The following is a 72,089-nucleotide window of genomic DNA, read 5'->3' as shown; positions in this document are numbered from 1 at the left end:
AAAAGCTGGCTCAAGCTGTCTGGCATTCTGCCTAGAAGAGAATCTTTGATAGTGTTCTTCTTTAGACTATATTAACTTTGCCAGTTTTTCTTAGTTAACATTAAAAATTTAATGCTCCAAACAGTATAATTCACCTGGATTTTGCAATTGTTTCATCTACCTCCTTCCTTCCTACATTTCCTAAAAGTTCATTCAAATCAAGATCCTTGAATTCACAAAATGAATCATCTACACTTTGCTGACAGTTCTCCTTTTTGAATTCAATATTGTATTGTCATTCAGAACTCGGAAGCACAATGTAATTACTTGCTACTAGAGAAGATGGAGCTCAGGGTAGTAAATATTCTTAAAACCTAATGGGGACATTTTAAAAATGTGTTTCTTAACTTTATTTTCATATAAGTTTTCAGAGGCTGGGGATTATCAGTCAAAGTGAAAGGTGGATTAAGAGGCATTTGTAGGTTCCAATCTGCTTATGATAAAAACAATCTGCTTTACATCTACTTTATAGGAAGAAAGCACTCCCTCCACAAAAGTGCTTAGAACATATCAATGGAAAAAAAAAAAAAAATCACAACCTCAAATAGACTAGCTTTTAACTTCTTGCTTGTTTGGGGCTCTTGGATTGTCATGTCCTGATGTTTGAGCAAAGTGATTTTGTCACACCCCACAGTCACAACTTCTTGAGAGTTGCTATTCTTCATACTGCATTCTATAGCCACCCCTTTCTAAGATGACTTTAGAGAGGGTCACTCACAGATAATAAAACATTTCAAAAACAAAGTTATTGAATTAATTTATTTGTGAATGTCTTTTGATAATGCGATGATGCCCTGTGAGTTTCTTAAACATATCCCTCAGTTATTCAAAACCATCTCATGTCTTACTATCTGCTCAATTCCCTTTGGCCTGCATTTAAGACAACTCTGTTGCTCCCTTTTCCAGTGTGTTGTGGATAAAAACCATGAGAGTTCATCAAATATTTTATGTTTACTATGTATCTAGGGGTCTCTTCCAGTTTTGAAAGGAAAACTTCAGTTACAAATTTAAAATTACCTTTGATTTCTCACCTTTTATCTGACAACTTTTGTTTCTGCTCTGAGATTTAGCTTCTGTCTCCTTTCCTTAACAGAGTAAGTTTTCAATATAACAAGTGCTGATTTACTCCTTAGTCTACAATTATTTTCCTCTTAGTATCGCATTGCTTAAATTCCCTTTCCTCATTCAACTTATCTGGCTTCTTTTTTACCTGGCAATTTTTTTCAAACTTTCTGCAGCAAAGTTTTAGTTACCACTCACTGCGTGCTGGATATTATGCTTTGGTGCTATGATAGATGCACTTTTAGTGACTATGGTCTTTTGTTTGTTTGGTGTGTGTGTGTGTGTGTGTGTGTGTGTGTGTGTGTGTGTGTGTGTGTGTAATAGTAAAAATGTGAAGTTAAGTCAAGGGTTTTCATGTGTTGTTTCACCGTTTTGTTTTGTTTTTTTTTCTGGCAGTGAAAGACCCCTTAGCTTCTCCTAATGTGAATGGTCAAGGCTATAAATACTCTTTCCAACCAAAAACTGTTTCTTATAAGAAGAAAAGTACTACAGATTGCAGGTTAAATATGGAATTTTCTTATAGGTTATAAATATGGGTAACAGATATAACATAGACTTTTATACTCATTTGGCATAAACAAATAAGGATTTGTTGTAATTCAGAGTTTAATAATTGAATGCAACAAAATGTTGGCAACTGAATTAAAATAAAGGAAGATACTGAAGTTCTATCTAATGGAATACTATTTCCATCATCTTTTTTTTTTTTTTTTTTTTTTTTGTGGTATGCGGGCCTCTCACTGTTGTGGCCTCTCCCGTTGCGGGGCACAGGCTCCGGATGCGCAGGCTCAGCGGCCACGGCTCACGGGCCCAGCCGCTCCGCGGCATGTGGGATCTTCCCGGACCGGGGCACGAACCCGTATCCCCTGCATCGTCAGGCGGATTCTCAACCACTGCACCACCAGGGAAGCCCCATCATCTTTTTAATAAGCCTCACAGGATTACCTATCAGCATTTTTAAATGGTAAATATTGTAGATCAGTTCCTTCAAAAGCATTACCAGAGAAAAGGATTTCAGTGCGGGTAATTCATTTGGAAGCATGGCGAAGGAATAAGGAAATGAGAAAAAGTTATATTCTACAAATGATATCATCAAGAAAATGAAAAGACAACTTATTGCATGGGATAAAATATTTACCAGTCACATACCTAATAAAGGACTTTATCCAGAATATACAAAGGACACTTACAACTCAATAATAAAAAGACAAGTAACCCAATTAAAAAATGGAAAATGTATTTTAATAGACACTGCCCCAAAGATATTCAAATTATCAATAAGCACATGAAAAGATGTTCAACATCAATAGTCATTAGGGAAATGCAAATCAAAACCACAATGACACACTACTTCACATCCACTAGAATTGCTATAATCAAAAGGACAGACAATAACAAATGTGGGCAAGGGTATAGAGATATTGACACTCTCATACATTGCTGGGAGGAATGCAAAATAGCACAGCCACTTTAGAAAACAGTTGGGCCATTTCTCAAAATGTTCAACAGAAAGTTACCATATGACGCAGCAATTCCACACCTAGGTATATATCAACAATGAAAACATAAATTCACATAAAAACTTGCACATAAATATTCACAGAAGCATTATTCACAATAGCCAAAAAGTGGAAACAACTCAAAAGTCCATCAACTGATGAATGGATAAATAAAATGTGATATGTATATCTACATAATGAAATATTATTTAGCAATAAAAAGGAATGAAGCTCTGATACATGCTACAAAATGGTGGAATCTTGAAAACATTATGCTAAGTCAAAGAAGCCAGTCATAAAAGGATCACATACTGTATCTTTCCATTTTTATAAACTGTTAGAAATCTATAGAAACAGAGAGTAGATCAGTGTTTGCCTAGGGCTGGGGGCTGTAGAGAAAATGGGTAGTGGCTGCATTTTGTGACAACAACAATGTCCCAGAACTAGATTTTGTTGACGGTTGCTCAACCTGGAAAACATGCTCTTAAAATTTTAAAAACCGGGCTTCCCTGGTGGCGCAGTGGTTAAGAATCTGCCTGCCAATGCAGGGGACACAGTTTTGAGCCCTGGTCCGGGAAGATCCCACATGCCGTGGAGCACCTAAGCCGATGCACCGTAACTACTGAGGCTGCGCTCTAGAGCCTGCGGGCCACAACAACTGAGCCCACGTGCCACAACTACTGAAGCCCATGTGCCTAGAGCCCATGCTCCGAAACAAGAGAATCCACCGCAGTGAGAAGCCCACATACCGCAATGAAGAGTAGCCCCCGCTCACCTCAACTTGAGAAAGCTCACGTGCAGCAACGGAGACCCAATGCAGCCAAAAAAAAAAAAGGAATAAACAAAATAAATTTAAAAATAAACACTTAAAAAAAAATCTTTGTCCCTTTAAAAAACAAAATTAAAAAACCACAAGAACAAAAAGAAATTATTGAATTGTATACTTTAATTAGATAAAATGTATTACATGTAAATTATGTCTCAGTAAGGTTGTTTTGGGTTTTTTTAAGTAACTGTGAGTAAATAATAGCAATTACTATACTCAAATTTAATTAAACCCAGAATAAAAACATTAGATATTAATATAAAGAAATCTTATTCTTAGCAGCTTGTGATTTAAATATTTTACAGTAGTTCTTCTATGTATAAAGTTAAGGTCTAAAACAATATAAGTACATTTCTAAATATCCAAACAATTTCACTTAGAAGCCCCATCATTTATAACTGTATCCTTTAATAAACTATCCTATACAATTGCAATAATGGAAATCCCAGTGAAGTCTAGGAAACTGTCAAGGACAGTGGTTTGCTGGGTTCTCTATCATTTTTTAATGGACCCACGGGCAGCACAAGTAGACCAAAGTACAATCACACATTGTCACAATCTGCCCTCTACGTATAGAAAGGCAGGGGAACATTAAAAGCTGCACTATGTCTTGCTTTGGCAGTGCATTCCCAGGATGTCTTTATGCAGTCTTCTCATATACTAGAGCCTAGGGAAAATAACAAGATTAATCATCTATGGATTACTACATGAATGTGCTTCTTCACTGAAAATCATAAGCAAGTCTAAAATACACCACAAGAAATTCAATATAAAACTCTGGTAAATCTAACATTCTATCATTGTCTTAGAAAACACTCTCCTTCAGGCAGACATCACTAATTTGGTCTGCCTGTAAATTTAGGCTAATTTTGACATCTAAGACTTTAGGACATGAAGCTAAAACCCAAGGCTGCCTAATTCATCTCTAATCTGAAGCCAAGGGCAGAAGACTACATCATGAGCTATTGTGGAAGAAAAAGCTCAAGTAAATCTCCTTAGAAATTTTTTCTCTCCATTTTTTTCAGGGACTCTCAGAATCTTACCCAACAATAAATACACATGTGTTGATGAATAAACATCATATGCAAGCCTGGAATTTCCCTTTTAGAACTTAAACTTCCAAAAAGATAGTAGCCTCTGCATAAAAAATTTTTTTTTTCATTTTTTAAATCTTTTGCAAATAGTAAGCAAAGTTACTTACATAATTCCATCAAGTTCTTGCATTAACACCAAAATGATAAACTCACAATGATTGATTTTTTAACACTTATTTTTAATTAGAGTGGAATTTAATTGGTTCTCTGTCATAATTAACATATGGCTCCTTCAAGTAAGCACGGTGTTTCTGTTCAGTAACTAACATTATGTTCAATAGAACAATTTATTCTAATATGGAAATTGCCTTAATTATGCTGTAATATTATGTCCAACAACATATATAAGACCATGTTTCTTAACCAATACAATAGGTTGACAGAGAAGAAACTACATAGTGAACAACCTTATTCATGTATTTATTTACTTATATCTCTGCTGCATTCCCTAAAAAGGATTTGTGCCTGCTTATAAAAAGCTTGTGGGTGGGCAAGGAGGGTTTGTGAAGAGATGTGAACACTTTAAATTTGGAAAGAAAAAAGAAGATAGAGTAAAGATGTAATGTTTAGAGCAGGTTGGCTGATGAACAAAGATTTTATTTTCACTGGAATCTTATTCAAGCATTATCCATGCCAGGAGGTAAATAATCATCAAGGATCCATTAGACAAACCAGGTGTCAGTGAAAGCTTTCAGCTACACCTTGGCGATCCTAGAAATCAGTTTTACATCAGGATTGAAAGAAATAGATCCTGTCAGCACTTTCCTTCAGCTCCTTAACTGAAAGAGTGTGCTGCTGGGAAGAAACTTACATTGGCCCTGTTGCTTTAAATATAATAGTGACAAGACTTTACTTTCTAAAAGTGCCATCTCTTGACCTTGAATTTCACAAACTTGCATTAACTTCCAGCTACAAAGTGCTTGAACAACTTTCTGATGTCTCAACTCCTTAGTTTTCTCTCCTAAAAATGGTGACTATATCTATTCCATCAGTAACACAACACAATAGCGTGAATACAAAAAAAAAAGTGTAACTAGCAAACTGTTGGTATAGGCTATTAAAATAATTTACTTTTACATAACCATTTAATTTCTGTAAATTGATTTCATGTGCACCCTCTAAGCAACTACAGGAGATCTAAAGAGAAGACCTATAGATTAGAAAACTTGCTATAGCCCACATCGTACAGGAGAGCAATAGAGAAACAGGGTCCCTCTCTGCCAGTCACTCAATTATAAATTAGCATTTGCATCACTTTAGAGTCTATGAAGTGTTTCATATACAAATATCTCATTTAATAACCTCACAGCACTGAGAGAACTTTAATATATCCATTTGTAAGTAATAATAGCTGCTGAAATGTCTTAAGTACTTAAAACCTGGCATTGTTCTGAGCACTGTACATAAGCAAGTATTAACTATTTTATTATCACAACAATGCTATGGGGTAGACATTATAATTCCTCCTATTTACAGATGAGAAACTTAAGTAAGGAACTACTAACTAACCTGATCAAAGTCATCAGTTAAATAAACAGGAGATATCAAAGCCAGGACCCATGCTCCTAAGTATGGGATGGCTGCTCTGAGGTACAGATGAAGCTAAGATTCAAGCTGGAATATCTCATATAAGCTCATTAGCTGGTCTGCGTTAAAAGTCTACAATCTTAACTTTGAATCATTTTGCCTTTTTTTTTTTTTGCGTTACGCGGGCCTCTCACTGTTGTGACCTCTCCCATTGCGGAGCACAGGCTCCAGACGCACGGGCTCAGCAGCCATGGCTCAGGGGCCCAGCCGCTCCGCGGAATGTGGGATCTTCCCGGACCGGGGCACGAACCCATGTTCCCGGCATCGGCAGGCGGATTCTCAACCACTGCGCCACCAGGGAAGCCCCCATTTTGCCTTTCTTGAAAGCAAAGTGTATGTGTGTATGTACATAATGCTGTCATTAAAATGAGAATTAATGGGGAGGGGAAATGGCTCCATTGATATGATTATAATGAATGATATATAGCATTCACATTTCCAGCCAGTACACATTCTGATTTTCTCAAATCTTATATGAGAGTATATATTCGTCTAATGTAATATTAAAAGTAATGTAAAATACATAAAAATCTTTATCTTCCAGAAAATGTAATGTTTTATGTTTAGTTTATGCCCTTTGACTGGTTTTTTACATCAAAATTTTTTTCCTGGAAAATCATGCCATTTTTCTTGCTTCTAGTTACTGGTTCAGTAGAAGTTGCCTTTTTGTTATGTAATTATATTCAATGTTTAATTATTTCCCAAAAAGTGTAAAATAATCTTTAAAAACAAAAGATATTCTTATCAAATTCTCAACACTCAGATTAAAGCAATTGTTTTAAATGTTCAACAAGTATTTGGTCCAAAATACATACAGATATGAGAATATGATGATATTTATTTAAAAATAAATAAATATAGGCACTGTCATTGGAAGCAATTTTAGTATATCACTTGAAGAATATTCCACTTAAAATTCTGTTTTACCAAGTAGGTTGATTTAATCCTGTTTTATATTCAGATAAACTAGCTGTTATTTACTGTCTGCATACTAACTCTTCCACAGGCAAATACATTTCACTTTTTTTTACTTTCTCCCTGCTGAGTTAGTCCACAGTTATTGACAAATCAGAAATGGAAATAAGCCCATCTAAACAAAGGTAATATAGATTGAAATAAAATTTGTAAATTATTTCATAAAGCAAAGGACAAAATATCTGCTGAGAAGATGTTTGTTTTCTGCTCAGAGGTTCTATACCTTACACACACAGTCTGACTTTGATCATGCCATTTTCCTCCAGTGGGATAGACAGCTAAGAGGTCAGAGGCCAAGTTACAAGAATATCATTAACTTGCAGAAAGAAGGCAGTGGGAAAGGTAGTATTGCTCTTCCAGAAAAGTGTATGTGGTAGCTTGTTATGCTCAACAATTTAGGTTAACATAGCAGAAAAACTCACTAATCCCAAGTGAATGTTTGGAGGAAACCCCCATGGTCATAGGGGATTTCTTTCAGTAGACCCAACAAATGGTATATGTAAAGCTTGGTCTCCAATGCTGTTGAATCTGGAAAACAAACCTATTATCTGTCTCATTTTCTAGAAATAGGAGAGAAAAAAATGTTCTTTGTTTCTGCTGAAAAGATTGAGTAGGAGAAAAAGTAATGAAGCTCACAAGCTTTCTTCTATAACTTTTACTAGACAGTGTAGTTCTTTATTCACCTATGTCAAGTTCTCCCTTCACTCCCTTTAGGATAAATGCTGCTGTAAAAGGTGTAAAGAGAAAACTGGCATTAATCTTGTTATTCCTGGTTTTAGAGAGGCACAGACACAAACAGGTTAGATGAAGTTATTTAAAAACAACAACAACAACAAAAACGCCTCCGTCTGCTAAACCAAAGCTGGGTATCTTCCATCCTGTAGAGGAATTACAACCAAGACCTCAGCTTCTATAAGGAAGGATCCATGAGTCTAGAAAGCAAAACAATTCTCCCAAACCAGTGATTCTTAAAGGTTGAAAGGGTTATTGGTATCCACACTAGATCTGACTTCCTATTTCCAGAGTGGATGGGCATGACTGGAGATACAGGAGCTCCAAAAGATAGATAGTAACCTCAAGAAGGAAAAATATTTTCTGATAAACATTTCTCTATAGACAATGGTGACTTCAAGCCACTAACAATGCAGTGTGCTCACAGGTGAGAAATTTTCCACCTTCTCGGTCAGATCAACTTTTACTTGTAGTTCAAAATTCTTGTTTAGATATTGCAGTGAGTTGAATAATGTTTACCCAAAATCAATGTCCACCAGAAGTTCAGAATGTGGCTTTATTTGGAAATAAGGACTTTGCAGATGTAATTAATTAAGTTGAGGGGCAGGCTAAATCCAAGGACTGGTGTCCTTGTAAGAAGAGGAAAGAACATGCAGAGAAACACATAAGGAAGAAAGTCATGTGAAGATGAAAGCAGAGATTGGAGTGATGCAGGTGCAAGCCAAGAATTGCTGGGAGGAAACCAAAAGTAGGAACAGGCAAGGCAGGATTCTTCCCTAGAACCTTCAGAGGGAACATGGCCCTGTTGACACCTTGATTTTGAATTTCTGACCTCCAGAACTGAGAAAATGAATTTCTGTTGTTTTAAGTCACCTGTTCTGTTGTAATTTGTTACAGTCGCCCTAGGAAACCAATGCAGATATTAGGCCATGTCTTCAAGGAAGTCTTCTTTAACTGTCCCCAGCTTCATCTCACTACCCCAGCTGACCTAGAGGTTTATTCAATGTTATCACATGTTCTTTTTTTTCTGTCATATTTTAATGAAATTTTCCATTTATTTGAATTTCTTTTCATAAAACTGTAAGATAATTGAGGTCACAAATTTTGTCTCATTTATTCTTACATTCCCAGAACTTAGATTGGGAACAGATAGTCTAAATAAACACAGAATGAATGGCTGACTTTCTATTGTAATTGAATCATTAACTACATTATTTTGAGTGTTTTCTACATTATCCACTGAGATTAGCATTATCTTATTTAATTAATGCTAAATGTCATCATCATCTGTACACAACAATTATTGATCAAGCTAGTTGCTGAGAATACTATAAACCAAACAGACATGATCCCTGACTTTGTAACAATCTAATAGCATGGATTAAAAAGAAAAAAAAAATCAAAGTTTAGAGAAATGAGGCAACTTGCCCTTTGTATTCAAACTAAGGTCAGATGGACTCCAAAACTTTTACTTTTAACTACTTGGACATCAGTGTCTTTCCCCAAGAAAAGGCAATCCTTTCTATGTAAATTTCCATCATGTTTGGAAAGAGGTTGCCAGTACTAACTGGTAAGTGCTGGCATTGGGTTTCATGTATGGCTAAACTGTATTCATATGGTGGCTCCCAAATTGTGCTATGTATGATAATCACCAGAGATTCTTTGGACCCACATGGAAGAGGTTTGGGTTGAAATTCAAAGATGCATCCTTCTAACAATCGAAATTCAAAGATGCATCTTTTTAACAATATTATTGGTGATTTTGATTTCAGCTATGCCTTTAAGAAACACAAAACTTCTGGAATTCTAAAGACACTCTTAAAGGAACATGTGATGTTTGTTCCCATATATATATATCTTTGTTTGTACCATTACTATACCATGGAATGTGCTATCAATTTTTCTCTACCAATACTAAAAGATGTTCTCCAAATTCATGTTCAAGTCTCACAAATTTTCTTAACTATTTCAACATCACACTAATAATTTCTGCTGTGATTGCATAACACTTATGCAATTGAAATTTTGTTCTATTTTTACCATTTTTCCTCCTTTCAAATGACTGAGCACTTTTTGATGCACATGATTGATATTAAACACCTTACTTTAAATAAAAGTTTATTCAAACTAATTTTGGAGTACTACAGGTAAATAAATTCAGTAAACTAAATATTTATTGATAATCAACTACCTAGGAATATTTTCTTTTGTATCCTGGTTTATAGAAATTGTTCTAACAAAAAATGTAGGAATTATAAAGCATTATAACTAGTATTGTGCCTGTTTCAAAAATATTCTTGAAAAATTTAATATTCATACATAATATTCTTTTGCCTGAGGAGGCTGTTAAGCCCAAGTAATACAACTGCATGTGCTAAGAGTGTTTCCAATTGCACATATGTATATATATAAAACCAAAGACCATAGTAACAGAAAGTTTCATTAGTTCATATTGATGACATAGGTAAAAAAAGAGAGTGCTTAGAAGAATCTTAGTGAGACTGATTTCTTCATAAACAGCTTGGAAAGCAAGCCCCTTTTAAATGAAATATTAATAGTATAAAATATATTGAATATTGCATCCAGACTGAATTTTAAAATGTGAGTTTCATTGACATTAATGAGTGGCAGGGGTGGGAAAATTTTTCTAATCCAAAAATGTATACTGTTCTTTATATATCTACCCTTCCATCAGTCAGCCCTCCTGAACCTTGGTTTAAAAAATTGATTTTGCTTTTGAACTCTTAAATACAAATAATGATCTCCTTTTGCTTTCCACCCACAGCTGCAGAATCCCACCTGGATTACTCTAGTGATTTATTGAAAATGAGCATGTTGATCTTCCTTTACCCTTCCTTTTTTGGCTCTATAGAGGTACTTCCTGGACCCAACTCCAGCAGCAGTATCTGATATTTAAAACCCTATGGAGACTGAGTCTCCCTGGTTGAAAATAAATTGCTGCTCATTTTGGTCAAGCTCAGTTGGTTTTCTAGAACAGGACTAAGCTTAATGGTGATGCCATGACCACTCAGTTCCTGGTGGAAGAAACTGACTGATTGATCTTGCTCAGAAAGTCAGAGGAGCAATGCACAAAGCATAAGACATGAGCCAGGGTGGGATTCCTGGGCTGACTTTGGGATGAGATTTAAATCCCTGGCAAAAAGGAAAACATGACAATTGTGATAATAAGTGCCTTTGTAGGGTGGCTTCTTCAATTGTAGCAGGTCATGACACAGAAACACTCTAAACAGCATGGATCAGGTAAAATAATTGCTGCTAGGCCACTTACAGAAAATTCTGAAAAACAGATTTCTTCAAAAAGCATATCATCTTTCTTAAGTGCAATATACACCTAATTTTTAAAGGCATCTGTCCAACTTTGTAATTTCTTGCATACTACCCAGTTACTAAACATGTATAAACGAGAACATTTTCAAATAAAATGGCTCACGACCAACTAACGTCTTTCCCAACTTATGTTGACAATGAAATTTTTAGATGCAGAAGTTGAATCTGAAAAAAGCATTTAGGATTGCCTCTTCCCATATGGAGAGCAAGGATATCAGAACTAATCTCTAAGGCTGGTCTAATATTTCACTCCCTCACTTACTGATTTGTTCATCATCTCTCAACTGAAAGGCATGTACTAGAGCTTGGGGCCACAATGGTGAGTAAAATATTCCCCACCATCAAGAGTGAGCCAACTACATACTAAGGTATACTTAATGCAGTTCGATGAATATTATAATATAGATAGAGACAAATTGCTATGGGTACATATGAAGAAAGTTCCAGTATTATCCACCACTGAGTAGAAACCTGTATGAGGAGCACCTCACAAAGGCTGGTGCAGGTGACGGGGTCAGAGAAGATTTTCTTTAGGAAAAGAAAAATGGCTGTTTCATAATCATCATCCAATTTACTATGAAACACTGTACCTTTACCAGACTGATTAATGTTAAATTAAGCCTTTTATAATTCTTCTAAGAATTGAATTTCCATTAGACATCAACAGAATGTTTTCCTTGAAGTTTCTTTCTGAAATAAAGTTAAAATTATTTTTCTGTGTTAAAACATAAAACCTGATTTGAACAGATAATAGTAATTTTTTTTTTATTTTAATAAAAAATATTTCTTTTTTCAGGGCAAGAATTTGCAACTTTACTCAGGTTGAAGTTTTCAAAAGGCAATTGGTAGAATCCGATGAACCCTTCAGGATACCTAAATCTCTACTTCTTTTTATTTAGTTTTTAATACATCTTCATTGGAGTATAATTGCTTTACAATGCTGTGTTAGCTTCTGTTGTTCAACAAAGTGAATCAGCCATATGCATCCATATATCCCCATATGCCATCCCTTTTAAGCCTCCCTCGCACATGCCCAATCCCACCCCTCTAGGTGGTTGCAAAGCACTGAGCTGATCTCCCTGTACTATGCTGCTGCTTCCTTCTAGCTATCTAATTTACATTTAGTAGTGTATATATGTCGATGCTACTCTCACTTTGCCCCATCTTCCCACTCCTTTCCCCTCCCCATGTCCTCAAGTCCATTCTCTATATCTGCGTCTCTTTCTTTTTTAACATCTTTATTGGAGTACAATTGCTTTACAATTCTGTGTTAGTTTCTGCTTTGTAACAAAGTGAATCAGCTTTACATATACATATATCACATAGCTCATCTCTCTTGTGTCTCCCTTCCACCCTCCATATCCCTCCCCTCTAGGTGGTCACAAAACACCAAACTGATCTCCCTGTGCTATGTGGCTTCTTCCCACTAGCTACCTATTTTACATTTGGTAGTGTATATATGTACATGCCACTCTCTCACTTCATCCCAGCTTAACCTTACATCTCCCTGTGTCCTCAAGTCCATTCTCTATGTCTGCATCATTATTTCTGTCCTGCCCCTGAGTTTTTAAGAAACTTTTTTTTTTTTAGATTCTATATATATGTGTTAGCATATGGTATTTGTTTTTCTAATTCTGACTGACTTCACTCTGTATGACAGACTATAGGTCCACCCACCTCACTACAAGTAACTCAATTTCGTTTCTTTTTATGAGTAATATTCCATTGTATATATGTGCCACAACTTCTTCATCCATTCATCTGTGAATGGACACTTACTTAGATTGCTTCCATGTCCTTGCTATTGTGAATTGAGCTGCAATGAACATTGTGGTACATAACTCTTTTTGAATTATGGTTTTATCAGGGTATATGTCCAGTACTGGTATTCCTGGGTCATATGGTAGTTCTATTTTTAGTTTTTGAGGAACTTCCATACTGTTCTACGTAGTGGCTGTATCAATTTACATTCCCACCAACAGTTCAAGAGGGTTCCCATTCCTCCACAACCTTTCCAGCATTTACTGTTTGTAGAATTTTTGATGATGGCCATTATGACCTGTGTGAGGTGATATCTCATTGTAGTTTTGATTTGCATTTCTCTAATGATTAGTGATGTTGAGCATCCCTTCATGTGTTTGTTGGCAATCTGTATATCTTCTTCGGAGAAATGTCTATTTAGGTGTTGTATTTTTGTACTGGGTTGTTTGTTTATTTGATATTGAGCTGAATGAGTTGCTTGTAAATTTTGGAGATTAATCCTTTGTCAGTAGCTTCGTTTGCAAATATTTTCTCCCATTCTGAGGGTTGTCTTTTTGACTTCTTTATTGTTTCCTTTGTTGTGCAAAAGCTTTTAAGTTTCATTAGGTCCCATTTGTTTATTTTTGTTTTTATTTCCATTTCTCTAGGAGGTGGGTCAAAAAGGATCTTGCTGTGATGTATGTCATAGAGTGTTCTGCCTATGTTTTTTTCTAAGAGTTTAATAGTGTCTGGCCTTACATTTAGGTCTTTAAACCATTTTGAGTTTATTTTTGTGTATAGTGTTAGGGAGAGTTCTAATTTCATTCTTTTACATGTAGTTGCCCATTTTTCCCAGCACCACTTATTGAAGAGGCTGTCTTTTCTCCATTGTATATTCTTTCCTCCTTTGTCAAAGATAAGGTGACCATATGTGCATGGGTTTATCTCTGAGCTTTCTATCATGTTCCATTGATCTATATTTTTGTTTTGTGCCAGTACCATACTCTCTGGATTACTGTAGCTTTGCTGTATAGTCTGAAGTCAGGGAGCCTGATTCCACCACCTCCATTTTTCGTTCTCAAGAATGCTTTGGCTATTTGGGGTCCTTTGTGTTTCAATACAAATTGTGAAATTTTATGTTCTAGTTCTGTGAAAAATGCCATTGGTAGTTTGATAGGAGTTGGATTGAATCTGTAGATTGCTTTGGGTAACATAGTTATTTTCACAGTGTTGATTCTTCCAATCCAAGAACATGGTATATCTCTCCATCTGTTTGTATCATCTTTAATTTTTTCATCTGTGTCTTATAGTTTTATGCATACAGGTTTTTGTCTCCTTAGGTACATTTATTCCTAGTTATTTTATTCTTTTTGTTGCAATGATAAATGGGAGTGTTTCTTTAATTTTTTTCATATTTTTCATCATCACTGTGTAGGAATGCAAGAGATTTCTGTGCTTTCAGTTTGTATCCTGCTACTTTACCAAATTCATTGATTATCTCTAGTAGTTTTCTGGTAGCATCTTTAGGATTATTTAGGCATACTATCATGTCATATGCAAGCAGAGACAGCTTTACTTCTTCCTTTCTGATTTGGACTCCTTTTATTTCTTTTTCTTCCCTGATTGCTGTGGCTAAAACTTCCAAAACTATGTTGAATAATAGTTGTGAGAGTGGACAACCTTGTCTTGTTCCTAATCTTAGTGGAAATGGTTTCAGTTTTTCACCATTGAGAACAATGTTGGTTGTGGGTTTGTCATATATGGCATTTATTTTGTTGAGGTAAGTTCCCTCTATGCCTACTTTCTGAAGGGTTTTTTTCATAAATGGGTGTTGAATTTTGTCAAAAGCTTTCTCTGCATCTATTGAGATGATCATATGTTTTTCCTCCTTCAATTTGTTAATATGGTTTATCACATTGATTGATATGCATATATTGAAGAATCCTTGCATTCCTGGGATAAACCCCATTTGATCATGGTGTATGATCCTTTTAGTGCTATTGGATTCTGTTTGCTAATATTTTGCTAAGGATTTTTGCATCTATGTTCATCAGTGATGTTGGCCTGTAGTTTTCTGTCTTTGTGACATCTTTGTCTGGTTTTGGTATCAGGGTGATGGTGGCCTCCTAGAATGAGTTTGGGAGTGTTCCTCTCTCTTCTATATTTTGGAAGAGTTTGAGAAGGATAGGTGTTAGCTCTTCTCTAAATGTTTGATAGAATTCACCTGTGAAGCCATCTGGCCCTGGTCTTTGTTTGTTGGAAGATTTTTAATCACAGTCTCAATTTCAATGCTTGTGATTGGTCTGTTTATATTTTCTATTTCTTCCTGGTTCAGTCTCGGCAGGTTGTACTTTTCTTAGAATTGGTCCATTTCCTCCAGGTTGTCTATATTATTTGCATATAGTTGCTTGTAGTAATCTCCCATGATCCTTTGTGTTTCTGCAGTGTTAGTTGTTACTTCTCCTTCTTCATTTCTAATTCTATTGATTTGAGTCTTCTCTCTTTTTTTCTTGATGAGTCTGGCTAATGGTTTATCAATTTTGTTTATCTTCTCAAAGAACCAGCTTTTAGTTTTATTGATCTTTGTTATTGTTTCCTTCATTTCTTTTTCATTTATTTCTGATTGATCTTTATGATTTCTTTCCTTCTGCTAAATCTGGGTTTTTTTCGTTCTACTTTGTCTAATTGCTTTAGGTGTAAGTTTATTTTGTTTATTCGAGATGTTTCCTGTTTCTTAAGGTATGATTGTATTGCTATAAACTTCCCTCTTAGAACTGCTTTTGCTGTATCCCATAGGTTTTGGATCATCGTGTTTTCATTGTCATTTGTTTCTAAGTATTTTTTGATTTCCTCTTTGATATCTTCAGTGATCTCTTGGTTATTAAGTAGTGTAATGTTTAGCCTCCATGTGTTTGTATTTTTTACAGATCTTTTCCTGTCCTATAAATATCACTTAAGTCCATCTTGTTTAATATATCATTTAAAGCTTGTGTTTCCTTATTTATTTTCACTTTAGATGATCTGTCCATTGGTGAAAGTGGATTGTTAAAGTCCCCTACTATGACTCTGTTACTGTCAATTTTCTCTTTTATGGCTGTTAGCATTTTCCTTTGGTACTGAGGTGATCCTTTGTTGGGTGCATAAATATTTACAATTGTTATATCTTCTTCTTGGTTTGATCCCTTGATCTTTATGTAGTGTCCTTGTCTCTTGTAATAGTCTTTATTTTAAAGGCTATTCTGTCTGATATGAAAATTGCTACCCCAGCATTCTTTTGATTTCCATTTTCATGGAATATCTTTTTCTACCCTCTCACTTTCAATCTGTATGTGTCCTTAGTTCTGAAGTGGGTCTCTTGTAGACAGCATATATACGGGTCTTGTTTTTGTATCCATTCAGCCAGTGAATACTTTTGGTTGGAGCCTTTAATCCATTTACGTTTAAGGTAATTATTGATATGTATGTTCCTATTACCATTTTCTTAATTGTCTTGGGTTTGTTATTGTAGGTCTTTTCCTTCTCTTGTGTGTCCTGACTAAAGAAGTTCCTTTAGCATTTGTTGTAAAGCTGGTTTGGTGGTGTTGAATTTTCTTAGCTTTTGCTTGTCTGTGTTGTTTTTAATTTCTCCATCTAATCTGAATGAGATCCTTGCTGGGTAGAGTAATCTTGGTTGTAGGTTTTTCCCTTTCATCACTTTCAATATGTCCTGCCACTCCCTTCTGTCTTGCAGAGTTTCTGCTGAAAGATCAGCTGTTAACTTTATGAGGATTCCCTTGTAAGTTATTTGTTGCTTTTCCCTTGATGCTTTTAATATTTTTTCTTTGTATTTAATTTTTGATAGTTTGTTTAATATGTCTTGGCATGTTTCTCCTTGGATTTATCTTGTATGGGACTCTGTTTTTCATGGACTTGATTAACAATTTTCTTTCCCATAATAGGGAAGTTTTCAACTATAATCTCTTCAAATATTTTCTCAGTCCCTTTCTTGTTCTCTTCTTCTTCTGGGACCCCTATAATTCGAATGTTGGTGCATTTAATATTGTCCCAGAGGTCTCTAAGTCTGTTCTCAATTATTTTCATTCTTTTTTTTTTTTTTTTATTCTGCTCTGCAGTTGTTATTTCCAATAATTTATCTTCCAGGTCACTTATATGTTCTTCTACCTTAGTTATTCTGCTATTGATTCCTTCTAGAGAATTTTTAATTGCATTTATAGTGTTGTTCATCATTGTTTACTTGCTCTTTAGTTCTTCTAGGTCCTTGTTAAACATTTCTTGTGCTTTCTCCATTCGATTTCCAAGATTTTGGATCATCTTTACTATTATTACTCTGAATTATTTTTCAGGTAGCCTGCCTATTTCCTCTTCATCTGTTTGGTTTGGTGGGTTTTTACCTTGCTTCTTCATTGGCTGTTTCTCTGTCTTCTCATTTTGCTTAACTTAATGTGTTTGCGGTGTCCTTTTCACAGACTGCAGGTTCATAGTTCTTGTTGTTTTGGGTATCTGCCCCTAGTTTCTAAGGTTGGTTCAGTTGGTTGTGGAGGCTTCCTCCTGGAGGGGACTAGTGCCTGTGTTCTGGTGGATGATGCTGGATCCTGTCTTTCTGGTGGGCTGGACTGCTTCCAATGATGTGTTTTGTGGTGTCTGTGACCTTATTATTATTTTAGGCAGCCTCTCTGCTAATGGGTGGGGTTGTGTTCCTGTCTTGCTAGTTGTTTGGCATAGGGTGTCCAGCACTGTACCTTGCTGGTTGTTGAGTGGAGCTGGGTCTTAGTGTTGAGATGGAGACCTCCGGGAGAGCTTTCGCCATTTGATATTATGTGGAACTGGGAGGTCTCTGTTGGACCAGTGTCCTGAAATTAACTTTCCCACCTCAGAGGCACAGCACTGACTCCTGGCTGGAGCACCAAGACCCTGTCAGCCACACGGTTCCATGAGGAGCAGACAGATCACATTCTCCTTCCATTTTAGTAACCCACAAATTTAGAAACAGTAGGCTATACATCTCTGTGCATGCAGCTTGTTTTCCGGAAACACCTCAATTTCCCTGTAGCTGTGGTGTTTGCAAGAAACCGAAACCTATGTCTGCATCTTTATTCCTGCCCTGCCACTTGGCTCATCAGTAACCTTTTTATTTTTAATTCCATATATATGCGTTATCATACGGTATTTGTATTTCTCTTTCTGACTTACTGCACTCTGTATGACAGACTCCAGGTCCATCCACCTCACTACAGATAACTGTTTCATTTCTTTTTATGGCTGAGTAATATTCCATTGTATATATATGCCACATCTTCTTTATCCATTCATCTGTCGATGGACATTTAGGTTGCTTCCATGTCCTTCTATTGTAAATAGTGCTGCAGTGAACATTGTGGTACATGACTCTTTTTGAATTATGGTTTTCTCAGGGTTTAAGACCAGGAGTGGGATTGCTGGGTCATATGGTAGTTCTATTTTTAGTTGTTGTTGTTGTTGTTGTTGTTGTTGTTGTTGTTGTTTCAGTATGCAGGCCTCTCAGTGTTGTGGCCTCTCCTGTTGCAGAGCACAGGCTCCGGACGCGCAGGCTCAGTGGCTATGGCTCATGGTTCCAGCCACTCCATGACATGTGGGATCTTCCCAGACCGGGGCACGAACCCATGTCCCCTGCATCGGCAGGTGGACTCTCAACCACTGAGCCACCAGGGAAGCCCAGGTCCTTTGTTTTTTGATATTGAGCTCTATCACCTGTTTGAATATTCTAGAGATTAATCCTTTGTCCATTGTTTTATTTGCAAATATTTTATCCCATTCTGATGGTTGTATTTTCATCTTGTTTATGGTTTCCTTTACTGTGCAAAAGCTTTTAAGTTTAATTAGTTCCCATTTGTTTATTTTTGTTTTTATTTTCATTACTCTAGGAGGTGGGTCAAAAAGATCTTGCTGTGATTTATGTCAAAGAGTGTTCTTCCTATGTTTTCCTCTAAGAGTTTTATAGTGTCCAATCTTACATTTAGGTCTTTAATCCATTTGGTATTTATTTTTGTGTATGGTGTTAGGTAGTGTTCTAATTTCATTCTTTTACGTGTAGCTGTCCAGTTTTCCTAGCACAACTTATTGAAGAGGCTGCCTTTTCTCCATTATATGTTCTTGCTTTCTTTGCCATAAATTAGGTGACCATTTGTGCGTTGGTTTTTCTCTGGGCTTTCTATCCTGTACCATTAAAGTATTTAACATTTACTTCTCACAGTATACCAAGGTAGTACAGTCAGACCTTATTCTTGCCATACATTCATTTAAAACATGGCCGTGGCTTCTCATTATCACAAAAAGTATTCCAAGCAATTAAGATGGACTTTTAGATCCTTCTTCATCTGGCTGCTATTATCCTCTTCAGACACTTCTAGCCCCTCTAATATGAATTTCAGAATCAAGAATCATAAAGCTACTGTAGTTCTTGAATATGCCACAAAGCCTCATGTCATCACAACCTTAATATGCTATTTTTTTTGACTGAATGTTCTTTTGCCTAATTGACAGAAGCCAGTAAATACTATCTCACTCAACGTTTGTTCCACAGACTGTTCTCCAATGTTAACTATTTTTCCCCTCTATGTTTCATTTTTCTTTGGGCATACTAATAACGATGGAAAACTTTTTTGCCCTTTTGTTTACATACAGTTGATTACCATTATTTATGATTCTGTATTTGTAAATTTACCTACTCACTAAAATATCTTTGGGAACCCCATATTCATGACACTTTTATAGTCTTTTGCTGACATGCTCAGAATGGCGAAAACTTTGATTCAATTCAAGTGATCTCACCTGAGGTAAAGCAAAACAACATTCTGCCTTCTTGTTTCAGCTCTCCTACTGTAAATGTGTCCTTTTTGTAATATATTTGGTGCATATTTTTCACATATTTGTGTTTTTTGTTCGTGATTTTGCCGTTTAAAATGACCCCCAAGTGTAGTGCTAAAGTGCTGTCTATTGTCCCTAAATGCAAGAAGGCTCTGTTGTGCATTAAAGAGAAAATGCATGTGTTAGATAAGCTTCTTTCAGGCATGAGTCATGGTGCTGCTGGCCATGAGTTCAATATTAATCAAGCAACAAATATTTAATATGGTGTTTTTAGCCATAAATACACAATAAATCCAGTTTACATGTTGTTCCATTGGGAAAAATGTTGTGACCAGAGGATCATAGGAACCTAACCCTATATGTGCTAATTGGGGTTCATGGTAACTTTATAGAACATAGCCTTTGCAAATAAAGAGTATTGACCATTGCCCTGACTATTCTACTGTAAACACTGTTTTCTTCATCTTAGTATATCTGGGATTGATGATTTTGCTTAATACTACAGAAGCTAAGAGGAGATATTTAATCAAATGCTTGTTTAATAGAAGGATGGATAAACGTGTTCATTGATCAATGACTCAATTTTTTTTTTTTTGGCAGACTAAAGGGAACCATTACAAGTTTTTGAACTAGCTATTTGCGTGAAAAGAAAAAAATCCCCCTTCAAGAAGATTAATTTGAATTAATTTGGAGAAGAAAAAAATAAAAATAAAACATATATATGTGCATACCTTTGTTATTTTTTTTTTTTTTCTTTTTGGAGGGGGGGTCATCTTTATGGAAGCATAATTTACATTCAATAAAATGTACCCCTTTAAAAAAAACGGATATATATTCTAGTTAGAAGAGCAAAGAGCCCAGATAGAAATTATATAAACTTAACATGAAAAAGAGTGGAGAGCCTGGATGAAATGAAAGAAATTTTAGTCAGAGAAATGTTTAAATATCTGTAGCATCTATACATTGTATATATCCCTCCCATCTAATCACATACCAAGAGGTAGAACCAGGAGAGAAAACTAGGTTTCCTGCCTGGTAGTCCAGTTTTTGCATTTAAAATCCTTTGGACTGTCATAGACCATAAAAATAAAAATACCATAGGTCCAACTCTGCATAGTATCTTTTACTGTCTGAATATAGAATAGGGTCCCCTGGTGATAAGTAGAATAAAGGCAAAATTATGTCTGCAGGGAGGCCTAGTTTCTTCTTTACATCCATATCCTTCTGGTTTTCATCATGCTTCCACACTAGAGGTAGCAGTCAGAAAAGGAGTTCCACGTGGACTCTGATTTCCAGATACCAACCCCTAGACAGAGCAAATAGTAACATGGTCCTCCTTTGTTCTCTCAGGGAGGGGAGAGAGAGAAGAATTCACCTCCCAGTGTACTGTGAATGTTGTTGCATCTCATTGGTGACAGAACCTTCTTTGTGAGAGCTTGGTCTGCCCAATCTAGACTAGGAAGCTTCTTTTTAATCACTCTTAAATAGAAATACTTATGACCCAGAATACAGTGGCACTTAAGGTAATTTTTCTGTTATATTTCCCCAGGATTAGACTGTCCTAAGAGTACAGTTCAGTTGAATTTTGAGTGACATAAGTTGTTTGAAGATATAATTTGGCAACTGGCATTTGTCATTTGTCACAAAAATCAATCAACTAATCCGTCATTCAAACAAATGGAATGCTATTCTGGGTCTTGCCCTATGTACCCAGGAAAGTATATTGAGTAGTATCAAGAATATTAACTCTCATATATGTTTCATTCTCTGCTGAGTTCAAACTAGATTTATTTAACAGTGGCAGACATGTCTGGAAGCTGCATAAAAGAGAAAAGACTTGGTGCCTTGTAAAAGTGATATTTGTATAAATATTTGATTGATATTTATTTGTTCATCCATTCCTCAAAATATATTGGCACTCTGTTAAGAGCTGGGGACACAGATTTTAATAAGACATTGTCACTTGTTTCCAGGAGGTCCCTCTCTAATATGTGGGCAAATCATTTCAGTATGTGTAATATCTTTTGAAGACATAAAAGTACATTATGATACTTGGGCCATGCAGAAAGCATGTGGTTCTTTAAGAATATATAGAAGAAGTATTTTAATCAAAACAGGAGAGTAGATATTCCCATATCCCTCAAAGGTGTCAACTGAATTGAAACCTCAAAATATTTCAAAGAAAGTTCAGTGTACCCTGAAAGAAGTTGTGGGGAAATGGGGTGGATGGAATTCTCATCTCTCCAGACCTTGACCTGAGGCATTTTTGACTGAAGAAATGTTATTGTCCCTCACTTTCCTGTCAGATCTGTTTATAAATCTATCTCCCCATTATAGACGGTAAGTTTCTTGAGGGCCAACTGTTTTTTCACGTACACATTTTTGTGTTATTTTTCTAGGGCTCCCATAACAGAGTACCACAAACTGCTCCATGCCTTTCTTTAAGCTTCTGGTAGTATGCTGGCAGTCTTTGGTATCCCTGGGCTTGTTGATGCATCACACCACTATCTGCCTTCATCTTCACATGGTGTTCTCCCAATGCACGTGTCTGATTCCATGTTCGAATTTCCCTTTTACAAAGAAACAGTCTTATTGGATTAGTACTACCCTAATGACCTCATATTAACTTTATCACCTGAAAAGACGCTATTTTCAAATAAGATCACATTCACAGATATTGAGAATTAAAGATTTCCAAGATCCTCTGGGGAGTTGGGAATACAATTCAACCTATAACCATATTCTAGATGTTCAGTAAGTGTATGATGAGGAAATAGATACATAATAGGAATGTTTTCTGAAAATTGTAATTCTAAAACTCAGATTCTAAGAAGAGACTAATATATTTAAAACCCAAAAGTATTATAGATGGAAGGGGGCTGAAAATCACTTACTCTATGAGCTTGCTCTTAAATTTGTGACTCTTCTCTTCTTAGCCTGTCATAAGCTGAATGCAGCCCTCTTGTAGCAGATGCCTGTTGAACTGGCTACCTGCCTCCATCCTACTTTTCTACAAACTGTCTCTCCTCCCACTCAGATCCATAGATACAAAACTAGTGTCCTGGAAAATGTGATCACTAAGCATTATCTTGTACCTCCAGCCCTACAATAGTTGTTTGGACACAGGGTGGCCCATTGACTCATACTGAGCTAATGATCTCCTTCTTTGGAGAAGTTCAAAATGAGACTATGTGATTTCAACTTTAGGTGACATATATGTATTTGAAAGGAGAATATGTATATCTTAACCCTTTCAATCATAAAGAGTAGCATATAGAATAGCATATAAAAGAGAATAGGTATGTAGTTAGAAAATAAAATAAAGCAATTGCCAGAGGGGCCCAAAGACAAGAGCTAGATATGTCCAGTTTCTGGTTCTACTCCCTCCCTAAGAGTGCCTCTTGTTCCATAAACATTCCTTTATTTTTCTTTTGCTTACACTAGCTTTAGAGGTTTTCTTAAGAAGTAGTATTAATAGCATATACTTCTGAGCCACAATTTTTGGAGTCTGAATTCTGAATTTTTCTCTACTAATACTTGTGTAAAAATTTTTGAACACTTCTATTCTTCAGTATCTAAAATATAAAAGGAAAATAATAAAGTAATATTATTTATAAATTGGTGGTAAAGTTAAGTGAAGAATATGCATATATACATAAACGTATAATGTATATATACTATACAAATGCCTTTATGTACATAAATTATGTACATATATACTATATATAAAAATGCATCCATATATATAAACATTTAAATGAGGGGTATATAAACATACATACACATATATATGTGTATATATTTATGTATTTAGATAGATAGATAGATATCCTTCATTTAACTTCATTACCAATCTGGAAGGTAAGTATCAATACACAAATACACATGTGCACACACACACACATCTAGAAGAGTAATAGTGCCTGGCCATAGTATGCACTCAGTAAATATTAACTTGCCAAAAAGAATACAGTAGAAAAATAAATAGTACTGTCTTCTAGTGACCTTGGATATTCTCCATGATTTGTCTGGTAGTGAACAAGCCAGAACAAACACCTTTCCCTTCAGGGGGAGTTTATTCAGCCCAATTCTAACTTTTCTCTAACTTGTTAGGTGTTATCAATTGGGTTCCCCAGATAATTTCTCTAGAGACCTGGCACTAAGCTCAGAGTTTCACTAGCCAAATTAACCAGACCTTCCCCACATCCTACAACAAGGTCATGCAGCAGAGGGATATCTCTCTGCTGGAGCACACCATACTTGCAGCTGTGCTCTCTCCTCTTTGTAATTCTCTCCAAGGGTAGATGAAAGGACAAGAGAATGTAGTGCCTCATTTTGCTGACCCTCTGCTTGAAAATATTTCCAGCAAAGCCCATTTTATGTTCCTAGGGCCGTTGTTACAAAGTACCATTAAGTCAAGTGGCTTAGAAAACAGAAATTTATTGTCTCACAAATCTGGAGTCTAGAAACCTGAGATCAAGGTGTTGGGAGGGCCCACTGTGAAGACACTCATTAAAGATCTGTTTCAAGACTCTTTCCTAGCTTCTAGTAGGCTTCTGGCAGCATAACTCTCATCTTTACATAGCCTTCTCCCCGTGTGCATGTCTGACTGTGTCCAAATTTTCCCTTTTTGTTAAGACACTAGTCATAACTGGATTAGAATCACCTTAATGATTTTATCTTAACTTGATCATATGTAAAGGCTCTATTTTCAAATAATGTCACATTCACAGATCCTGGGGTGAGGGTGGGGGGGTTAGGACTTGTATCTTTAGGGGATACAATTCAATTCAATAGTATTTATTTGTTTGTTTTTGCCTTCAACCACGATTGGTAAGTATTAATCATGGTGGGCAACTCCAGGCTAGTCAGGATAATAGGCATCAAATTTTAGCTATTCTGTTCCAAATTATTTTTTATTTTGACCTGGAAGAATGAATGACTGAAGAATATGCACAGAAACAATGGAGCCAAGACAATTCTCCCAGAATTTGACTGCCTCTGTTCTATATAGTGTTCTCCTTAAGGCCTAAAGGAAGCAGGATGTCATTGTTAGTTTCTATAAATATTTACATATTGAGCAAAATATATTTCAGTCTTTCTGAGTGCTTGAAGTACAAACATGAGTAAGATACATACACCTAATCTTGAGACATTCTCATTCTGAAAAGGGAGATAGATACTAGATAATTACAATGATTGTGATTAGTTGCTTAATGGAGTTATAAACAAAGTATTCTTGGAGTACAGAGGAGCAAAACAGTAAACCTATCTGGGATAGCAAGAAAAAGTTTTATGGGTACATAAGTATTACTCATAAATATTGAGATGAAAATAAAATGACTTTTGAGCACAGCTTTGAAAAGTAAATAAATTCTCAAGTGATACAAAAAAGGATAATATGGAATAGGAGAAGATGGCAGAAGAGTAAGACGCGGGGATCACCTTCCTCCTCACACATACATCAGAAATACATCTACACGTGGAACTTCTCCTATAGAACACCCACCAAACGCTGGCAGAAGACCTCAGACCTCCCAAAAGGCAAGAAATTCCCCACGTACCTGGGTAGGGCAAAAGAAAAAAGAATAAACAGAGACAAAGAATAGGGACGGGACCTACACCAGTGGAAGGGAGCCGTGAAGGAGGAAAGGTTCCCACACACTAGAAGCCCCTTTGCGGGCGGAGACTGTGGGTGGCGGAGGGGGGAAGCTTCAGAGCCACGGAGGAGAGCGCAGCAACAAGGTGCGGAGGGCAAAGCGGAGAGATTCCCGCACAGAGGATCTATGCCGACCGGCACTCACCAGCCCGAGAGGCTTGTCTGCTCACCCGCCGGGCGGGCGGGGCTGGGAGCTGAGCCTCGGGCTTCTGTCGGATCCCAGGGAAAGGTCTGGAGTTGGCAGAGTGAAAACAGCCTGAAGGGGTTAGTGCACCACGGCTGGCCGGGAGGGAGTCCAGTTGAAGTCTGGAGCTGCGGAAGAGGCAAGAGACCTTTTCTTCCCTCTTTGCCTCCTTGTGCGCGAGGAGAGGGGTTTAAGCGCGCCGCTTAAAGGAGCTCTAGAAACGGGCACGGAGCTACTGAAGAGACAAGAGACTTTTTCTTACCTCTTCGCTTCCTGGGGCGCGAGGAGAGGGGATTAAGGGCACCGCGTAAAGGAGCTCCAGAAATGGGCGCGAGCCGCGGCTGTCGGCACGGACAGTAGAGATGGGTCTGGGATGCTAGGGTTGCTGCTGCCGCCACCAAGAAGCCTGTGTGCGAGCACAGGTCACTCTCCACACCACCCCTCCCGGGAGCCCGTGCAGCCCGCCACTGCCAGGGCCCCGAGATCCAGGGACAGCTTCCCTGGGAGAATGCGCGGTGCACCTCGGGCCTGTGCAGCGTCATGCTGGCCTCTGCCGTCGCAGGCTCGCCCCGCCTCCGTGCCCCTCCCTCCCCTCGGCCTGTGCCAGAGCCCCCGAATCAGCTGCTCCTTTAACCCCGTCTTGTCTGAGCGAAGGGCAGACACCCTCGGACGACCTACACGCAGAGGCGGGGCCAAGTCCAAAGCTGAATCCCAGGAGCTGTGCGAACAAAGAGGAGAGGGGAGGTCTCTCCCAGCAGCCTCAAAAGCAGTGGATTAAAGCTCCACAGTCAACTTGAAGTGCTCTGCATCTGTGGAAAACCTGAATAGACAGCGAAATATCCTAAGTTGAGGAGGTGGACTTTGGGAGCAAGATATACTATTATTTTCCCCTTTTTTCTTTTTGTGAGTGTGTATGTGTGTGCTGCTGTGTGAGATTTTGTCTGTATAGCTTTGTTTTCACCATTTGTCCTAGGGTTAGACCGACCCATTTGTTTGTTTGTTTGTTTTTAATAGAAATTTTTCTTCTTAATAATTATTTTTTATTTTAATAACTATATTTTATCCTACTTTATTTTGTCTTCTCCCTTTCTTTCTTCCTTTCTTCCCTCCTTTCTTCCCTCCTTCCCGCCTTCCTTCCTTCCTCCCTTCCTTCCTCCCTTCTTTCCTCCCTCCCTTTCTTCCTCCCTTCCTTCCTCTCTTCCTTCCTCTCCTCCTTCCTTCCTTCCTTTCTTCCTTCCTCCCTTCCTTTCTTCCTCCCTCCCTTCCTTTCTTCCGTCCTTCCTTCCCTCCCTCCCTCCCTCCTTCCTTCCTTTCTTTCCTATTTTTTCTCCCTTTTATTTTGAGCCGTGTGGATTAAAGTCTCTTGGCGCCCCAGCCAGGCACCAGGGCTGTGTCTCTGAGGTGGGAGAACCAACCTCAAGACACTAGTCCACAAGAGACCTCCCAGCTCCACCCAATATCAAACGGCAAAAATCTCCCAGAGATCTCCATCTCAACACCAAGACCCAGCTTCACTCAAGGACCAGCAACGAACAGTGCTGGACACCCTATCCCCAACAAAGAGCAAGACAGGTCTACAGCCCCATCCATTAGCAGAGAGGCTTCCTAAAATCATAATAAGGCTACCAACATCCCCAAACACACCACCAGACATGGACTTGCCCACCAGAAAGACAAGATCCAGCCTCATCCACCAGAACAGAGGCACTAGTCCCCCCAACCAGGAAACCTACTCAACCCACTGAACTAACCTCAACCACTGGGGACAGCCACCAAAAACAGCGGGAACTACCAACCTGCAGCCTGCAAAAAGGAGACCCCAAACACAGTAAGATAAGCAAAATGAGAAGACAGAAAAACACACAGCAGATGAAGGAGCAAGATAAAAACACACCAGACCTAACAAATGAAGAGGAAATAGGCAGTCTACCTGAAAAAGAATTCAGAAAATGATAGTAAAGATGATTCAAAATCTTCAAAATAAAATAGACAAATTGCAAGAAACAGTTAACAAGGAACTAGAAGAAATAAAGAGGAAGCAAGTAACAATGAGCAACACAATAAATGAAATGAAAAATACTCTAGATGGGATCAATAGCAGAATAACTGAGGCAGATGGACAGATAAGTGACCTGGAAGATAAAATAGTGGAAATAACTACTGCAGAGCAGAAGAAAGAAAAAAGAATGAAAAGAACTGAGGAGAGTCTCAGAGACCTCTGGGACAACATTAAATGCACCAACATTTGAATTATAGGGGTCCCAGAAGAAGAGAAAAAGAAAGGGACTGAGAAAATATTTGAAGAGATTATAGTTGAAAACTTCCCTAATATAGGAAAGGAAATAGTCAATCAAGTCCAGGAAGCACAGAGAGTCCCATACAGGATAAACCCAAAGAGAAACACGCCAAGACACATAATAATCAAACTGTCAAAAATTAAATACAAAGAAAACGTATTAAAAGCAGCAAGGGAAAAACAACAAATAACACACAAGGGAATCCCCATAAGGTTAAAATCTGATCTTTCAGCAGAAACTCTACGAGCCAGAAGGGAGTGGCAGGACATATTTAAAGGGATGAAGGAAAAAAAACCTACAACCAAGATTACTCTACCCAGCAAGGATCTCATTCAGATTTGATGGAGAAATTAAAACCTTTACAGACAAACAAAAGCTGAGAGAGTTCAGCACCACCAAACCAGCTTTACAACAAATGCTAAAGGAACTTCTCTAAGCAAGAAACACAAGAGAAGGAAAAGACCTACAAGAACAACCCGAAACAATTAAGTAAATGGTAATAGGAATGCACATATCAATAATTTCCTTAAATGTAAATGGATTAAAGGCTCCCACCAAAAGACACAGACTGGCTGAATGGATACAAAAACAAGACTCATATATATGCTATCTACAAGAGACCCACTTCAGACCTAGGGACACTTACAGACTGAAAGTGAGGGGATGGAAAAAGATATTCCATGCAAATGGAAATCAGAAGAAAGCTGGAGTAGCAATTCTCATATCAGACAAAATAGACTTTAAAATAAAAACTATTACAAGAGACAAAGAAGGACACTGCATAATGATAAAGGGATTGATCTATGAAGAAGATATAACAATTGTAAATATTTATGCACCCAACATAGGAGCACCTCAATACATAAGACAAATACTAACAGCCATAAAAGGGGAAATCGACAGTAACACAATCATAGTAGGAGACTTTAACACCCCACTTTCCCAATGGACCGATCATCCAAAATGAAAATAAATAAGGAAACACAAACTTTAAATGATACATTACACAAGATGGACTTACTTGATATTTATAGGACATTCCATCCAAAAACAACAGAATACACATTTTTCTCAAGTGCTCATGGAACATTCTCCAGGATAGATCATATATTGGGTCACAAATCTAGCCTTGGCAAATTTAAGTAAATTGAAATCGTATCAAGTATCTTTTCTGACCACAACACTATGAGACTAGATATCAATTACAGGAAATGATCTGCAAAAAATACAAACACATGGAGGTTAAACAATACACTACTTAATACCGAAGTGATCACTGAAGAAATCAAAGAGGAAACCGAAAAATACTTAGAACAAATGACAATGGAGATACGATGACCCAAAACCTATGGGATACAGCAAAAGCAGTTCTAAGAGGGAAGTTTATAGCAATACAATCATACCTTAAGAAACAGGAAACATCTCGAATAGACAACCTAACTTTGCACCTAAAGCAATTAGAGAAGGAAGAACAAAAAAACCCCAAATTTAGCGAAGGAAAGAAATCATAAAGATCAGATCAGAAATAAATGAAAAAGAAATGAAGGAAACAATAGCAAAGATCAATAAAAGTAAAAGCTGGTTCTTTGAGAAGATAAATAAAATTGCTAAACCATTAGCCAGACTCATGAAGAAAAAAAGGAAGAAGACTCAAATCAATAGAATTAGAAATGAAAAAGGAGATGTAACAAATGACACTGCAGAAATACAAAAGATTATTAGAGATTACTACAAGCAACTGTATGGCAATAAAATGGACAACCTGGAAGAAATGGACAAATTCTTAGAAATGCACAAGCTGCCGAGACTGAACCAGGAAGAAATAGAAAATATGAACAGACCAATCACAAGCACTGAAATTGAAACCGTGATTAAAAATCTTCCAACAAACAAAAGCCCAGGACCAGATGGCTTCACAGGCAAATCCTATCAAACATTTACAGAAGAGCTAACACCTATGCTTCTCAAACTCTTCCAAAAGATAGCAGAGGGAGGAACACTCCCAAACTCATTCTATGAGGCCACCATCACCCTGATATCAAAACCAGACAAAGACGTCGCAAAGAAAGAAAACTACAGGCCAATATCACTGATGAACATAGATGCAAAAATCCTCAACAAAATACTAGCAAACAGAATCCAACAGCACATTAAAAGGATCACACACCATGATCAAGTGGGGTTTATCCCAGGAATGCAAGGATTCTTCAATATACGCAAATCAATAAACGTGATACACCATATCAACAAACTGAAGGAGAAAAACCATATGATCATCTCAATAGATGCAGAGAAAGCATTTTACAAAATTCAACACCCATTTATGATAAAAACCCTGCAGAAAGTAGGCATAGAGGGAACTTTCTTCAACATAATAAAGGCCATATATGACAAACCCACAGCCAGCATTGTTCTCAATGGTGAAAAACTGAAACCATTTCCACTAAGATCAGGAACAAGACAAGGTCACCCACTCTCACCAGTCTTATTCAACCTAGTTTTGGAAGTTCTAGCCACAGCAATCAGAGAAAAAAAAGAAATAAAAGGAATCCAAATTGGAAAAGAGAAGAAATAAAGCTGTCACTGTTTGCAGATGACATGATACTATACATAGAGAATACTAAGGATGCTACCAGAAAACTACTAGAGCTAATCAGTGAATTTGGTAAAATAGCAGGATACAAAATTAATGCACAGAAATCTCTGGCATGCTTATACACTAATGATGAAAAATCTGAGAGTGAAATTAAGGAAACACTCTCATTTACCATTACAACAAAAAGAATAAAATATCTAGGAATAAACCTACCTATGGAGACAAAAGACTTGTATGCAGAAAACTATAAGACACTGATGAAAGAAATTAAAGATGATACAAATAGGTGGCGAGATATACCATGTTCTTGGATTGGAAGAATCAACATTGTGAAAATGAATCTATTACCGAAAGCTATCTACAGATTCAATGCAATCCCTTTCAAATTACCACTGGCATTTTTTACAGAACTAGAACAAAAAATTTCACAATTTGTATGGAAACACAAAAGACCCAGAATAGCGAAAGCAATCTTGAGAACGAAAAATGGAGCTAGAGGAATCAGGCTCCCTGACTTCAGACTATACTACAAGGCTACAGAAATCAAGACAGTATGGTCCTGGCACAAAAACAGAAATATAGATCAATGGAACATGATAGAAAGCCAGGAGATAAACCCACACACATATGGTCACCTTATCTTTGATAAAGGAGGGAAGGATATTCAGTGAAGAAAAGACAGCCTCTTCAATAAGTGGTGCTGGGAAACCTGGACAGCTACCTGTAAAAGTATGAAATTAGAACACTCCCTAACACCACACACAAAAATAAACTCAAAATGGGTTAAAGACCTAAATGTAATGCCAGACACTATCAAACTCTTAGAGGAAAACATAGGCAGAACACTATGACATAAATCACAGCAAGATCCTTTTTGACCCACCTCCTAGAAAAATGAAAATAAAAACAAATAAACAAATGGGACCTGATGAAACTTAAAAGCTTTTGCACAGCAAAGGAAACCATAAATAAGACCAAAAGACAACCATCAGAATGGGAGAAAATATTTGCAAATGAAGCAACTGACAAAGGATTAATATCCAAAATTTATAAGCAACTCATGAAGCTCAATAACAAAAAAACAACCCAATCCAAAAATGGGAAGAAGAACTAAATAGACATTTCTCCAAAGAAGATATACAGATAGCCAACAAACACATGAAAGAATGCTCAACATCATTAATCATTAGAGAAATGCAAATCAAAACTACAATGAGGTATCATCTCAAACCGGTCAGATTGGCCATCATCAAAAACTCTAGAAACAATAAATGCTGGAGAGGGTGTGGAGAAAAGGGAACACTCTTGCACTGCTGGTGCGAATGTAAATTGATACAGCCACTATGGAGAACAGTATGGAGGTTCCTTAAAAAAATACAAATAGAACTACCATATGACCCCGCAATCCCACTACTAGGCATATACCCTGAGAAAACCATAATTCAAAAAGAGTCATGTACCAAAATGTTCATTGCAGCCCTATTTACAATAGCCAGGACATGGAAGCAACCTAAATGTCCATCAACAGATGAATGGATAAAGAAGATGTGGCATATATATACAATGGAATATTACTCAGCCATAAAAAGAAATGAAACTGAGTTATTTGTAATGAGGTGGATAGACATGGAGTCTGTCATACAGAGTGAAGTAAGTTAGAAGGAGAAAAACAAATTCTGTATGCTAACACATATATATGGAATCTAAGAAAAAAAATGTCATGAAGAGATTAGTGGTAGGACAGGAAAAAAACACAGACCTACTAGAGCATGGACTTGAGGATATGGGGAGGGGGAAGGGTGGGCTGTGACGAAGTGAGAGAGTGGCAGGGACATATACACACTACCAAATGTAAATTAGATAACTAGTGGGAAGCTGCCGCATAGCACAGGGAGGTCACCTCTGTGCTTTGTGACCACCTTAGGGGTGGGATAGGGAGGGTGGGTGACACAAGAGGGAAGAGATATGGAAACATATGTATATGTATAACTGATGCACTTTGTTGTAAAGGAGAATCTAACACACTATTGTAAAACAGTTATACTCAAATAAAGATGTTAAAAAAAATCCCCAAATAGAAAAAAAAAGGATAATATGATTATGCAATTGAAGAACATTAATAATATTAGAAGTTGTGATTATCATGTCCTTTTTAATATTTAAAAAATTAACATATGTCATATCATTAAAAATGTTAAATACACACACACAAAGAAAATAGGATTCACCCATGGCTGCCTACTTCTAGTTCTCTTCTCGAAAGGAATTGACTTATAATCATCAGTATTCATAATGTGATTTGTGGTTATAGTCTCTAAATACGCCATTTGATTTATCAACATTAGATATTTTCTCTTAATATTTTAACATGTTAAATGGAAATTTAATTTACTCACTCTCTCCATCCTCCCCTACTCTTGACATAAAAAATATCATTATAGTATCACCTTTACTTTTCATAATTGACCCACAACCATAGAGTTTTTCATAACTTTCCACTTTTTTAGAATGGTATTATTAGTACTTCCCTTCACCTCTCCTTATTTCTATCTCCCAATTTCTGGTAGTTGTATTTTACTTCTGTATCGTCAAGGATGAAAATATTTATATTCTTTTACAATTGTAATCAAGTCCTCAATTATTTGTCCATAGGTTTATTATAAATGTTAAAAATGCATAAATATCATTTATATTAACATAACTATGTAATTAGGGTTAATTACAGAGTCAAATATTTTGATATAAATTTATTAGCCTCTCTAAATTTCTAATATCATAATCTCTGTGCTACTGAAATGGGCATTTTCAAATGGATTCTCTACAATTCACCAATTGCTCAAAAAACCATGCCAGTTTAATTTGCTTCATACTTGGATCAAGCTTTTCTTGCAATGCTTATTTTATTTTTATTTTGAAATACATTCAGACTTAGAAATGTTAAAAAGCATGTATTAAGAGTTCACATATACGGTTCAGCCAGCTTTCTTAATGTAACAAGTTACATAAGCTTAACGCTGTTACCAAATAAGGAAATTAACATTACTACAATACTATTAACAAAAGAATGAACTTTATTTAAATCTTACCAGTTTTTCTTCTAATGTCTTTTTTCTTGCCCAGGATCCCTCATTGCATTTATTTGTCATGTTTCTCTAGTCTTTCCTAGTCTCTGACAGTTACTCACTCTTTCCTTGTCTTTCATGACCTTGAATTTTTCTCGGGGGGGGCCATGCTCTGCAGCATGTGGGATCTTAGTTCCCCGACCAGGGTTCAAACCCATGCCTCCTACATTAGAATTTCGGAGTCTTAACAGCTGGACCACCAGGACAGTCCGACCTTGAAATTTTTTTTAGTATTGGTCAGTATTTTATAGAACGTCACTCAATTTGTGTTTATCTCATGATTAGATTGTGATGTTGCCTTTTTGGCAAGAATAACACAATAACCTGCATTCAAGTGTCATGGTATGTGTATTATTATTTTAACTTTAATCATTTGTTAAATGTGGTATCTCATGGGTTTCCACACTGTAGAGTTACTATGTTTTCCTTTACAATTGACAAATATTTTTCAGGAGATCCTTTAATTGGATGTATGTTAGAGCTATCTCTTCTCCCCTATTTATTTATTAATTAAATTATTTATGTATATTAGTATAAATTCACAGATATTTATTTTATTCTATGGCTTATAATGCAACACTACCACTGTTTAATTGGCTGCTCAGTTTTTTCCACCTTTGGCCATTGCTAGATTCTTCTACTTAACATCTTATGTCTTTTTGACTTGACTCTATCCTTTCTCCAGCACTTCATTATTTTTTAGCATAAGATGTTCTGGGCACATCTTGTATTTTCTCTGCCCAAGACCCGGAATAGACTTTTCCTCAAAGAACCTAAGTTCATTTTATTACTACATGGGTCTATTTCCGGACTTTCTATTCTAATGGTCTATTTGTCTATGCATTGAACTGTATCACACTATTTTAGTTATAGAGACAAGTTTTACTGTCTGATATGATTATTTCCTGTTTGTAATTATTCTTTTCACTTCTTTGAATAATAGGCTATCCTAGCCTGGCTGATATTTTGTATGTATTTTAATATTAAATCACTTAATTCCATAAAATACTGGATGGTATATTTACTATGACCACAATGAATTTATGTATTAATTTACTAAGAATTGACATATTTGTAATGTTGAATTGTCCTCTCCAAAAATAAAGAATATATATTTCATTATTTCAAGACTACTCTTCTGAGTTTCAGGAGTATTGATAAAATTTTTCTTGTATAGATTTTGTGCATTTTATGTTAACCTTATTCTTTAGTACTTAATCTTCTTTGCTGGTATTGTAAATGAAGTTTTTGCTACCATGATGTCATCTGCTGATTATTGTTTGTATATATGAAAACTATTGATTTTTGTATGTTAATTTTATATCATATATTTTTCTGAGCTCATTATTTTATTTAGTCATATTGATTATCTGGTGTTTTCTAGGTATACAATCATATATGCAAATAGAGATAAATCAGCTTTTTCTTACCCATTGTTATTCCAGTAATTCATTTCTCTTATCTAATTGCATTGACTAATACTTCTAGAACAAGGTTGAATAGTAGAGTGCCATGCTATCACATTTAATCGTTTTCAGCTTGAGTTTCACAGTGTCTGATATCAGGATGACTATCCCTCTCTCTTTTGATTCGTACTTGTCTGGTATATTTTTGTCCACTCTTTTCTGAATCACTTTGTTTTAGGTGTGTCTCTTATGCACGGTATATAATTAGGTCTTGTGTTGTGAGCCAAATGAAAATATCTTTTCTTAAGTAGATAAGTTAGTTTACATTTGAATATATAAATATGAATATTTAATCTCAACTCTTTTATTATATTTTATAATTGTTTATTTTGTTGTATTTGTGTGTAGAGATGTTAGCTCTGTTTCATTAATTTGTAAACCTTCTTCAAGGATGCCATTTATAGAAATACAGTTCTTTTTTTACCTGTCTTCAATTTGTACTACTTGCTCTCAGATTCTTTTTATCTGTCTTGTATCTTTTCATCTTCTGTTATGTTGTTTTTAATTTCTGGATGGTTTTCTTGCCTTTCTCAATGTAGTTAATAGATATTTTATTTGTGTTCATTCCTTTTAACTCTTGAAATGTATTTTTAAGCTGTAAGATTTTTTTTCCACTTCTTTCTTTTCTTTTCAAAATTCCATTCATTCTCTTTTTAATTTCCTTCTGCTTTTTAAAATTTCTGATTCAAATGTTCGTTTGAGTGTGTATACTTCTGTTTGGAATTTTAGTTTACACATGTCTTATACTTTGTTAATTGGGAGAGGAAGTGGTGTATTTTCTATGTGTTATGTGTGATTTTTTTTCTAATTTTCTTCAATGGATTTGTAAATATTTTACATTTCTTTTGTTCATTTTATGGTATTAGTGTGTTACATCAGAATTTTAAAAAATAATATACAATATTCTTAGTGTAAGGACACTCTTTTTTAGGTATAGCATAATGCAGATAGTTTAGAAGGGTTTGTTTGTTTTGATGGTGGGGTTATAGCTCTGATTTTATGACTCTCTTTAGTCTTGCAGAACACTACATTTCCTCCCTTTTTTATTTTATATTTTTCCTTCACTAACCTCTTGCCAAAGAACACATCTTTGTTTTTTTTTGTTTTGCTTTGTTTTTCTTCCCCAGCAGCTACATATTTCAGAGAGTATCCCTTTGCATCTGACCGTTTATCCTGTACTCTTTGAATCACTTGCTCTTGAAATCTTGTCCTTGTAGTCTGTGCTCTGATCTGCCCAAACACTTTTCCAGTGTTTTCAGATTTAAGATGGTAGTTTCTAGTGACACTAAGGCCTCTTTGCCTGCTATCCTTATCTGTCTTCCCTGCAGTGTTTTTCAATCTGCCTTTGGTCACCACAAAGCACTGAAACTGGCTGGAGGTGAGGCAGAAGTATGAGAGATCACATATTGAGATTTAGCAATTTTACTTTTTTTTACTCATACTTATATTGTGGGCTTAATATTCTCTATCTTCAAGTTATGATACTTTTTTATATAATTTATGTTTCCCTTTTGCTTTTTCATGGGCTGGGGGATTATTTTTGGAGATACTTAGCTTGTTGCTGCCATTTCTCTCAGCTATACAGAAGTCTGGCCTCTGTACTGATTTTTTGTTTTAGTATTTCAAATACCCTTTCCTTCTCCTTATTTATATTAGAATATTTTAATTTCTTTACTATATCCATAATGTCTTTCAGCTTATTTCTTAATACATTTATTACTGATATATATTTTTTGAATCTCATCAGTTCTTTTCCTAATTTTTAAAGGTTACTTCATATTTAAACCTTGACTCTCTCTTACAGTTTTATTGTCATTGTTACTTGTTCACTTTTTTGGAAATTTTCATCTATTATTTTCTTTTTCTTCTTATTTGTTGAGAAAGAAGTTCCTGTCCCTTTCCATCCTGAAATGGCATCATTAGAGTAATCCGACCTATGACTGTCCTCTCAACTACTTCTCCACAGAGAAGAAGAATGTCTTGTCTAACAAGCAAATTCTAGAGATGGAACTGAAGTCATGGCTCTGTTCCTGTTTTTTTTTTTTTTTTTTTCCTTCAGATTTGATGTATTATAAAGATGAAGCACCTAAGTAAAACTTTTAAAAAGTGGGTACTAGAAAAGGGAAAGATATTTAAGTTGTTGCTAGATCAGAAACTGACTGAAGCCCAATGACATCTGACAGAAGAAGAGAGCAAAACCCAAGATAACAGACTTGAATGCATCCACCAGAGGGAAGCCAGAACCGAGGACACCATTGAGAAGAAGACTTTCAAAGCTACTGATGGAGAATTCTCTGTAATATCAATGCAGGACACATCTTTTAGAATATCTAAACAGATAAAAGTGGAGGGACAGAGAAGGTCAGCAGAAAATAGTAAAAATATTTTTAGGTGATATTTCAGGGTGTTATAGTTACTGTAGGCAATATTCCTGACAAACCTATGCTTCTCTAAGGGAAGCAAAGATTTGAGACATTAAAAGGATGCTAGGCAGAACTATAATAAAACTCCAAGCCTGGTTCTGATGTTGGTCAGCAGGGAAAATAATTTCTCAAAAGGTTTATCCAATTGTGGGAGGTAAAAAGGATGGGATTTTGGATGCTTTTGGAAAATCTGGTTTGTATTGGTTCTATTTCACTATGGAAAACTCTATATGAAAAAAATAATACAGATATCAGGGTAAAAGAAACAAAAAAGTACTGTGAGGAGGCATGGAAGAAATATTGCTTCTTTCCAGATGAGTACAAGCCTACAGTTCAGAAACATTAGCATCAAATTCCATTCAAAATCTGCTGCTAATTCTCTAATTTAAGCAAATGTGGGTTATGTATAGGAAAGACATCTAACCCAAAATTCTGGCAAAGAGCAATGATTTCTCAAAAGTGTCATTTTCTGAGAGAGGAAACATCATGTTTTTGTTATCAATGTAGAGCCTTAAAATATACATTTTGGTGGAAGATGGTATGTTTACCAAGGAAGTTTAGATTCACAGGAGATAGATTCTGGAATATTAATATAGATTAACTGGAAACTTGAGGAGGGTGGCACCTGGAAAATTTTTTTTTAAACTTGACTTCTTTTAATCTAGTATCCTTTAGTTTCTGTCATAGTTTCTATGGTGTTAGCAACTAAATTCTAGACTATAGAACCATAATTTTGCTCATGCCAACATTTCTAAGGACAGTGGATGGGCTTATTTTAAAAAATTGGGGCTATGGGCCAGTGCTATGAATCTACTATGTATTCCTTCATTTGCAACATGAAACTTTGGATTAGCAACATAAAATAGTTTAGATAAGTTACTTCAGCAGTGCTAAAGGAACATGTTCAATAGAGTCTAGCCCGAGTCTACCCAGGCTACATTGTTGGAAAACCAGGACTGAGAGTGAACAGAATATACATTGGAAGAGAAAAAAATCTTCAGTTAGTTTGTTATTGGATTTCTGGTCTCCAGATCTTGGACTTGCAATTTATGAAGTCAAGGGAATTTGATTTTAGACTTTAACTCTTTTGAATTTACAAAATTTGACATTAATATTTTAGAGTATTAATTAGTAATTAGAAAGTTTTAATAGGATGGACTTATTATAAATTTGGGGTAGCTCTATTTTTTGTCATATTTTGTGTAAATGTAATCAGTTGATGTTATTGTAGAACTTTTGATGAGACAATGTGGCTGGATATAATCTGAGTTGAAAAACAGAACAGAGAATGGGGTTTCAGCCTTAGATATAGAGAAACCTTGAAATTTATTTATCTGCTCCCTTAATCGATTCCAGATCCTCCTGGAAATTAAATTTTGAATTTTCACCAGTGGGAATTTAGGACAGAAGGTATTAGGGTAGTAGACTCAAGGAATGTAGGAAAACTGACCTGAGGACCTCCGATCTCCCTGTCTGAGAAGGCAGTCACACTTTTGCTGAATCAGAGGCCTCATAATTAGACAAAATGGTTTAAGAGAACAAACCTGGGGAAATCTGGAATATGAGATTAAGAAACATCCTTTTCTCTGGCTTCTTGATCCTTCAAATTTCAGCCTACCAGGCTCCACTATTTCTTGGGCTCTCAGGAATCCACCTGTGTTTGCTGAAGCTCTATTCTCAGAGGATTTTAGGCACAGAATAGAAAGTTTCACTCATATCAATGCAATTCTCAATTAAATATATGCTAGGTCAGTGGTGTTATCCTGACATTTCTATATTTTCACAAAGACAGTGTTATTAGTGATGATGGTATCTGGACATACAGATATATCAGGAAAGATAGGTTCATGGCCAACAATTCTTCCTTTTTTGCACATTAAAATACCATTATTTGATCTGTAATCTTACACCATAGTTGCAGAGATATTCATGACCTCAACTCTATGACCTAGGTTCTTAATCTATAAAAGCCCTAGTCCCAGGATTGCCTGCCCTTATTCCTGCATGTTAGGGTGGCTTATGAAATAATACTGCACAGTGGTTCACAACTATGTATTGATGTTTAAATCCGTATTATTTGTTCAATCTGTACAAGGATTAACTGAGTCAATCCATCTACTCAAAATCAAGATGCAATAAACAGACAGGAGGACCTTGCCCTTATGAAGCTAACACTCCAATGGCAAAGACTGACAATTATCCTGAATTAAAAACGATAGAGGGTATGAGAAGTGCTATGAACACTTGATGTCTTTGTGAGAGAGTGACTGCCATACAGGGAGAACATTTCTTGATGCAAAACAGGAAGGGAAGGAGACTCTAAAGAGGAGACATTGGGCTTCCCTGGTGGCGCAGTGGTTGAGAATCCGCCTGCCGATGCAGGCGACACGGGTTCGTGCCCCGGTCCGGGAAGATCCCACATGCCGTGGAGTGGCTGGGCCCGTGAGCCATGGCCGTTGAGCCTGCGCGTCCGGAGCCTGTGCTCCGCAACGGGAGAGGCCACAACAGTGAGAGGCCCGCATACCGCAAATAAATAAATGACTGAATAATAAAATAAAGAGGAGACATTTATGTCAACCTGAAGGGAAGAAGGAACCAGTCATGGCTAGAGTTGGAGGGTGAGAAGCACATTCCAGGAAGTGGGAACAGCTGGTAATTGCAAAAGCTTTGAGGTCCAGGAAAACTTAGCAGGGCTGACACCCAAAATATTGTAGTGACTAGTAGGACACATCTTGTCTATAAGCAACCAACATAACTGTACCCATGCATAATGATTGCAATACTTGTTTGAGTGTTTGGAAAAGTCAATAAGTAATGTGGCTGCAGAGAGGAGAGTAAGAGGTCAAGTGACAGCTTAGAGCCAGCTGCACAGGACAGTATCACCTTGGGTAGGCTGCTAGTGTACTACACAGGTAGGTCATGGAAGGCATTTAAATTGTATTTAGTGAAAACTTGAGAAGCCCAAGACATGCTTTTATCAAAGGAGTGACAAAGCTTGATTCACACAATAAAGTGTTGCTGTTTGGAGAATGGATAACAGAAGAACAAGAATGGAAGCTAGGGGGGTTTACTCTCTGCCCTTCAATTGCCTCCAAACAGCAGCTTATACACGGTACTACCTTTGGCTCTTTCATTGTGAAGTTCTGCATATTCTCTTAGGTGTGTTGAATGCAGAGGCATCTAATTTTAGCAGAATCCATAAAATATGAACATTTCCATAGTTAATGACACAACAGCAGGAAAGCCCCCTGAGCAAGGAACTCTTGGAGTTTGGCCAGGCTTCCAGCAGGAGAGTTCACTGCAAAATCACAAGGACAGGATTTGTGGCCAAAAAGAACAGGGCAGTGACAAGGATTTCTTAAGTCTAAAGTACAAATCTGAGGATCCTAGTGGAGTCAAACTTGGCAAAATTCACCACAGTAAGGAAATCAACTGTTAGAATAAACATGTACTATTTCCTAATTTAGATAGCTCTCTTCTGCAATACATATGAATTAATCTACATTATTTCAATACACAGAGATACTTGTATTCAACTTCATATAGAAATACTTTACTTCAGATACTTTTCTTTGCAACCAAAGCATGGAAAATTGTACTTTTGTTCACTCCTTTTAAATATTTTATTTATTAAGTCATATTCCATGTGAGAAATACTGCTTGCAGTTTTTAAACTGTAAGAGCATTCAATTACATTTTAACAATTGGTACCAGGAAAATGGCTAGTTTTCTTTAAAGTAATCCTATGTGAATCCTAACTCCAAGGTTCTAGAATTAGAAAGTAACATACATATGTAAAATCTTGGGATTTAAGATTTCAATAGTGTCAAGTTTAAACTCATACGGTATGACCTTGGTTAAAAGAGTTTAGACAAATGTGTTTAGAAGCCTTTATTATTAAAGAAAAAGTTTGGAGCATAGTGAAGAGCTGCAGTTCTAGCCTCCAGAAAAATCTGTGGCCCAGGAGTCATGATATTAGTTCAGATTATACTTCTGGACAAATTTAAAAGAAAGTTTATCCAACTTTTTGGGACTCAAGTTTTTTTCTCAAAAGACCTATTCTGTAACTATGACCATTAATGACAGAAATAAAATTATTTAAAGGAAATAATTACCTGGAGGATCGTACCATTGCCAGTCAGTAACTAGCTGGGATTATTCTGATTCTTTTATTATTGCTTACTTTTTTACATATTTTAATTTATTTTAATTGTAATGAAGTATAATATGCATGTTTAGACTGAAAAAATTTCACAAATTGATCACACCTGGGTAATCAGCTCTCAGATGGAAAAAAAAAAAAAAAAAAGAATATTACCAGCACCTTCCAGAAACCCCTAATTGTACTCTCCTTAGTCATCACTTCATCATGAAAAAGCTAATTGGAAGCTCTGAGTCCATGGATGGATCTTGTCAGTTATTAACTTATGCAATATAAACCTCCCAAAGACTTTCCTCTTGAACTTGTCAAATTCCACAAAGAAAGATCTTCCAATCTTTTGTGTGGAGGGTGACTTCTTGACTCTCAGCATGCTGGGAGCCCAGGTAATTTATCTAATCTCTCTAAATACCATACATTATACTCACCCTCAAATATGCCCAATAGCCCACCCAAAGTCCCAAATTACAATCTCCAAAGAATAAACTTCAGGTTTTTTTTTTTTTTTTTTTTTTTTTTTTCTCACGTGTTAGAAGGAGACAACTCTACAAAAGAGTAAGGAATCTGCAATTCTCCTTGCTTCTTAATCAGGCTTTCAAACAATCTTCCTAATTTTAACATTTCTCTTAACCCTACATCCCAAAGTACCTATTTTGTTTTTCTAAATCTAGAGCCCTTGGGAGATTTTGTGAAGTGATGCTCAGCTTTCACCTTCTAGGGTAAGATTCAGTTTTCTTAGATCTAATAAATTATTTATTACTTTATTGTTTCTCAGATTCTATTTTTTTAAATTGCTGTCTCCTGCTTTCTTTGTTTTTGCATATTTACACTTCACTGTCATTAAAGTAGGGTATGGAGGGGAAAGCAAAAATAAATGTGTGTTCCATTAAATATTCCTTTTCTGCTCAGAAGTCTCCTAATTGTTATCCATTTCCTTAATTTTTATGCATCAGACCCAAGAAATAATTTTCAAAAATATTAGATAATCCCTTAGTTCCAGAAAGAACTTTATTAATTTTAATTTTTTAAGAAAATCTACAATGATGTTTTCTTCTAAAGAACTTTCTTTCATGGTCCTCCGTCTTCCACCATACTCTCTAGGTCTGTTTTATATATATCTCCTGAGACTTACCAGGTATTTTTTCTTCATTTCTTTGTATTCTGAATCCAACAATTTGCTTTCCATTGTTTTTAGAGTTTTACTTGTTTTTTTTGACCCCCTTCTTTAAGGAAAAAATCCTAAGGCAGGTTTCTAAGAAAGATTTTATAAGAAATGAATTATTTGAGCCTGAACATATCTCAAAATATATTTATTCTTCATTTTTAATTGCTTATCTGGCTGCATTGAGAATTCTAACTCAAAAATCCTATTCTTCCAAATATTTTAATTGAATTATTATGTATTTATTTAATTTTTGTTTTATATTGGAGTATATAGTTGATTAACAATGTCCCACTATCTTCAAACATTCATTTTGATTTTATTGCTTTTGTATGTGACTTATTTTCCTGTATGAAAACTCTTAGCATCTTTATGCCTGTGGTATTTACACATTTGATTGTAATGTGTGTGTGTGTGTGTATTTTCAATGTACTGTGCTAGACCATTAATAATACTTTTACTTAAAAAAAAATTTGTCCTTATCTCTAGAAAATGTTTTTGTATTATTTATTTGATAATTTTCTCACTTAATCCCTGCTTCTTTCTCTAAAGCTACTATTAATAAGAAGTTGATCCTTTTGGATTGTTCTTCAGATTTGTATTTTTCCACTTTTAGTTTCTATTTTTCACCTTTATGTTCCTTATTTTTTAGAGATATCCTACTCTGTTCACCTTTGAATTTAATTGTTATTTTATTAACAAAAATTTTGATTTTCAAGAGCTTCTTCATATTCTTGAATTTTTTTTTTTTTTTTTTTATTCCCTATCCTTGCTTTATGGACACAATATTTTCTCTCATCTCTGTGATAATTAAAGATTTGGTTATTGGCTTTTACTTCTGACATTGTATCTTTCCTGTGAGTTCCCTTTGAGAAGATATGGTTGATATTACTTAATTTATTGCTTTCTCGTCAGAGATTTCCTAAAAAAATGTCAAGTTGTGCTTGACTCTATTCATATATAAGGCTAATACACTGAAAAGCTGATTGGTTGTTCTCTGTGAGTGGGTATGAGACTTATTGATTTGTGAGTTAACCTACACAATCATCAGCTGAATTGACTTATTTGTTTTTAGGTATACTGCTCTCTAAATGTCAATATATGAAGTGTTTTCTCTGGAATTATTTAGTTCATTTATAAAATTCATTACAATCTCCTACCTGAAAGGAGAGGTTTTGCTTTCCAACATTCTCAAAGCAGGGAAGGCTAAGCTGCCTTAGCATGTAGATTTAGCACCATTCAGTATGTAGATTTTGCTTGATTCATTTTATTATTTATTCAACCCTGTCCTCAACCTTGCTGTTGACTGTGCATGAGAGACCAGTTGTATGAATTTGTGGCAGGACTTTGGTGTGGTTCATCCACTCACTATACACATTCCTAAACAAATTCCCTGTTCTTAGCATGAGTTTCATTCCCACCTTCCCTGGGACCTGTGCTTTAAAGCTTTGAGGCTCTCAGAATTTCACAAAAGGTGAATTGCCTTACTTTTCCTGGACACCCACTCTTTTATCATGTGAGTTGTAACTTTTCCTATTCTTTGATATTATCACTTTTTCATTTGCCTTTTCTCTTCCATAAATATGTTGAAAGAGTTCCTTTATTGCTGCCTCTTCACCCTTTCTCTTTTTCTTTATTGATTCTCTAACTACAACTTTGGTATGGTTGCATGCTTTACAAACATGTAAACAGTTTGAGAGCATGTACCTTGTTAGCTTTGTTTGTTTGTTTGTTTGTTTGTTTTTAACCCAACACCTACGATACTGCATGGCATAAGGTAGGATTTCAGAAGATCAAGTAGTTTTTAAGGGACTGTTTGTTGAAACCAGTATTTATTAAATAACTACTGAATTTGGAACATAAATATTATAGGCAAAATTTATGACAAGGATACAACAATTGACATAACAGTTCAAATAAACTCAAAAGACCAAAATTTAAGACTGGAAACCATAAAATTCCTAAAGGAAAACATAGGCATAATACTCTTTGACATAAATCATAGCATTTTTAAAATCTGTCTCCGAAAGCAAAGGAAATAAAAGCACAAAAAAAACTAATGGGACCTAATTAAACTTAAAAGCTTTTACACAGCAAAGGAAATCACCAAAAAACCAAAAAGACAATCTACAGAATGAGAGGAAATATTTGCAAATAATATGACAGTAAGGAGTTAATATCTAAAATATATAAACAGACCATACAACTCAACATCAAAAAAAAAAAAGAAGGCCTTAATAGACATTTTTATAAAGAGGACATGCAGATGGGCAAACAGGCACATGAAAAGATACTGAACATGGTTAGTCATCAGGGAAATGCAAATCAAAACCACAATGAGATATCACTCCATATCTGTCAGAATGGTTATCTTCAAAATACCATAAATAACAAATTTGGTAAGGATGTAGGGAAAAGGGAATTTTCATCCCATACACTGTTGGTGGGAATGTAAATTTGTGCAGCCACTGTGGAAAATATACAATGGAATACTACTCAGTCATATAAAAAGAATGAAACTTTGCCATTAGCAGCAACATGGATCAACTGGGAGGGTATTATGCTAAGTGAAATAAGTCAGAGAAAGATAAATACTGTATGATATCACTTATATGTGGAATCTAAAAAATACAACAAACTAGTGAATATGACACAACAGAAGCAGGCCCATAGATTTAGAGCACAAACTAGTGGTTACCAGTGGGAAGAGAGAAGGGGGGGAGGGGGCAATATATCAGTAGGAGGTTAAGAGGTACAAACTATTCTGTATAAAATAAGCTACAAATATATACAGCACAGGGAATATAGTCAATATTTTATAATAACTATAAATGGAGTATAACCCTTAAAAATTGTAAATCACTGTGTTGTACCCTGTAACATATTATTTCACATCAATTATACTTTAATTTTAAAAAATAAACAAAAGCAAAAAAAGTGGTCATTTTGTCCAACTGGAGTGTCCTTTCATTCACTTATCTGTCTGGAGATTTACTATTCATCCTTCAAAATGTTGACCCAATGGAGTCATCCCTTCTAACAGGACTTCCCTGGTCTGCAGGGAATTAATCCCTGTTCTGTACTAGATTTGTGTATTGAATATATATGTATTATTGAATACAACGATTTGTAAGTATTTGTTCATTTCAAACAGAAACTCAATCTTATCTGTGTTTTCATCCCCAGGAACTAATACAGCTGACATAGACTCAGAACTCCACAAATATTTATTAAAGTGAAATGAACTGAGTATTTTTTCTAGGAATTATAAGAATGAACTGAAAGGCAGATGTTAGTATTACTGTCAGTTGATTTTAGCCATTTTTACATAACCACAAAGCCCAGAAAATTTGGTTCTGATTTCCCAAAAGGAATTTCTTGTTGATTTTATTATACAGAAGGAAAAGAGTATTTTCCTACAAAGGGAATGAGGACAAATAGGAAATAAATTGTCCTCTTATAAGGGTTTAGAAACATACACCCAAATCATAACCAGCCATAGACTGAATTTATTCTATTAGTTTTAGACCATCCAACAGGACATTTAGATGACTGACCATATGGAAAGTCAGACTAGATTATCTACTCAACCTCTTTTTAATATCAATATTTTTCATTAGATACTATAGCAATAGAGGTATATCAATTTTTCCAAATGCATTTGTATCCTGAATGTTTATATATGTCAGAATGTGATCCAAGGTAAAATAATGCCCTGTGTTTTAAACAAGGAGGATTCATCATTTCATAGAGGTCAGGAAGAATTTTTCCTTCTATGGTTAGCTGATTTTTAGGTTTTCACACTTGTGGCAAAAACTTAGTTTTTATAGAAAAAAGTATCACCAAGACATTGCAGAAAATGCCTTTTGTTTTGGGGATAGGGGAAAAAATGAGGCGGCGAATGAAAAATGATTTGCTCTCCTGTCAACCTTCAAAGAGGTGATTTTTCTCTAGTCTGCTTGGCAATGAGATTTATTTTGATTCAGCTCTATCAGCAATAGACCAAAGTCAGTGGAGTTTTTTGGTTTTTGTTGTTGTTGTTTTCTGTTTTGTCTTCTTTAATTTGAAATTAATCAAATCTAACGTTGCCATGCTGTTCCCTGTAGCTGCTAGGAAATAAGAAAACCAACTTGCAGTTGTGGTCTGGAACACTGGGATTCACTACTATTGATTGGGGCAGTTATAGTCTTGCTGGCTGAATATTAAATGTGGCTTGATGTACCCAGTCATGTGTGATCATCTAAATACAACTCCAGACATTTTAGCAATTAGAAAAAAAGCAATTTCTCTGAAGCTAGTTGGAAATACAAATTGCTTGTCAAACGAACAGAATATGTTCTCTTTGCCAGGGAGAATAAGATGGAGAAAGGTTGAAAGACAGGAAGAAGATTCAATAGTTAGTACTGATAGATAATTAGCCTTCCTACATTAAAAAAACCTAACCTTTGTTCTGCGAATACTGAAATAATAATAGGATTATTTAACTGATAACAGTTTAGTTTGAAAACAGCTGACTTTTTAAGAAATGCACGTTGGCAAAAGTGCTGTGATTGAGAAAAATATATCTGCATTTTATATATATCTTCATTTCATAGAATATAATTGATATTCATCAGAATTAATGGTGTGTGTATTGTATTCTCTCTATTAAGATTTCTAACGCCCAACTGATTGAATAGAACTTAGGACATATGTTTTATACATGCCCTATTCTAACCTAAACTGAAACAGCAAGAATGTCTAGTCACTAGAGGGCAGCCATAATCTATCACAGTCCATAAAGATCTTCCTGGATATTTAAGTCCAATTGAGGATGTGGAGGGCACGATTTAAAATCAGTAAGCTGTTTTTCAGCTGTACTTATTTTAGAAAGAGGACACTAACATACTTGTTTATACAACCTATCAGAAATGATTTGATTAAAAGGCAAAGCAAACAGACCATTGCAACACTGTTTGTGTAAATTTCATGTAAATATATACCCTAGTTATTATAGAAAAAAATGAATGTAGTAAAAAAGAAAGTATTTAAGTTTTCATGTAAATGGACAAGGCTCATCTGTGTTTCTACTGGTTTGCTGTTTTTACCAGGAAACCAAAGTTCCAAGCAAAGAAAAGGAAATCACTGAACAAGTAAGTATGGAGTGCCTATGAGGCTGTTCATTTCTTCAACATTTAGTTAGCTTCAGAATGCATGTAGATCTACTGGAAGAACTTGGAAATCTAAAGCAAATGAACACTTCAAATCAACAGATGTTACTAGGATTTTGTAACTGGGGTAAATGTACTCTATGCCAACCTTAAAAAGAGCACTGCCAAGTAAGCCTTACACATGGTAGAGTTTAAATCTCTTGCCTTTAAAGATAACTCTTTGCCTGGCCAACTTGAATTAAAGATAAGTGCCTATTAGCATTATGCAGACATTTCAGCTTCGGCCCTTTCTCTTAAGAACCACCCATCAACCTATTTAAAAATCATCTGCAGGATCTATTGAGCCCAGTAGAGGTCAGTAATGAGCAGACATTGTAGTGAATGGTTATTCATCTCTCACACTGGTGGGATACTTGCTACACGTGATGTACATCACCTTCTGTGAAATATACAAGAAAAATACTATAGTTGGTGAGAATATCCTGCTAAAAAGTTATGTTTTCACCTGTTGCTTTGATCCACAGCAAATTCCACAGCCACTTTCTTTTCTACTGGCCACAAGGAAGTCCAGTTGAAAGAATATGGAGAGACAAACATTTGATTTTGTGTGTGGTAGAAAAAGAACTCTAAATACATGCCTTATTGATGTTATGTCTCATGACTGCAGTGAGATTAATTTTCTTGAATTAATGATGAATGAATGAATAAATGAATGGGGTTAGTCTCATTTTCATGTAAGGTGGCATTTTGAAGGAATATATATGGCAGAATACACACACGCTCGTTACCTTTTTTTTTTAGGTGTCTATACATGATGCTTCCTTGCCTCATAGTTTAAAATTGCTAAAGAATTCTTACTAGCTTTTAGCTATTTTATATCTGTCCCAATCAACATTCACTGAGAGTAAAACTACAGTCATGTGAAGGTTCACATAATTTTAAAGAAATTCTCAACCACTATTCTCATGGATCCAAGTTAAATTTCAAATATCTGTGGATAACAAAACTGCTTTTGTCATGATCTATCTATGGTGGTTTGTTGCTTCGCAACTGACAATTGAATTTTACAACCATTTTGTAAAATGGATCAGATACATTAATAATGAGTTTAGAAAGTTATAAAATGATATTTATTCTGCTAAGCTAAAACTTTAATTTGTTGCATGTATTTTATAGTGTCCAGAAAGATTTTTGATATATTTTTATACTCTTGCATTAAAGTGAAATATGCCAAAGCCCAAGACCAATTAAAGTTAATTAACTTCCCCAAAAGTGACAGTGCAGTTTAAATTCAAAAGAGCCCTTGATTTGACTTGACACTGGAAGACCTGACTTCCTGTCCTGGGTGTGTTCTAATATACAGTGTGACCTTAAGCAAGGCTAACTTACTACCCTTGACTTCATTTCTCATCTGTAAAGTGAAGCAGATTAGACTGACTGGCTGATTTTGAAGGTTCATTCCTACTCTCCTAGTGCTACTTCTCTCTGGTACCCATTTGATTTCACCTTGTGTATAGTCGTATGTATATTTGTTAAATGCTCCGCCGCCCTGCCCCTTGTAGGACATAAGCTCTGTCCTTGAAAGCAAGAAATACTTCAGTCATCTTCTCTCCTGAAACATAGATACCAAAGGAATAAGCACATAAAAGATGGGAGCTCAGTAAATATTTGTGGGAGTAAAGGAGAACATAGTAGTATTGTCTTCTTATAGAGACAGAAGTGAATTTCTGTGTCTCCTTCTATAACCTATCAACCCAGTCTGGAACTGATGCATTGCAGTGACTGCCACTTCTATTTTATCAGTGTTGAAGTGAAAGATAGGCAGTAGAAAAATGTGCAATTACTCAATTATCAGAGCTTAAAAAATGTATACGCAGAACTTGATTGAAAAGTTTTATCTTCTATTTTGCGGTGTTTTAAGTTACCAAAGTTCCAAAGATTCTTTTCTTTAGGAGTTAATCGACTATAGCCCAGAAGGGCTGCACTCTATTCTCTAGCTTTCCATTTTCCAAACTTCTCACTTATATCTGATGACTTCTGGATATTTTCATTTTTGTAATGGAATTATCTTTACCCAGTAATATCAGTGTATGTGAATCCATGTAACCTTTGAGTTTATGAAAAGTAATAATATATCAGATATTTTATACACCTTCCCTTTGTGTAAGTCTGATAGAAAAAGAAATCTGAGGAAAACAAACATATCCATACATCCAGGTGCTTCCTACCATTTCTCCTCAAAGCTTAATGCAGAGAAGATATTTCAGATGTAAAGAAAGGGTTGTGTCATACACTGTGGCATTGCATCTTTGTGGGTTTGCTTTTAATTTCTTCAGAGATCAAAACTAAAATAAAACCAAAATTTAAATTGCTCTAATCCCTATATAAGTACAAAAAATGTTTATTATAAAAGTCATTCAAACTACAATAAACAAATTGAAGCAGGCTTACGGAAAAAAAATAAGACAGATCTTAAATTTAATGTTTCTCTTTTCCTTAAATGCCTGAGGTGTTTATGTAAGGGAATGGGTTTCGACTTTTAGTTTTGCCACTTTATTCTGTGTAAACCAGTAACAAAATCACCAATATTCCATCCTTGAAATCATAAATATCTGTCTGAGAAGATGACCTTTCCAAAGCCATTTTCTTTTCCTTGAAACTCTTTCCTGCTCTGGCCATAAGGTTGAAGAAACTGCTCAAGATTCTGACAACCAACCACAGTGGCCCATCTGTCTGCAAATCCATCCCCACTACCCACCTTTGTATCATTTTCCCCTTATTTATCATGACACTTTCAAGGCCTTTTCATAACTCCCAGAACATTCACACATGGGACATAGGGGACTGTCCCTCGTCTTCCCTTATTTGATGTGGTTGGTCAGCTTGTCCTGGAGTAAGTTTCTCTTCCCTGGGGAGAACCACCTGCTAAGACCCTGCTGGGTCCTGTCTCAAAGGAGAGAACAAATCTGAGTAGCCTTAAATTGACTGGACTAGGGGTTAAATGCTGAGGTGGCCCTGGCACCTGAAAATACTGCAATCCTGACCTTCAAGCTGCTAGGCCTGTGAATAACTGCTGAGCCGCTGGAGGTGTCACAGAGAGACTCAGTGGGGATGAGAATTTGTAGTGATTTATGGAACTTCCCTCAGAACTGAGAACTATGCTTTTTCATTATAGGACATTTTAGAAATTATTGCTATATGGAACTTCTGTTAACTGCTTTGTAGAAACATATGCACAATAAGGTTTATTATTATCAAGATTTGCAATGTGCATGTGTGCTCACATGCATTGTGTTTCCTGTGAATCTGAAGTACAGAGCATTATACCGACAGATGTCATCATCTCCATCATCACAGTAATAGCTAACATTTATCTAGCATTTACCATGTGTCAGTTACTGTACTCAGAACCTGCTATCTGTTTCCTGATGTAATCCCCACAATAATGCTACATTATTTGTCACATTATAATCCCAAATGTTCTTGCCATTATTATTTTTCATCATACAGGTGAGGAAAATTATGACTAGGCAGGTTAAGACCTAGCCCTTATCCAAATAGCTTGCGACTGGCAAGAAACAATTTCAAACTACTGTTGCCTTCGTAGCCTGTACTTCAAGATGGAAAGAACATGGGAGGTGAAATTTCTGGAGCCAGGTTGTAAGGGTCAAACAGACTACTAGGGTCTCTACACTACAGCACCTGCAGCTGTTATTCTTAGAACGCCTGATGCAGTGCAGGCACTTAATAAACAGAGAAGAACAAAAATAGCTCTGGGGCTTATTAAAGGAGACATAATCATTAGCATTCACTCATATGAACCTGTCACAAAGTGACTCATCACAAGATAAAATTGTGTATTCCACTTGTTTGGGATGGTATATCATGAAGCTTAAAAACAATGACACAAAGACAGGCAGCCACTTACTGGTTGCAAAACTAGGGCCAAGGTATGTGATATTTCTAAGTCCTATGGATGATAATAATCTTACCTACCATATAAGGTTGTTGTTTAGATTAAATAAACTATTTCATATGACAGATTTAAAGACTACCTGACAGACACATCATAAGCTCTCCATAAACATCAGCTATTGTGATGGTTGCTTTCCATTTTATAAGAATCTCTCATGTAAAGAGCCAATAAAAGCCATCCACTTTTAATAAACTCATACAACACAGGATCTCCAACTACAAAATACTGGGTGGAAACTTCTAGCATTTCTAGAAAAGAGCACAGCTCACTACTTCACAAAATTTCTTTTTTTTTTTCATTTTTTTTCCCTAAGTCAGGAAACTTCAAATGTTAAATATCTTCCATATAATAAGTTAAAATCAGTGTGTCTGTAATTTCTATCCATTAATCTGTAGTTGCTACATCTCTTTTCTCATTAATGACATTCAAACCTTCAAAAACCTCTGAATTATTTGTGTACATGCTCTCTCTCCCCAAGAGGAATTTACCCACTTATTTTAACTATTTCTCCTATGATATAATTTCAAGATCCTTCCTCTTATTAGTCATCATTCTTTGGGTATGTTTCAGTTTGAAAATATCCATCCTAAAATGTGGTATGGAGAATGAGAGACAATATTCCAGGTGAAGTGTGCTTCTTGAAGATTAATGAAATCTGTGCCATTCCTGCTCTAGATATTGATACCAATACAATCTAAAAAGTTATTAAATATTGATGACCAGTCAGAAATTTTGCCAATCGAAACTCCTATTTTCCACTGAACTGTTGTGAAAAGAATTTTTCAATCTCTGTACATATTTTCATTGATTCTTATTTTTTGTTGGTTTTATCACTGAAATTTGTCAAGATATTTGTGTATTCTGTCAGAGAATTAGCTTCATCTCCACTCTGTTTTTATTATCTATTTATTTAATAAATACGGTTTTTACACTTTTAATATAGGAATTGAGAAAATTAGAAATAAGGCTGAAACACAAATTTAGAGATTTTTTTCTAGATGGATATCCGTTCGTTAATCAAAACTGTACGAGACTACCATGATAAAATCAGTTGTGGTTCTTCCCAAGTTGAAACTTTAAAATGTGTATGTCGGGACTTCCCTGGTGGTCCAGTGGTTAAGAATCCACCTTGCAATGCAGGGGACACTGAAAGAGCCCACGTGCTGCAACTAAGACCCAACACAGCCAAAAATTAATTAATTAATTAATTTTTAAAAAATTAAAAAATAAAACATATGCTTTGACTCAGCAGTCCCATTTCTTGAAATCTATCTTGCAAAACAAAAGCAAATGCATTTACATATATATGCTCACTTATTTATATTTATTTATAACTTTTTATAATATATATTATAAATGAGCATATATATGCATTTATATTATATTAATATGTTATCATTATATAATATATTTATTATTATTTATAACATATATGCTTATTTTAGCAGGTTTTATAGAGTGGAGTGGCATATTTTGTGAAGCTTAGGTTAGTGAAAAGCATTCCTAAAAACCCTTTAAATATTAGAATCACTCTCAGCACAGAGACATGCTTATGTTATGATAGTTTCAAGACAGCTGAAGTTCTCATATTATTCTCCTATCACATTCTTACTCCTAAGTTATGAATCAGGCCCAGGTGAAAAGGCCTACAGTATGTAAATAATAAATATCTTCTCTTTGCTCTCTCCTTTACCATATAATAAGAAAATATGCTACATTGATAGCTAAGGAATATTATATAATTGTCTAGAAGGGTGAAGTAGATCTACATATGTTGACATGTTGACTTATACACACGGGCACACACACACACACACAGACAGACGGTTGGTTACCCCCAGTTACAAGGATGGGTACATGGTGAAGAGAGGGAAGAACAAGATCACTGATGTATACCCCTTGAACCCACACAGCGTTAGAATCTTTATAATGACAATATGTTAACTTTAAAAATACTAAGTATAATCTTAGGAATCAAGAATATTAATGATGTTTTGTGTTTCATGATTTTCCAAACATTTATGGAAATATTTGGTGATACGATAACAACTACATTAACTCAGGAGATATTTAACATTTGGCCTGCAGAATTTCAGTATAAATAAATCTTATCCAATCATTTTGAGAAGCAATCTACATAGTCAGGAAGACAGAAAGGTACAGAATTCATTCTTCCTTTAGACCTAGAGTAAACTACAAAGGAGAGTTATTATTAACCTGGGTCCTGAAGAATCCAATGGATCCATGAAGTCAGACAAGCATTTTTAGGCAAATTGAACAGCAGTTCCAAGATAAGGAAGCATATGTGAGCAAGACAAATTGAACAATAGCTCAGCTCAGGTAAGGCATAGACTAAGTGGTACGGGGAGACCAGATATTGGAATGGTAAGCTGGTGCTACAATGGAGAGGCCCGCACAAAGCATCCTAAGAAGTATATGCTGGAAAAACTAGAGAGGCACAGGAGGAATTTGAGGTAAGGAAGGGACAGGGCCATGTATCTGTGTTTGGGAAAGTCCATTTTGGAGGTTATATGGAGAATTAATCTCAAGGGAGAGAGGCTGGGGCCAGGTGGACTGGATAGAAGACGGTTAAAATAATCCAGTAGAGAGATGATGATGGTTTCATGGGCAGGAGAGTGGTAGCAAAGACGGAGAGGAGCAGGCAGATTCATGAGATGAGTCAGAGTCTAAGTACAAGTTATTTCAGTCCTTGGGGAAGTAATCAATCTGTGCCTGGTAATGTGAACTCATTGAAGTAGTTAAGTGCTCTCTTACTATCTCTTCACTTATCTCAATATTTGATTCCCTTGTTTGTCCTACCCTTTCAGGTTTGAAGATCATTTTTTACCTGATTGAGAAAACAGAAGCAAAATAGGAGTTTAGTCCTTCCAATGTCATCAGCTAATATTACACCATCTGGCCCAGGAAGCAGGTCTATCCCTTACTCAGTATTTCTTAAAAATTATATTTGAATTATCTCTAGTACTTTCCAAAAGGCACGGTTCACCATGTGCTTCAGGCTTCTGGATACTATTTTTTCAAGTTTCTGCCATTCTTTCAGTTTTGCCCATGGTGGTATGTCTTTCCTGCTGGCTTCCATTTTCCTCAAGATTCTAGAAAGAGAAATACCTATGGTCTCTGGTAAATTTCTTAAGCTCAAATTTTCAGCTTCCCTCATGGTCAGAGAATATAAAATGTATCGCCCCACTACCCCATTTTTTGTTAATGAATATTACAGAGAGGCCTTGTTAGTAACAAAACACATTTAATAATATTTTCTGTATTCAAGTTTTTGTTTCCACTTCAATTCAGAAAGTCATTTGCTTATATACTTATTTATTTTTATACCTCTTTCTTTTCTTTTCTTTTTTGTTGCTTTGCCCCAGTTGGCTATGCTTTACATAGCTTTCCTCTCTTCAAGGATTTTCTTAATGTCAATTTCTATCTTGACTGATTCACCTTCTTCCCAATATTCCAGTTTCCTTCCTGGCTTTTCATGTCTTTCCCAGGTTACAAATCTTAACTATACACATGCTAATATTCCTGGTATCTCCAGACAATGAATGCAGGATTCACCATGTATACTTTTCTTTTAATGGCATTTTAGAAATCTGTTCATTTATTTTAGAGCACTTCCAGCTGCTTTATTTTTGTTTCCTCTGGATAATAAAGGTTTTATAGTTATTCAAATCACAGTGTTTAACTCTTGTTACTCATCATTACGCATTCCAGTTTAGAGGAAATAAACCCTGAGTAGGAGTAAAAAGATAGGGGACTTTCAACCTTGCAGTGGTGTAACCTCCTCATTTAAATCACAATTTTCCCAAGACTAAGTTTCTTTCTCATATAAAATAGAAATGATATTTTCTATGGTAAATCGCAAACTTATAAGGAAGTATTAAATAAATTGACCTACATAAGATCAATTTATAAACTATAAAGTATTATACAAATATAAATCATTGCTTTAAAAATTAAGCTCAAACTAAAATTGTATGAGTTGTTTTCTTGTGCACGTGATTCCCTGAATAAAACTTAGGAAAACTAATGAAAAGAGAATTGTTCACTTAATTTATTTCTGCCTGAGGCTGTGAAAACCAAGTTTGTCAAACTTCTCTGATTTTATTTTTCTTTTGAGTTACATTATTTTTGAAGCCAGCAAAGTTTAGTTTAGCTTTTAATTTTGTTTTTTTTCATTTACTGATGGAAAAGTATACTTAATTTATGGAATAAACTATTTTTACATGTTTTCATAGACAAATGTCTTCTTTCAGGGAAAGAAAACAAATATAAACTATTTTTGAATTATTTATTTGTGAAAATAATTGGAGATATTACAAATATTATTTTCAAAGGCTACAGAATTGACTTCTAGGTTTTATTCTAAATACAAAGTGTATATTCATAATGATGATACTAGCAATTTTTTACAATTTCAATAACCAAAAATATAGAATTAAGCATGCTCTTTTGGAGTACTGATGATTCCCAAATCTATCCACTTGAACACTTACCAGATCACCATTAACTTCACTGGATTAAATAAGAGACTTTTGCATGGAATCTATCTGGGAATTAAGGAATTCAAATAGAATAACAGGAATTACTCAAATAAGAATAAGCAATTTAGTCTTTTTTTGATGCAACTTCACAAAGACCTGATGTAATGTTAGTTGCAATGACCATGCACGTCCTGCGGTTAATCAGACTCATTATTGCAGATTCAAGAGTATGGAGGGGCATTAACTCAGGACCTTGTGTATGTTCTGTCTATAAGGGATGAACATAGGTTTATTTACTTATTTAGTGTAAATCCCTTTGTATTTTAAAGAAAGTAAGCTCAAAGGTGCTACTGACCCTATTAGAAAAGAAACAAAATAGTTATTCCACTGAATGAGGGAAATATTGGCAAAGCGAAACCAGTTAGCCTGGTAAGTAGAGGGTCAGCTTCTTTGATGAATTGGAGGGCATGGGTATATGTAAGGGTGAAATGTTGTTGCATTATTACAGAGGCACCAGAAATTGTCCACATTTGGCCTAAGGGGGTCAAAAAGCAAAACGTGGTGAGAATCAACATTCTCACTTAAAATTTTCCAGTTACAAACTTTTAAATGAAAGCTGCAGATTTCTAGGCAGGTGTCCATCGTGGTTTTCCTGCTTGAATTTAACTAATATTGGGCATTATTACAAACCAAGTTCAATTTACAGCTCAGCCAAATGCCTTTCACACCCTTTCTGCTGCTTTCTCCATTCCTAATGTTCTCTTTCTAACCTAGAGAGAAAGAAGTAGACAAAATTGACACCCACATCAGGCCTTCCTTCTTAAACCACACAGGGCTAAACTCTAGACAGATGCCCTGATTTTCTAATTTAAAAAGATTATTCACTGATTTTATGTTTGTAAAACAGAATGTGTAGTAATAAACCATAAGCAGTTAAAGCAAAATTAACATTACATAATATTATCTTGTGGCCTTCTCTGACTTTCAAAATGGTCAGCAATATGATTGCAACATTAATAGTTATAACAAATTTAACTGGGACTCTGTGTAACTGATTGACAAGCTCAATAATTTTAAGATCAAATAGTAACAGTAGTTTTTGATTTTCATTTAATAGAGGCCTCTTTGTTTCATATGTGTGCCTACAGCTAGATCCTGTTTTCTGTCTGTAGACAGTGATTCCTGCTGTGCAGTGTTGAGAAAATGAGAAGACAAATGGAGAATCAATTTAAGGAAAAAAGCTTTAGCTGACAAAGCTTTACAGTAGATCAATGGAATCTAGCTTGTTAAGACATCTTTAGTAGCTTAGATAAAATTATGTAATTACTGTAAATACTTCTACATTTTATGTCTTCCTCACTTTGAATTTCAGTATTGGGAGAAAATCTTCATAAGTTTGCAAGAATTTTTCTTATTACATGTGAATGATTATTTCCGTTGTTAGATGATACATCATCAACTTCATAAAACAATAATTTAAAGGTAACCCAATTCCATAAAAATCCCACACATTTATTTGGAATTCATCCACTTAAGAATGAACTTCTCTGCCAAGAATTGAAAACAAAGTATAAGTACAGTTTCAATGTGGACATAATTGTTTTCTTTCATTACTTAGTACTTAAGCGAATTACTTATTTTACAGTTATTCTGTTATCACTTGTTTGTTTAAACAGTTTTTCCCATAAACACAGGATGTGTAAGACTGATATAAAGCAGGAGCATTTGTTTAATGGGTTGATCCATAGATCTGATATTTATTTAATTAGGTTTCATTAAATTTGCATACGAAAAGTAATTAGATGTTTAAAATTCCAAATAGCAGGGGCTTCCCTGGTGGCTCTAGTGGTTGAGAGTCAGCCTGCCGATGTAGAGGACACGGGTTCGTGCCCTGGTCCGGGAAGATCCCACATGCGTGGAGCGGCTAGGCCCGTGAGCCGTGGCCGCTGAGCTTGCATGTCCGGAGCCTGTGCTCTGCAACGGGAGAGGCCACAACAGTGAAAGGCCCGCGTAATGCAAAAAAAAAAAAAAAAAAAAAAAAAAAAAATTCCTAATAGCATTCAGTGAAATATTGTTTGAATTATTTTAGCACACCTTTGCTTATTAAAAAAAAAAGTAGACAAACATTAATGAATGCCCTGCTAACTGGCTCTTGTTCACAAAAAGAAAATATCCCAGCACTGTTGCTTAAATATGAAATGTGGAAGTAAATTATTTAGAAACTAATTTAAAGCCTGCAGCTAGTTTACAAAATAAATAATATGAATCACACTGTTCATTCAACTTTGACCTAAATATACTCTAAATTGAGGTCCTTGCTTTGTAAATAGAACTATTTTTACTACAGCAACATCATTTTTAGATTAAATCATAGCTGTTATGTATAGAGACAAAGTGATTCTGGAGCATGGCTATTCAAAACTCTAGGAGTAAGCATACACTTTGAAAGATTCTGATTGCTAAATCCAATGACACTTAAAATCAAATATTCTAAATATACTCAAGTATGCATTAGTTCCAAATTGAATTACACAGTATATATACATTTTATTTAGTAATTAATTATTAAAATGCAGTTTCTGGACCTGGGAAAGTATAGAGTATATACACACTCACTAAATACAAACATTCATCTAAATAAAGGAAACTTTTAATACCACCTAGCCTATGAAGACTAATCAGAGATACTCACATAGAGCATGATAATTGTTATTGTATTTATTTTCTTTTTACAACACTATTTTAGTTTTTCTAGATAAAAACATAGTGTTAGGCAGTAGACAGTAATTTTTGATAGGATAGAATTAAACAAATGAAATCTGATATCAAATGAAATCTCATTTGCCATCACATTCTCAATGGGGAAAGTCTCAATTATAGTCAAGTTTTCTTTAATGACTCATAACAGATTTATTTAACAATTCATTCATCAAAGGTTACTGGGTTCTTAGTGCACTGCTCAGAATTCACTGGTTGTAATTTCTAGGGACAGTTCTAGAGACGGAAAGAACTTAAAACTTGTCAGTGTTAGAAAGGATGCTGAACATCTGGATTTACACCCTTCTTTCATTGATGAGCAATATAATTTGAAATTACAATTAGTTAATGGCAATGGCCGATATTCTAAATTTCACTTTATTTTTCTTTTCAATATAACATAGTTTCTCAACCAGTGTCTCAGCCTTAATGACCCTCTTCTTAGTAAAGTCCAAAAGTATTCTTGTTTTGGTAAGGAATTTAGCAGCATGAGAAAGCGTTTCAGCCAACACTTGGCGTTGAGTTTGCAAGATAATCCAAAATTAAAGGAAGCTCATAATCAATTATCATGTTGAGAACCACAAGACCAACCCAAGTAATTAGAGGATCAAGAGTAATGGGTCCAAGAAGAAAGATATGTGATGTACCAAATGAACATCATTTCAATTGCTACTACTATTTTTGGCTTTTATATTTTCACATTAGGAAAAATTCAGAGGGCTTACAGTGGGGTAGAGATAATCATACAGAACCTCTTATAAGATGACATGGGTAGTATAGTCTGAAGTCTGAAGTTTTTAAATTGTGAAACCGTGTGCCTGCCTGCCTGGAGCAAAGAAAGGGAGAGGAAGGCGTAATGTAATGGAGTTTATCAGTAAGAAACAGGTTGAGGAACACTGAGACAGCATCATTCTCTATGTGGAAATAATGAATTCTTTGAAGAATGCAGGTGGTTACTCTTGAGCTATGAGACAGCATTATTGTAGCTGGAATAAAACAGAATGGCCTCCACCTAACTCCCAGGTTTAGGAGAATAATCAGGACTTTATTATACTAGCTTCTTCCAGAAAGTTCCTTCAGGAGATGTTAACTATAAAGAGATAAACAAAACCCATATGATGTGAGTCTACAACTTTATGAAAGGTGGTCATGGGAGAAAGAACTGAGATGCTTTTGGAATCCCCTGAGTGAATGGAGAAGGATAAATGGAACATTACCTCTTGTGACAGCACTGATAGCAGCCTGACAACAAGGACAAAACAATAAAGAGGATACAGATAGTCAAGAGGATCAACCAAATGGATTTGACCATGATTAGTCCAGACAAGAATTGAAAAGATATAGACATTATTTAATCATCACTTATTAGATGCAGGATTCAACAGATCTGCATAGGAGATACATCCCTATACTTTTGTTCTATAAGCTTGTTCCTGGGAAAGACTTATTGCAAACACAAACTGATGGAAACATTGTTCCCAGGGTGAAGTAAAGTCTAGTTTACAAAGTAATCTGACTATATCCTATTAGGACTGAAAAGTAGTTATTATTCCATTAACTGTGGATACAAATGGAGACTGTGGTCTTGAAAGTCCTCAAGGGTAGTGGCCTACTTACATGAGATGTGTATATGGGCGACAGAAAGGAGTCTCTACAAGATAATCTTTGATCACTCTGGGATGTCCTGAGAAAGTGGCATGGTACTGTTCATAAAAAAAACTCATTTTAGTCAAATCATCGTTTAGCTCAAGCAACATTTTTCTGAGCTGTATCTTATTTTGTTCAGCATTTCTTCTATGGTATAGAAAGATAACTTTGTACATACTTTAAAATTATATAATATACAGTGAGTCCAATTTGCATGTTTTAAAGACATAGAATTTGTGGTTAGATCAGGATTTGAATTTTTCCTCTGCCATTGAAGAATTGTGTGGTGTTGGATAAGTTACTTAACCTAAAAATTGACTTTCTAACTTTCAATGGGTAATAAAATCTAACGCCACACCATATAACATTTGTAGGTATTACCATATTTCATAGAACCCAAGCATCATATTTTTCACATTTTTATAATTCTGAAATTAAAAAAATTTCTTCCAGTGCATAGCATATTAAAAATCCCTGTAAACCTTGATTGAAGTGCATTTTTTAAACTGCGATATAACTGACATACAGGATCATATTAGTTCAGATGTACATTATAATGACTTTATATTTATATTCATTTCTAACTGGTCACCACTCTAAAATCTAGATATCATCTGTCACCATACAGAGTTATTACAATTTTGTCAACTATAGTCTCTATGCTGTACATTACATCCAAATGATTTATTTGTTTTATAACTGAAAGTTTGTAACTCCTTATCCCCTGCACCTGTTTAGCTCATCCCTCAACTGTTAGTCAGAATTTATATTGGTGCAGTTACTATGGAAAACAGTGTGGCATTTCCTCAAAGTATTAAAAATAGAATTACCATATGATCCAGCAATTCCCTTCTGGACATTGATCTAAAAAGAACGAAAACACTAACTTGAAAAGATATATGAACCCTGTGTTCACTACATTATTTACTATAAATATCCAAGATATGGAAACAACCAAAGTGTCCATTGATAGATGAATGGATACAGAAGATATGGTATGGAGGTTTCTTAAAAAATGAAAAGTAGAACTACCATATGACCTAACAATCCCACTCCTGAGCATATACCCAGAGAAAACCATAATTCAAAAAGACAAATGCACCCCAATGTTCACTGCAGCACTATTTACAATAGCCAAGACATGGAACCTACCTAAATGTCCATCAGCAGAGGAAAGGATAAAGAAGATGTGGTACATGTATACAATGGAATATTACTCAACGATAAAAAAGAACAAAATAATGCCATTTGCAACAACATGGATGGGCCTAGAGATTGTCATACTGATTGAAGTAAGTCAGACACAGAAAGACAAATATCATATCATATTGCTTATATGTGGAATCTAAAAAAAAGGGGACAAATGAACTTATTTACAAAACAGAAGTAGAGTCACAGATGTAGAAAACAATCTTATGGTTACTAGGAGATAAGTGGATGGAGGGATAAATTGGGAGATTGGGACTGATGTATACAGATACTATATATAAAATAGATAACTAATAAGAACCTGCTGTATAGCACAGGCAACTCTACACAATATTTTGTAATGATCTATAGGATAAAAGAATATTAGAAAGAGTGGATATATGTATATGTATTACTGATTCCCTTTGCTGTGCATCTGAATCTAACACAACATTGTAAATCATCTATACTCCAATAATTTTTTTTTTTAAAGAGATGATATGCTATGTAAACATTATGGAATATTATTCAGCCATTAAAAAAAGAATGAAATCTTGCTATTTGTGAAAACCTGAATGAACCTAGAGGGTATTATGCTAAATGATATAAGTCAGACAGAGAAAGGAAATTAGCACATGCTTTCACTTATATGTGGAGTCTAAAAAACAAAACAAATGAACAAACAAAACAGAAACAGACTCATAGAAAACAAACTGACGGTTGCCAGAAGTATATTTCTTCAAGAGTAGAACTGCTTTTGCTTTTGCAGTCACTTGAGGATGTTACGTACCAGTAGCCACTGGTTTAGATAATACCAGCAGGGTAAATTGCAAACCTGGGTGAGTACTATGTTGTCATTTTTGGATATATAATATATATTATAATAATATATATGCTATTTCTGACCTAGTGCCAAGAGTAAGATGTGTTTTTAAAAAAATTCATTATTTTTAAATTATCTCTTTCTGATTGACAGTATTGTTCTTAGTTTACCATTTCCTTGATAGCCTATCATTATGATGTTTCAAATTACTGTTCTTGCATAGTGTTTTATAAAATCACTCTTCTTCCCTTCAATTATGTATATAATTTTAACTATATATGTAATTTCCATCAATTGTACATATAATTTTAATGATATATATTTTTTTTCTTCAATTATATATACATATATGAGTGTATTAGGAGAATATACATTTTTAGGGATTTTTAGGGATAAAATAAAATAATATTTTATTTTTGGGGATATTTTTAGGGATAATTTCTGCCTCCTGATATTCACACCCTTTTACAATTCATTCTGCATGGGTAGTGTAGGCCCTGTAACTTTCTTCTAACTAATAGACTATGGCAAAGGTGATGGGCTGTCACTTCTTTGATTGTGTTACATTATAAAAAGACTCCATCTTGCTATCATATGACTCTGGAGTATCTCTCTCTCCCACACTGTCTGTGAGGAAGCAAGCAAGCTGCCATGAATCCTACAACTGCAAGGAAATTATTTCTGTCAGTAATTTGAGTGAATCTGGAAACACACACTTTCCCAATCCAGTCTCCAGATGAGAGTCTACATTTGGCTAATACCGTGATTGTATGCCTTACAGAGGACCCAACTAGACCATGCCCCAACTCATGTCCCACAGAAACTGTGAGTTAGATGTGTATTGTTTAAGCCACTTAATTTGTCACAATTAGTCATAAAACATTAGAAATACAATACAATGTGTACACAATTTAGACCCTTTTTAAACAAGAGATAAAGGATCTGGGAACGTCAGGGGTCAGAAATGAAAGCTGGAGTCCATGGACAAAGTCAAGTATTTAGAACCAAGGTCAGAATTTGAAACAGGTTATGATGTCTGTAAGTAGTTTCAAAGATCTGATAACAAAATTGTGGTCTATAAAAAGTTAAGACTCTGAATATAACAAGGCACTGGAGGATAATTTAGAAGTCCAGGTCATGTGTTATCTTAATTCTTTACAACACTTTCTAGGATGAGTGGAGACCAGAAAGGTAAATTGAGGCTAGTTTGTAAAGGATTCAGGAGCTAATGCAGAAAAAGTAGTTTGAGCTTTTTTATTTGGGCAGTGAGGGGGCATCAAAGACATATACGCAGAGGACTAAAATGACCAGATCATGGTTTTAGAAAGGGTGTAGTTTGCAAAATAGAGTATGAACTGTGGGCGGAAGGTTGTGGAATGCAGAGATGGAAATGACTGGCCACAAAATACCAACCTTGTGAAATGCTTAGACTAAGGCATATTTTTCACACTTCTTAAAACAATTCATATGGTCTTATACCTGTATGCCTTTATTTACACCATTCTCTCTGTTTAGAATGCCCTTCCTTCTTCTTCCCTGGTGAAATACTATTAACTTTTCAACCCCAAGATAAGTAACAGTTCTTTTAAATATTTTCCCGTAGAACTTCACACATAAAATACTCCTATTTTTCTGTTCCTTATATCTGTCTCTCCAATCATATGACCATATAAATCCTTCATTTTACTTCTCAAAATGACACTCATAGATGTTTTTAATTATAGACTCAACAATACAATACACAAATTTGTTTAACACTAATTGAAGAACATTATCTACTAGTTTTAAAACTGTTTTGTTAAAATATCTAAACAGAAAAAAGAAAATTGTGAAGCTTCGATATTTTAATTGCACTGTGTCACACATACAAAAATTCTACAAAAATCATTGCAATATGTTTAGTAGACTTTTTTCTATTCACTGAAATTTGACATTTAAAAATTTCACATAAATGTATTGGAATTAAATGTACTAAAAGTTATTAATGCGTAAACGGTCACTTCATCTTGACTTCCCAATTATCATCACAAAGTTTTGTTGGTTCCTAGTTTGTTTTTATCATCCTCACGTTTAAAAGTTCTATGGTATTTGTGTCATTCGAAAAACTCTATTCTGTTTTAAAATGTTGATTGAGTGTAAATGGTTTTGAGCTGTCAATAAGTACACTGAATTTCATTTTATTCTAATTAAAATTGCTTATTATTTAATGTTATTGTAATAATAATGGATTTCAGCAGAAATAGGTTAACCTTTTTGTTACTAACCTATGTAACACCAGATAGCCCTAACAGACATAATAATACTTTACATTCATGTGGTGGTTTAAAGTTTTCAGAGTTCTATAATATCTTATACTTTTATGGTACAGAAAGAGTGGTTATTACTTTTGTCTATTTTTAAAATGTTTTAATTTACTTTATGTTTTTGAAATGCAAACTAAGACCTATAAATCTTAACTAATTTGCCCCAGGTCACAGAGGCAATACATGATGACACTGGAGTTAGAGTTTAATTCATTTGAATCCTAGATCTTTCCCGTTACACCATGCTGCTTCTTATAACAAGACATAGTTTGTACCTCATTCTGAAGATAAAAATACAATGGAAATCCCCAACTGGAATCATTTTCCAAGATGAGTGTTTTAAGTGAAAAACTTGATAATATTTTTAAAATAAAAACAGTTCAGAAATGGTATCTGGTATCCCAGGTCAATCAACAAATGCAAATTAACTACATAGAATGGTTAAATTATCTTTCTATAGTACAGAGAGCACAGCCAGTAATCTAGTGATTTTTTAGTGATATTGTACATTAAATTAGCTTTTATCAGATGGAAATGAAGAAAAACAACTATGTTATTTCTCTCAGAATAATGAATTTGACATGAGAAGAGAATAGAACATGGTATTGCACATATGTCCCACACTTTAGCACTGTTAACCTTATCACCAGAATATAGAACAGATGGGGATGGCAGGAGTGTTGGGAACATTCTGGTCTCTCTTAGTTTTCTGCTACAGGCAAACAATGACAGTGTAATCAAAACACAGAAGAAAACAACGGTTTGTAGAAAAATGCTTGTTCTGCAAGATATGGTAAGAACCATAGCTATCATCACTCTAATGCACCACACCTACATATTAACACATAACATTTATGATATCAATTTGGATTCTTAATGTTGGAGGGGTTATCAACAACTGTGATTGCACCAACAGTGCAGTAGTAACCACCAATTTTTTCATGCTTCACTATACATATGTCCCATTGCAATGTGAGTATAGTGCCTCACCCATTATGATGTAGAATCTGTTTCTCCACCTCTTGATTCTGAGGTTGGCCAGTTGAATTGCTTTGACCAATGGGACAGTAGCAAATGTAACCAATGCAGACTTGAAGAGTGATTGTGCATTAGAGCTCAACAACTTTTGCTGCTGGGAACACTTTTGCCACCACGTGGACAAAACCATGCTAGCCTCTTGAAAGGGGAGAGACTATGTGGAGTGAAGAACTAGCCATCCCAGATGTCCCAGCCATTCCAATCATGCTGACATTTGAATAAGGCCATTCTAAATCACTTAGCCAAACCAATGAATAGAACAATGAGAAGTGACAAATGTCTATTGTTTTAAGCCATTATTTTGGGATGGATTGTTATAGCAATCCATAACTAGCATTAATCTGCATAGCAAAAGCTTTTTAATCCACCAGTCTACTTGTAGAACTTGTCATCATCAATTTTTATCTAATGAAAATAAAGATCGGGGATTTTAAAAATTAGAGATTTGTGTGCACTATGTATATATATTTTATATATATACATAGTGCACACAAATCTCTAATTTACATCTATATATACTTGAAATTGATCTTCAAATAAAATATGCCAAAAACTAAATGGAGCATATTTTTCTTAAAAATTTTCTAATTTGGTGCTCTCTTTCTGTTTATAATTCAGTTGTCCCAGTCACTCAAGTTCAAGTTTTGAGTTAAGTATTTATCCCTCCTTCTGCCTTATACACTAATGAAACTAACCTGTAAGATAATTGTGAGGATTAAATAAGTTTACATATACAGGTAGACATAAAGCTAGAGGACGGACCAAATGATTGATAGAATATTAGGAGGATAGAAGGATAGATAATAGGCAGTTAGATAAACACATACATACAGAAATGGAGAGATAGAATCCTGCTTAATGACACAGAGTAAGGGTTTATACATGTAAATATAAAATAATTGTTATTGTTATCCAATTAGATGACAGTTTAAAATGTTTGCCTTTGTCTCTTTTTCTTCAGTCACACTGCTTCTATTATATTTTCTTCAAGCCCTCAAAGCCTATTGCTTTTAATATTACTCTTGCTTTGAAGACTGCTATGATACGATTGGTTTTTTATCAGTTTCCTTTCTCAAATACAATCTTGATGTAATAATCCCTTGCTCAAATATGTCCATAGTTCTCCCCTTGCCTAACCAAATAAAATCTCAACCTATGTTTTTGATCTTTAAGTTCTTGGAAATCTGATACCCAACCAAATTTCCTAGCCTTTTTTTCCCCTCTCCTTCATTATCTATGCTTTGAACTGTAGCCCAAATGCACTGCTCTCTGTCACCACCATATACATGTCACTACATGAGTCCTGTGCCATACTCATGCCATGATTCTGCATGACCTCAAGTCCAAATACTCCCTTGTTGTTCTAGGCTTCATGTATTATTTTCTGTATGTTTTTGTAGACAATAATACCCACAGAAACTTCCAGACTTCCTTGAATAAGCATAACATATTTGAACAGTTTTTGTATCACTGATGATTTTCTACCTTGTATTATGGTGCTTATATTCATGTATTATAATATCTACTAAATTTTATGTTCATTCAGTCTATTATCTATCTATCTAATCATATGTAACTATACATCTATATCTATCCCAGGGCCATGTCATTTAGAATAGTGCCTGGGATATACTTTGACTCTTTAAAGTGATTTTTAAATAAATATTGTGGAAAAAATGTGAAGAAAAAACAAATTAACAGAGTTACGTTGTAATTTATTAATGGCCTTACAACTGACACAATTCCCATTTAATTAAAAACAAAACAAAAACAAAACCATTATTCTCACTAACTTCCTGAGGCAACAGAGTTCCCTTGAGCATTGCCCGTATGATCAGTCAGGACAAACAAGGCCAATTTAGGGTGAAAAACAATCCCATAAACTCCGAGGCTTAATTCATAAAATTAATTTCTTGTTTATACAAAATCCTCCGTATGGTGGGTGACTCTCCAGGGAAGTTATCATTATTGCCATGACGCAGAAATTCAGGCTGCTTCTATTCTCACCACCAAAGAAGAAAAAAAGAATGGGAAAACATGCAGAGGCTTTTCATTACCTTACTCACAATTATTCATTACTCACAATTCATTGTCCAAAATTAGGCAAGTAGTGCCACCAAAGTGCTAAGAGGTTGGAGTGCATTTTCCATGTTCCCAGGATGGGAAAGAGAATCACATGTTCATAAATAGCACCTCATTGACATACATCATCCATCATGTTGGACAAATTAGGAACCTTCATATTTTCATCTGCTTTACCACTTGTCATCCATCGAACTTCTTTTTATGTTTTTAACTTGTAACTATTTCTCAGGGATCTCTGTTTCTCTTTATTTCCACTAATGTTAATTGGGTAGAAGATAAAATACATTTTAAACTGGGCTGGTAAATCATCTCATAACTGATTATTCCAGTAACTATGACTGTATAGCCAAACACTCTGAAACTTAATGCCATAAAACAACAACAATTTTGTAATTTTGTGATGCTTACAAAATGTATGGGTCAGAAGTTCAGCTAGGGGCACACTGAGAATGCCTTCTCTCTGCTCAGAGATGTCTGGATCCATGGCTTCGAAGACTGAAATGGTGGGGAAGGAGAGGTAAAGCCAGTGACTAGGATTGACTTACACGGCTGAGGGCTAAAACAATTAGAGCTGAACGATCCATATCCAAAATGGTTTCTTCACTCAGCTGAGCTGGGATAACATGAAGCCTAGGCTTAGTTGATAGGGTATCAGTTTGTCAATGGACTCAGAAATAGTTCTAAAAAATAGAGATAGAAAGTGAGGACAGGCAGAAGAGAGCAAAGACGGTAAAATCTTAACATTTGGGGAATATTAACAAAAGGTAAATAGAAGTTGTTTGTATAGTTATTGAAACTTTCATCTCATTTTTAAATTACTTAAAATAAAAAGTTAAAAATAAAATGATCAGGGATGTTAGTGAGTAATATTTCTTTATTTTTTTCTCCATAAAGTTTACCATTACAATTATGTGCTAGAATTGAAATGTAGGGTAAGATATTACTATGATATCTCTGCAAGTATAGAATAATCTCCAAATGTCTAAAGGATTAAACTTCCAATGACTATCCTCACCGGAAATAGAAGGTATGGATGCAATGTTTTGTTATATTGTACCATCTAGGATTGCTCTGACCTAACCTATGCCTTTCCATCTCCCAAGTCCATCATTGTCTGATATGCTCAATCTGTTATGCTCATCCATGAGGTGATTTTTCTGACATGCCTAGTGTGATGAGTAAGATTGAATGTCTTTATCACAGAATGAGTCCTCTATCTTTTCCTACTTTTAGCAATAAAAGAAGATTTTATAGCCAAGGTGATTAAGTTTTCTATCTCAGATAATTCAGATCATTTTCCATTGACCAAAGAAAGTAAAAAACAAATATGTGGAATTAAAATGGAAATCACTATTTACTGTCATGTGTATGCATTTGATTAAATATTTTATCATGTATTTTTGGTTGCAATGGAGCATAGCCTTTTTAAACTGACAGAACCATAAAAATTGCAGATAGTCCAACATTTTAAAATTATTTTTTGAAATAAAAAAATAATACTATGAGCACACACAGAGATCTGTGATTTGTAGGAGATAAGGACTTTATGCCAGAGTAATTCTATCTGTGTTTTATAGGTCACCTGTTGAGAACTGCCAGTGATGAATCTGCTTGCAGAAAATACCTTCTTTGAGTTCTGCACTGTCTTCTTGTCTATAAGACAAGAAGTTTTTACATCTGCACCCAAATGATAAAACCTATTTCTGGCTGTCATACATCAGCAAACTCTCTCTGGATTCTATTTAGTCACTCTCCAACTCTTCATTCAGCAAACATTTATTTTACCAGGCAGTGCACTAGGCTCCAAGGATAACAAAATGAGTAAAATCTTGACAAGGCTCTCTAATAGGAAATTATTTCTACAGCAGATTCCTCTCAGTATGTATGTACACAGACGATTACTTCCTTTCACTGTGAAAAAGAAATGCCCCATCTCTGGCTTCACGATTAGATTAGAGTTGAAGACTTTACCCAAACTCAGGCACTCAGCTTCTCTTTTAATGAATTCAGAATTTGAACTTAAAGGATCTAGTTCCATCTGACATTTTGCTTAAATTTAAGTGATATGTTCTGGAGAGGTGTGGGAGGCTCTCTACTCCCCTGTGTGTGAGGAAGGCAAAGGCATTTAACTACTAGACCAAAGAATGAAGTAGATCTTCAGAGAGAGCAGAGTAAGACACACAGGAAAAATGATTAAGCCTCAAAGAAGAACTATTTGGCTTTCTGGTACCTTTACAATTTGTGTTCCCAGATTTCTGTGAGACCCAGATGTACTTCCCTGGAGCTCTGTGAAATACCACCTTATTCTTAAAATCAATCCTCCCTCTTTTTTTTTTTTTTTTTCCCTAAGTAACCAAAATACTCTTAAAAAAACAGTCTATAGCAACTAATATCAGTAACTTCACTGGGTCTCTAAAAGGAGTAAAAGTATATTGCATTCATTAGGGCATTGGTGCAGCTGCTTTACTAACAGAAAACTATACAAGATAGGTTTATTGCTCTCTCATACAAAAGTCCTAACAGATAGACAATTAAGTGTAGGCATTCTACACTCCACCAAGTGAACCACCAATCTATATTTCATCTATCTTGTTGCTCTGACATTCCCTAGGGGACCTTTCAGGTTCCAACCTTCAGGAAGGAAAAAAAGATAAAGTAAAAGACAAGTATCTCCCCTTTAAAGATGTGATCCAGAAATTGTTTGCTTAACTTCTGTTCACATCCTATTGAGCAGAAGCCAGTCATATGGCCATGTGATAAATATTTGAGTTTTATTGTCAAAGGGATGAAAGGCACAATAGCCTTTGGGGACCTGTAATGATTTCTGTTGCAATAACGCCACTGGAGGCCAATGGTAAAGCTATGTTCATTCACTCAGGGTTATAAGAAAAGTTCCCCTGGAGAGAGTGAGTCTTGGTTGAATCTCGAGTGATGAAATGGATGTTGTAAGGACAAAAAGGAAAGAGATCATTGCAGGGAGGGGAGACAAAGATTTATTATTAGAATTTCTTGTGGCTGGAGCATAGTCTGTGTACAAGATGGACTGACCATGACATCAAAAGAGTTGGAAAATGAAAGTCAAATTGCAAATATTTTATATTTCCTTGTAAAGAATTTGGATTTAATGCTATGAGAGCAAGAAGCATCAAATTTTTGTGAGCAAAGCAAATTGTATTTGTTTTTATTAAGATAACTGGCAACTTGTGGAGAGTAGGCAGGTGTTTGTATAACACTGATGGTACAGGGGATCAGGTCATAGCAATAAAAGCATAATTGATATTTCTTCAAGCATTCAGTAAACCTAAAATTTATCTTAAGGTTTCCAACGTTCCTTTTATTAATGCATTTCTCAAAAGAATGACCTTCTTGTATAGAGATTTTCCCCTTGTATTCCCTACCCTCTGATTGCCTTCTCTATCCAGCATTACTGATTTTTCTCTCATGAAAAAATACCTGTATTCACTCAAAGTATTACTAAGAAGAACTAGAGAAATGAATGAAGTAATCTGTAACACATTAGTAAATCCTACAGGTTGAATGTAATAAATCCATTCATTTTCTAGACTAGCATAATTTACTTCCTTTCCTGTGTTTAGAATAAGCATTAAAAATAAACAGACCTCAGGTAGGTTTATTCCTAGGTATTTATTCTTTTTGTTTTAATGGTAAATGGGAGTGTTTCCTTAATTTCTCTTTCAGATTTTCATCATTAGTGTAAAGTAATGCAAGAGATTTCTGTGCATTAATTTTGTATCCTGCTACACTTCCAAATTCATTTATTAGCTCTAGGAGTTTTCTGGTAGCATC

This window comes from Kogia breviceps, chromosome 1, assembly GCF_026419965.1.
Source record: "Kogia breviceps isolate mKogBre1 chromosome 1, mKogBre1 haplotype 1, whole genome shotgun sequence".
In the NCBI taxonomy this organism is placed as follows: Eukaryota; Metazoa; Chordata; class Mammalia; order Artiodactyla; family Physeteridae; genus Kogia; species Kogia breviceps.
The sequence above is the reverse complement of the archived record's forward strand: the minus strand, read 5'-3'. Positions refer to the sequence as shown.